At 49.0% G+C, this 62,077-nt stretch overlaps 1 protein-coding gene across 3 annotated transcripts; it reads left to right on the top strand.

Annotated features, from left to right (window-relative positions):
- The first annotated feature begins 11,304 nt into the window (after nucleotides 1–11,304).
- On the top strand, nucleotides 11,305–55,348 carry LOC11175606 (hornerin). 3 transcript variants are annotated; one of them, XM_061651674.1, is made up of 8 exons: nucleotides 11,305–11,440; nucleotides 12,730–13,180; nucleotides 44,427–44,606; nucleotides 44,703–44,861; nucleotides 46,320–46,677; nucleotides 49,543–49,746; nucleotides 53,314–54,438; nucleotides 54,826–55,348. In XM_061651674.1, the coding sequence occupies exons 2-7, from the start codon at nucleotides 13,175–13,177 to the stop codon at nucleotides 54,036–54,038; spliced, it is 1,632 nt and encodes a 543-aa protein (XP_061507658.1). In that variant the 5' UTR covers nucleotides 11,305–11,440; nucleotides 12,730–13,174; the 3' UTR covers nucleotides 54,039–54,438; nucleotides 54,826–55,348. The 3 variants fall into 3 exon arrangements, with proteins under 3 accessions (XP_061507658.1, XP_061507670.1, XP_061507663.1); XM_061651686.1 differs by having other exon boundaries at nucleotides 11,305–11,450; XM_061651679.1 differs by lacking the exon at nucleotides 11,305–11,440 and adding an exon at nucleotides 12,470–12,565.
- The last annotated feature ends 6,729 nt before the right edge of the window (nucleotides 55,349–62,077 follow it).

The raw sequence follows: 62,077 nt of genomic DNA, 5'->3' as shown, positions 1-62,077 counted from the left end.
CGATTAGCTACCAGCCTGCAGCCCGGTACAGGTTTAACAGTGTTTCAGTTTCGTCAACGTTGCACGTGGGTGTGTGTGTGTGTGTGTGTGGGGGGGGGGGGGGGGGGGTTGCGCTGAAGCCCCTCTCCCCCATTCGAACGCAATCGATCGCGCGAAACTAATCTCCGCTTCGAAAGTGCTCCAGTTACCGATGGGGAGTTGGCATGCAGTCCAGTCCGCTGCGTCTGCGTGTTTGTCGTAGTTGTGGCTGTCGTTTTGCTGATGCTAGATTTTGTCCGGCTCTTTCTTCCTTTCCGAAACAGCGACCGGCCGGCGGCCGTAGTGCCACAAGGCACACAACAGGTTGATGAATGGATGCCGCTTTTGGATGCCGTTTTCCTTCGGCCAACCACATTCCCGCGTGAAGGTGAAGGTGTCCTTTCGGGTGTGTAAAGCCTGCCCCGATTGGAAGGGGGAAGGAGGATGGCTGGATGTGGGATTGGATCCGGTCGGTGCGATCGGTGCGCTCGAATTCGTTTGTCAAATATCAATCATTGCAGCGATTAACCGGTGACCCTACCAAAAATCCATTTCCACTGCCCGCCGGTCCGATGCCCTTGAGTGTGGGCCGGACCGGTCGGCCCTGGGGTGACGACACGTGAGGCCGAACGGTCAATCCTGGCCGAGGACACGCGAGGAGCAGCAGCGGGACCGCTTGGACGGTCTGAATGGGCAAAGTTTTCAATTCAATTTTCATCCCTCGCGAAGGTCAGCGAGAAGGCGGTGAGCCTAGAAAACGGCAGGGCGAGTAAAGCATCCTGAGCCTGCCAGTGAAAAACGCCGCAAGGCCTCTCCAGCGACAGCTTGTGCAACTTTTGTGCCGTCTCACTGTAGAAACCGGTGCGGCCAAAAAAAAAAAAAATAATAACCGCGATTGCTGTAATGTCGCTAAGAAACTGAGCGCAACGATCAACTGGGCAAATATCTTCTCCGCAAGTGGACACAATCCTCACCACGCCGCGCCGTGTTTGCGCCGTTCAGGGATGAGCAGTTGAAAAAACAAAACCCCTTCAATGGAGACGAGAGGGACAAAAAATGGCAACGAGACACACGAGCGACGTAAAAATAATAATAAAAAATGACAGCCCCGGTAATAGAAGTAATGCTGGGCGGTTAAATTAAAACTGGTAGGCAACCAAAACGCAGCGCAAAAACCACCGCCACCAGAGTGCTTTAAGAGATGGGTTGGTTTTTTTTTGTTGTTGCGTTGGTTTTCGTTGTGTTTGATGATTCCACTCTCCAGCCCCGGGAACGGCAGGAGGGGCAAATTATGGGGACGAATTTCTGCACTAATTAGTTAATGGCCATCCTCAGGGGAGATGGGCCGGCGGGATGGGGCAGCGGTGGAGGTGCAGTGGGCTTCTAAAATCCTGACATCCAATGGTTTCTTAATTGTGTGTGTGTGTGTGTGTGGTTTTGTTTATTCCTTCCCTGGCCCTGGCACCGCAACATTTTGCTGTGGTCGAAAAAGAGTTGAAAGGATGATCCCGCCAGCTATCGAGTTACTTGTTTTGTTGTTGTTGTTATTATTTTGATGGGTGTTTTCGTAGTTGGATTTTTTGTATGTTTCAGCAAGTGTCAGCAACCCTTGAAGGTGATGGCTACCCGGTCATGATGGTTTTGGTAGAGGTTTAATTGAATTTATCATTTGTGCATCAATCTATATAGCGCAAAGAAATCGGCTTTTCCCAATGGAAGTAGGTCATATCTGACGATGAAGGGTTGTTACGGACGACTCCGGATGACTTGCGATTCCGAACGACTCTGGATTGCTTTGGACGACTCTGGATTACTCTGGACGGCTTCGGATGACTCCAGACAGCTCCGAATGGCTCCAGATAACTCCGAATGACTCCGGACGACTCCGGATGACTCGGGACGATTCCAGAAGACTGCGCAACAGGACGACTCCGGATGACTCCGGACAACTCTAAATTATTCCAGACGAGTCGGGATGACTCTGGACGATTCCAGACAACTTCAACACTGGACGACTCCAGATGATTCCGTAAAACTCCGGATGACTCCGGACGATTCCAGACGATTCCAACATCGGGCGACTTCGAATGACTCGGGATTACTCTCGACGACTTCGAATGACTCCAGACAGCCGCGAATGGCTTTTGGGCAGCTTCGAATGGATTTCTCCGAATGACTCCGGACGACTCCGGATGACTCCGGACGTTTGCAGAAGACTGCGCAACAGGACGACGTCGGATGACTCCGGACAACTCTGAATTACTCCAGAGGACTCGGGATGACTCCGGACGATTCCAGACGACTCTGACCCTGGACGACTCCAGATGACTCCGTAAAACTCCGGATGACTCCAGACGATTCCGACACCGGCCAACTCCGAATGACTCCGGATGACTCTGGACGACTTTGGATAACTCCAGATAGCTTCGAATGGCTCTGGACAGCTTCGAATGGTTCCAGACAACTTCGAATGATTCAGGACGACTCCGAATGACTCCAGACGATTCCAGAAGACTCCGCAACAGGACGACTCCGGATGACTCCGGACAACTCTGAATCACTCCTAGACGACTCGGGATGACGATTCCAGATGACTCCGACACTGGACGACTCCAGATGACTCCAGAGAACTCCGCATTACTCCGGAAGATTTCAGACGATTCCGACACTGGATAACTCCAATTGCCTCCGGATGACTCTGGACGGCTTCGGATGACTCCGGACAGCACCGAATGGTTCCGGGCAGCTTCCAGGCGAATCCAAACGCAGCATCTCTAGATAATGTTGGGGGATTTACCTTCCGGAGTCGGTTTCGAAACTTTCGGAGTTTCATCGGAGTCGACTCCGGGTTAGCTTCAACAGAAGACTCTTCTTTTTGTTTCAGTTCTGAAATCTGTTTACTAGCGTAAACGATTCTTCCAGAATCATTAACATAGACACATTGTTAACCAGTTCTACCTCTTGTCTGTTCATGCGAAGGGTTAACGCACCACATCAAACTGCCCAGTCACCTTGATGAAGCGTGCCGAAATTGGCTGGTGGCATCTTTCGTAGAGCGCTGCTTATGTCAACTTTTTACCGCACCCGGGGCTTTAAAACTGTCCGTCATTCTTTGGATGTCTTGGTGCGTGTCGGATGTGTTTGTGTGTGCGTGCGCTCGGGGTTGATAAGCAATAAAAAAAGGAAAAAAAGGGAACAATATAACTAAGCTCGGAAGATTCCCCGATACCTTCATTGGTGTTGTCAGCTGACGGTGAAGAAGCCGCGCGAAGAAACGATTAGATTAAATAACTCTTCAGCCTCGCGCATTTAAGCTTTTGTCGGTTTTCCTTTTTTTTCGCTCTCGTTGCAATCCCTTCACCAATGGAAAATGACACGCGACAATATTGTTCCTGCCTATCTCGGGGCAAAACTGTGCTGCCGTTGAAGAAATTGCGCCAAGGGCCCGGGACAGGCCTCGGGTATTCTGCGGCCTGCGTTCTTTTTCCCGCGCGCCTTGCATCTCTCTGTCAACTCAATTAATGATCAAGCGTTTTTTTTTTGTTATTGCCGCTCCTGCAGCCAACACAGAGGCCTGTCACGGAAACTTTTCCATGCCTCTCTCTCTCTCTGTGGGTGGCGGGTTTTTGGCGTGTCGATTTTCCCAATTTCACTATATCTTTAATTTTGGTTTCGCTCTGTTCGCGCGCACACACTTTTCTTTGGCGGAAAGTTTTCACTCCTTTTTTTGTTTTTTTTTTTTTTTTGTGGCGAGCACGAGGATGACGAAGTGATTTTGGATTTTTTTTCCTCTCGTCCAGGCGTGGTGGCACCCATAAGGTGCCAACAAGCGGTGGTACCGGATGATGGTGATTGAAAATTGCCGCCCCAAAAGCGGTACAGACAGCGAAAGGCTTGCAGGAAGCCCCATCCTTGGGACGTCTTTTTATGTTGCATGATACTGTTCCTTTTTCGCGAGCGGCCCATAGAAAGGATACAGCTGCTACATACTCGCACACACGTACACAGCACACAGTTGATTCGATTAAGCGTTGGATTCCATTTGCCGATTGCGTTCGCTCCAGTGCACGTGTCCGCTTGCGAGCGTGCGAGAGCTGAAGGAATCTAATAAAGTGCATCCCGCATTAAAAAGCCATTTTCCACCGTCACACATTTTAACTTTGCCCTCTCATTGGTAGGGACAGGCAAATGCTGCCCCGGGAAGGGGTGAAACGGGGGGACCTGTGCTTGCTTCGGATGGAATGTTCTTTTTCGCGGAAACGCATAAATTCTGTACGTGAATTGGAGAAGTAAATTACGTGACAGCTACTTGAGACAGAGAGCAAGCGAAGTTCGTCCGAGAAAGTCATCGCTTGAGACGGCGCGAAATGAATCAAACGGGAATTTTAAATGAGTTTCCAGTTTCCTCACGGATCGAATTTTCGATAATGATCAGTAATTACCGGAACGGTTTCGGCGGATCTGTTAGCTCATTAAAACAGGTGGAAGCGGGAAAATGCCTGTTCTTGCTTTGCAAATATTGTTGGCGTATTTTCCCACTAAGAGCATTATCACGCATGCATGACACAGAATGTGGTGGATTACTTGAACGAGCACTATCTGCAAGTCAAGTCTTACCGAGACGCACTTCCCAGAAGCTGGCACTGTACACGGTTTCGGTAAAACCACACACTTCCGGTCACATAAAACGTCAGGACCAGGTGCGGCAGGGCGTGTGTTTTTATGTGCCTGTGGATAATTTATTAACTTGAAGTAAATTGGAAGATTTATTCGTTTCCGAACGTGTATTTTGCAATGCACTGGACAAAAGGTTTTGGAGTTCGTCGTCGTGGATGAGCATTTTATTGCAGCATCCAGGATGACCCGTAGGACGGTACGACTTCTGGTCCTGACTCTATTGTCCGTTCCGATGTACTACTCTACGGACACTTTTCACACTGTTCACACTCCTGCTGCTGCCAGTGCATTCTCGGGGGGAAATTGGAAACTACTTCTGAGGCTTCTGTTTTTTTTCTGTATTGCTGTATCGTCTCCCGCTCCCAGCAATCTCAGCCCAAACTCCTGCCCTGACCTGACCTAGTTCGGTTGAGGGAAAACTAAATTGCCAGCATTTATCATGACCTGCCGAGCTCGTTGGTGTCTTCGAAGGGGACGCTGTGGGTCAAACTTTTTTCGACCAAAGCACTACAATTAAACGTCCCGCCCGGAGTGGAGTGGGTTTGTACAGTGTGCATACCGGAGCATGTTAGTCCGCTGCTCGTATCTGCTTGTTTACAGTAATGGAGAGAAAAAAAATACTACCGACCGAGATATCCAGCCACCCGATGAACCGAGGGGCAGTTGAAAGTGTTGAAAGTGACCACGCATGGGAAGCCTACCATATCTCGGCCTTCCACTTCACCTTCCTCCCGGGTTCCTGAGCATCTTCCGAAAAAGGGGTTTTGTTCGTTTTACTAAGGCAGCGTACATCGGACTGGTTGCGAAAGTCAAGGTAACGCGCGTGCTAAATGTCGCCGTACGTGACGTGACGTAACAGACTTGCACCGCTCCTTTTGAACGGAGCAAACGCAGGCGATGATCCGGAAGGTACGGCCGCGGTACAGTTGTTGTACACTTTCGCGGACACTGCTATGGGCATCGCATACCGGTCGGTGGTTTCCTGGGGTGGGTTGGACTTTGACGCCCCACGCTACGGTACGCTGGGAAAGCGATTCTACCGAGTGGTGGTAGGTGTTTGTGTGTGTGTGTTAGACATCATTTCTGGCAATTTGGTAATAGCAACCATTTGAGTGTGTACGTACTTTTGTTTTGTCTAAAGTAGTGGATGTTTTGGTTTTTAGTGTAACGAAATAATTCCTAGTGTCTTCGTTATCATACCGGATATCGTACTTGCACGAAATACCGCATTCCAGAGACTTCAAAGGTTCCAAATATCAGATTTGCGTCTACAACGCTCTTCTACCTACTTAAATCTCGGACGAAGTTTTCAACTTCTCGACTTATGGATTACGAGGACTGCTGTGGCCTAAAACTCTCAGGCATGGAAATGAATCCTTTTAAACTGGTTAGTTTTGTGTCTTACACAAAAGTTTTGTGTGTTCAAACCTAGAATGGACTGTCTCCCCGTAGCAAGGATTGACTATCTGTGTAGTAATGAATTAAGTCTAGAAAGCCTGCATAGGACATGCCGCGTATGACGTCACGCCAACTAGACGAAGAAGAAGTATCAAAATGTATTATGGCTGAAAATAGCCATGTTTGACTCTCTAGGATGTTCGAGTTACGTTGATGTCTTCGTATTTGTGCGTCCAAAAACCGCCAATCCAAAACGTTCATTGATCTTTATCTCAGAACTTTTGAGCACGATTGTACGAAACTTATAGGTGATCATTGGGGAGCAAAACTAAGCTTACTCTAGTTTCTGCGGTACAAACGCAATGATATCCCCTTACTAGCAGGCCTTCGTCTAACGTGCAATGCTGTGGCTGGTCTAGCGGTCGAATCAATTATTGTAGCCATACAATGGTAGAATAATCTTACATAATCCATTTTGTCAAAGAAAACATCTCCTTCATGTCCTAAATATGATACCTACATCTTCTAAAAACCAACTTCAAAGCTATGGCATTATTCGCAGAAATGGGTCAGACATTCTTCACACATTCAAAGCTAAATCTTCATAAAACTAACTTCAATTTCTTGTAGGAATTCAGCGTAGACATTTGTCAGACATTCTTCAGACATCCTGCTCCAACACTCAAAAAAAAAAAAACATTAAAAAAATCTGACATTATTGGTAGAAATTTCTCAGACATTCTTTCGGGGTCACCGCAGTAAAGCAACTGGCACATTAGATAACAGCCCACGTTTATGTCACCGACCATCAGCACGCCCAGCAGTAGGTCACAGACGCACTTTTGCGCTCTGCCCTGCGGTCATCTAGTGCTGTGCTCGTTTTTTTACCCGTGCCCCAAAATGGAGCCTACCGAGCACGGTTGTCGCAATTGCACTAACTGTGGTAAAACAGTGTTCATCACACGAAAAACCAAAAAAAAAAAGCTCAACTAAGGTGTGCCCCGCATGACATTAGCCGGACAGATGTACCTACACGCGGAGCATGATTCTGCCGCTTTAATTTGCTTGCGGGGCCGTTGCCGGATGATAACATGACGGTGACGTCCGAGCACAGCTTTCGGGGATGCTTCAAATTATAATGGATTTTCGTGTAACCTCATTAAACACGTTTAACTGCTCGCCCGCTAATGATGTTCGGTGCGTGCTGGCCAGGAAGCCACAGTTTTAAGGCTCGCCAGTCGGCCGTCCCTGCCGTCACTGTGGGATTTGTTTGCAGAGATGTAGTTGTTGTTTTGTTTTTTTTTTTTTTTAACGTTGTTGTTACTCTACCTTGCTGACTGGGTTGTTCTTGCTGCGGCACTTCACGCCAGAGCAGATGAGCGCTAGCAAAGTGCTCACCCTGCTGTCTGATCTGATGAAAGTAAGAGCACCGACCCCGTTCGGTCGATAAACATTTGATGAGTCTCACCATTAGGGACCGCGTTGACGAAATGACGGCCCTGCGTCGAGAATAATTAACCGGTCAGGCTTGATGTTTGTGTGTGTGTGTGTGTGTGTGTGTGTGCGTATGTGGCCCAAACATCCGCACCAGCTCCAGGTGAAAGGTGACCTCGGGAGCGCGACTGGCCTTGAACTCCAGAGCCCGGTTCAACTTCCCTTCGTCGGTGGCGGAAGGCGTTTTTATGTACACCTTGCTTGCTTCCAATCTTTCCAGCGGTGTCGCGGCTTACGTCACCCCATCAATCCCGTGAGATTTGGTAAGAAGCAAAGTATTTCAGCGTCCCAAAAAAAAAAAAAATAATGAAAAAAAACCCTGCGTTCGCTTCGCTTTGCGCGAGTGCGTGCTAAATTCTATCATCCACGCGGGCCATTGCGCTCCCCGTAACGCAGTTTAATTGACTTTCGCAAAACGTAGCCAATTGCTGCGCTGCGGGGGAGCCCCGTTGTGACAAATGTATATATGAAAATGAGAGCGCCGGTGAAAGGCACGAGGGCCGGGGACGGTGCAGCTCCGTTTTCGGGGAAGGGAGCCGCTCGGAGACACAATCACAGCTTCCTGCGTTTATATGCATGAAAAACGCATCGGACCGCATCGGAGATTAGCTTACGAAACGCCGGGCCGGGTGGTGGCGCTGGTCGATTGGTCCAGCTTTGGAGGGATGGGGGAGAGGGCGTTTTCTTTGGCTGTTGTTTTGCGCTCCCTCGCTTATCAAACCTTCCTCCTTTTTCAGGCTGTTTTTTCATTCGACTTTCCATTCGGAAATGCATCGGCGCTGGTGCGTAATAGTCGGTATGGTGTGGTGTGGCCGTATTGCTTACGTGTGGGTCCAACAAAGAGTTGGACAGCTTTTATGGTCAAGAAAGCCTGGACTGTTTGCTGCTGCGAAGTGTTCTTCTACTGGCAGAATTTCTTACAAGCACGAGCCACGAACGCGAAACGCGAGTAGACACCAATTATATTTGCGTATATACATGCAAAGTACATAGGATTGATAGGTTAAATCTAAGCGAACGTTTCTAATAAAAATGAATCTGTAAGTAGAATCTAAGTGGAACAGACGTTCCTATTAGAGTATCCGAATCCTATACACTTAACTCGCGCATCGTCAATGGAAGTGATCGGCACTAGCGCCGTTCTAAACCTGCCCAGCTAGCGCCCATTCATCCGCCCCAAGGGTTGCCAATTAACCCGCCTTATGCGCAGCCTTTTATCGCATTATTGGAAACCCCTTCAATCCCTCTACCCCGCGTCCCATTTCAATGGCAATATCGGCACCGACCCGGGGAGATGACACGTAATAGCTGCTGCCCTTTCGCGAACCCGTGTGCGATAATTCCACTTGATGCAGACGAGTCAGAATTCAAGGGAACCCATAAACGGTTAACGGTGGCCCGTGCCCGCACTCGACACGCTCCCGGCCATATTAATAACGGTGGTGGTGGTTTTATGGAAAAATTGAAATACAGAAGAAAAAAAAGACTCACCCACACAACACCCAGAATGAGGTTCCCATTTTCCCTTTGTGGTCTTCCTGCTCCAGCCAGGAAGTACAACGGTGGCTTTCGCTTTGCGCCTGCCACCTTGGCCGGGCAACAGCTGCGCTTTTGCTGGCAAGGTGCGTCGTTTTGCATTATTTTACGACGATTGGTTTGGCCGCACGCCTTTTGTGTATCTGTGCGTTGTGTGCATCTTTGAATGGTGCAAATTTTACGACCCGCCCCGTTGCTCGATCTTCACGGGGGCCACATTCGGTGTCAAAGCGTTACGCGCGTTAGTGACAGATTAAGTCTCCGTTTTATTGGCCGGGCGATGATCGCTGTGGGGTTTGCCATAGCGCACAGCCAGCAGATTGTGTGCACACCGAACGTGTCGAAAGCAGCACCGGGCTACCGCCTTGCCTGCCCGCAGGTGCTCCATTTTAATGTCCTCCCGCTTGAAGGATGTTTGGCCGCTTGTTTTGATGTGCGTAGCACACAGGTGGAAAGCATCGCAAGCGGCGTGGTAGAATTCAAACTCAAAGCACTCGAGGGTCAAAAAACATCTTCATCTCGTGCGCTGCTCGTAGCGTACAGCAGCAATTGGCACCTACGCAAAACAAAAACAAAAGTACACAAAAATAGAAGCTACGCAAGTACGGGAGCTCGGGGCAACCATGCCACCCTGTAAGGTCGAACTCGAAGGCTGTATGCATTCGTGTATTAATTTTAATGATTTGTCCACATTATGTAAGGTTTGTAATTCAACATTTTGTTACGAAATGAGTGAACTGAGATGTAAGACCCAGCTGCACCCTGATGTTCTTTTTTAGGTAAACACAATATTTCCAGAATGATACAGAAATTATCACACCAACAAGTTACAAATCTATTTTGAATAACGTTGGGACAGTTATTTTTGACAAATTGACAGATAGATGAATTTCTTTCGTGGTCTTTTAGGAGCGTACAGTCGTCAACATGCATGATGTAGTGATAAGTAGAGTTGGCAAATATCCGGATTCGATTCCGAAGATTTCAGAACCGACTCCGGATGCTAGGTCCTATTAGCACAAACCAGAGTCATCCGGAGTCGTCAGGAGTCGGAGTCATCCGGAGTATAAGTGGTGCGGAGTCAGAGTCTTCCGGAGTTGATGTCATCCGGAGACGGAGTCGTCCAGAGTCGGTGTCTTCCGCAGTTGAAGTCATCCGAAGACGAAGTCATCCAGAGTTGAAGTCATCCGAAGACGAAGTCATCCAGAGTTGAAGTCGTCCGGCATCGGAGTCGGATTCATCCGGAGTTGGAGTGCTCTTGGTCGGAGTCTTCTGAAGTTGGAGTCGTCCGGCGAAGGAGTCATCCAGAGTCGTCCGGAATTGGAGTCATTCGGAGTCGAAGTCATCCGGAGACGGAGTCATCCGGAGTCGGAGTCGTCCGGTGTTGGAGCTTTCTATTTCTTAAATTAAAAAGGATCTCAGACAATGAACTCTACGGGCAAATCTTTTATTTCTGTTGCGTCTCCTCAGTTTATTCGCATCAATTACTACCCATTAGTTCTGAAAAACTCACCATTGAAGAAGTATGCTCTTTTTCAATTCTTTCACCATTTTATGGTTTACCTCGGCAGTTGTTGCCATCCACAAATATTTTACACAGATTTACATGTATTTGTGAAAGGAATTTCAATTTACATACTGATATTTCAATTCAATTCAGGAATTTCAATTTACGTACTGATAGCAGAGATGTTTCAGCCACACCTGATGTTCGTAGCTTTTAGACAACACCCTTCGCATGACCCACCTTGCCCCACTTGCCCATACATTCGCAGAACATCAGCTCATTAGAAGACCCACCAAAGATAAACGATACAATATACTTAACCGTCCCACCTGTCTCTCTCTCTTTCAAGGATGCTGCTGGGGCCCCGTGCCACCATCTCCATTAGCAATGTTGCCAAATCCTGCGCGTGCAGCTATACCGCCCAGCATTCCCAGCAAAGCCCCCAAAAATCTCGTTGAGCACAGCAACAAGCAACAAGCAACAAAAAAACCATCATTTAATCCAAAATGACGTTCGCAAAACCGAAAATTCTCCTCCCCCTGTGCATCTCACCCCTGCCTGCAAGTGCACGATCGTCTGTGTGCCCGCCGGCAGCCCGATCGCCCGACAGGCCACCCGAAGCCACCGCTGCCGGCAGCGAGGGAGGGGGTCTATAAAGCGAAGTACACGCGGCCACTGGCAAGTCATTCGAGCGCTGGAAACCGTCGTCTCTGGAAGGATCGGTTTGGTGCACATTACACCGTCTTACAAACGTCCCGTCTGCAATCAAGCGAAAGGCGTATTACAGCACACACACAGGCCGGAGTTCAGGTTAGTTGAGGTGTGTGTGGTTTTTTTAATTTTTGGTGGCAGTGCATCTAGTGCGTGCAGCTTAAGTGGTGGAACTGTTCCGGTGCTGGTAAACTGGTGTTACAACCTCGAGAATCTCTACAGTTCACGTCACACACAGAGAGAGACAGCGAGAAAAAGAGAGAGAGAGTACGGCCTTGGTGAACCGAAACTGACCGCTAAACAGCAATCAAAGCCTCGCACACACGCGCTTTCTCGCGCAACTCCCCGCCTGTGCTGTGAAGCGACTGTGCGCCACTCGCACGTGCTGGCGTACAGGCGTTTGTGTATATGTGTGTCTGCGTGTGTATGTGTGTGTGTGTGTGTGTTTGTTACATCTTCCGGCTTCCCGCGTGCACGTCAAAACGCACGCTACTCTGCGCTTCGGCCGGTGCGCGTCTTTCGCGCTGGTACTTTCTCCATTGGGGGGGGTTCGTCGTCTACGCTCGTCGCGCCAATTACTTTCACCGCGTTGGCCATATTGCGGTTTTTGTTGTTGTTGCTGCTGTTGTTTTGTTTTGCTTTTGGACTTGGTCTGGGGAACTAGGTCTTGTGTGCCGTCGTGCCCTCCCCTATCGTTGAGTAATATTCGACACACTCGTGCTTCGGCACGGGGCTTCGCCCGGTGTGTCTGTGTTTGCGTGGCAGTACAGTGTGCATGCAAGACGCGAAACTTTCCTTTTCAATCGATGACGTGCTGCTGCTGCTGCTGCTGCTCGGTCCACTGACGTAACCTCTGGTTCGTGTACGCGCCCGTAACCTTTTTATCGCGATCGGTGCGCGATCGGAGGCGTTTCCGGTACGGTACCGGACCTACAAAAAAAAAGGCCCGATTTCGATGCCATCAATATGCAGGCGCTGCGATGGAGATGGAGATGAAGTGCTTTTTTTTCTTCTTCTTTTTGTTTTGTTTTTGATCCCGATTAAAAATGCATCTCATTGCCAATCTCTCCATGGCAAGATATGGCTCCGTAGATTTTTCGCTGGGCGGTGGGGATAAGCCACGATTTCTCTTCTGCGCTGGGGTTTCCCGGCTCTCGGCAGCCAACGCTGTCATTCCACGTACGGCCAGCCGTGCAGCAGCTCTGTTTCTGTGGGAATTTCCGAGTGGGTGACAAACGTATTGTTTTCTTTTTTTTTTTTTTGGGGGGGCGCCGACAGTACATCACATCCACCAGTGATCCGACTACGTACTACACTTGTGCTCGCTTGAATACCTTCTCTAATTCTGTCCTATTTTTTTACTTTCTTTCTCCCGTTCTCAATCGCAGCTCATCGTCGTTCCTCAGCGGCATCAACAGAAGTGTCTTTGCTGCGCAGAAGTGCTAATCGGGCCGGTGTGCTCCGTGTGTTTGTGTGGTGTTTGTATTGTGTGTGTGTGTGTGTGCTTTTTTTGCGCGTGCGACACATACCTTACCCGAGGAAAGTGATAACGAGACATCAGTTGCTGTTCGCGTGCGACACAACGCGTTTCGACCATTTTTCGGTACCTGCCCGCCTGGTGTGTGTGTGTGTGTGTGTCAGTGAAAGTGTTTGCGGTTTTTGCCTGCTGTTTCCGTGTGTGTTGGTGTGATTTTGAGCGTCGCTTTTTAGTGCGGACGCGCTGGACACTTCCATCTTCAAACCGCTCTCAAACCTCAACGCAACCGCGTGGTGCGATCAGCCTCAATTCCAGCGGATTCTCGAGCCGACCAGCTGCGGACTACACATCGCACAATGAAGGTAATTAGCTTGGGGGTTTCTGGACGTTGTTTCGTTGGCGCTGTTTGCGCTTCATGTTCGCACTCTCGCCTCTGGCAGGGGTTTGCATGTTTGCGGTAGGCAAATGTTGCCAAGTCTCTCAGCCACAAACAGCACCAAAATAAACTTCTCCTTTCGGCTGAAGAATGCTTCAACGCCAGTAGCATTAAAAAAAAACAATCACGATGAGGCCGATGAGCTCATGCCTCATTGTCCCGGAAGTGTGTACGTGTGTTTGTGAGTGTGTATTTTGGCATGCTTTCATATCTTGAAGACAACCAGTACCAGAGAAAAAGCGCAAGTCCTCAATCGCCAAACGATAATAAATAAAACAAGTTGAGCAGAGACAGAGAGAGAGAGATGCAGAGAGCGAGAGATCTAAATGGGCATAGAAAGATTAAAGCCCGCCTAAAAGGCGATGAAAGCGAAGGCTTAAGCCTGCGCGGCCGCCCCTGATCCGCTTCCGGTTGTACATTAGCTGCTGCCCCAGCTCGCTTCCAACCCTTGTCTTCGGCAGCGTCCTTGTCCGTTTTTGGACTCATCAGCGCCGGCATCATCTTCGGCGTGAGGTCTTTGACCACTCGCTGGCTCTGAAGTGAAACTCGATAATGTAAACAGTGGCAACGGTCCGTTACCGTACCCGCCGCACGTCCCCGAGCGCTAACGAGCGGGTTATACGTAATGGGCGTGTGCGTGTGTGACGTAAGGTTAGGACCATACTCCCTCCACTTCACACACACACACACACACACACCGATCATCATCATCATCACCAATCAACCGATGGAAATGGTGGAGCCGGTTTTTCTTGTCCCGTGCCTTCCGCTTCTGCTGCATTCAAACCAAATTACCATCCATCACGCGGATGAACACTCGCAGTGCAGCACGCACTTCGCACAAGGCGCACGCTGCAATCGGTTGCGTCTGCCACCGCCAGCGACGCTGACCAGCGAAGCCAACCCCAGCGCCCGGGAGAAAGTTAACTCGCCCCTCCGAAACGGCTTATCAACGCGCGTATCCGTAAACTGCGGATGGGTTACTGTCGTGATTCCCTTACCTGTGTGTTGCTTTGTGTGGGAGTGGGTGTGTGTGTGTGTGTCTGTAAACAACTCCATCTGTATCCGTGTATGACGCAAAGCTCATGATGGGGCTGACCATTACTACAAACCAGCTCGAGAAGTCAGCCCAACCGCTGGAAACCCGATCCGTATCGTACCGTAATTTGTTCTGAATAAACAATTAAACTTTGCCAACGGCGTGCTGCAACAGCCGTATGCAACAGCAAACTCCGCCTCCTCGCAAGCAACGCGCAACGCGCCGCCATTACGGACGCCCGGGCGCATCATCTAGCGTCGCTTTCTGGTTTTTGGAACGGGTGCTGCCGTGCCAACTTGATTACAGCGCGCGCACGGGAAAATGGATAGCATTTCATGAAACATATTTGCGAATGATTAATTGCAGCGGTACGGACGCTCGTTAGTTTGACTGTCATTCTGGGCAGGCGGAACACAAACTCAACATTTAGGTCCTTTGTTTGTGTGTGTGTGTGTGTTTTCCATGGAATTAGCATCAGGAGTGAATATAATTGCGGGGAGTTATTGGAGGAGCATACATTAGGTACAGCAAAAAACATTGGGCGAATTTTGTACTTGGGGGTTCGGAAACAAAACCTCACAAAAAGGGACGGAGGCAGAGAAGTAATTACTAGAACAGCGCTGCTGGAAACTATTCCCACGGCAGGAACTATTCCGAGGCTTCCTTGTTGGGTTCAGTTGAACTCCAAGAAACTTCCACGAATGCGCCCGTTGCGTCATCGTGACGTTTTGAAGCTCAGCTTTATCAAACCCTCACGCACGTTGGTACACACACACACACACACACACTGACCACTGAATCCAGTGAGGCGAGGTGAGTGAAAGCCGCCTTCAGCCTGAGATTCAGAGTCGGTCGCCCGTAACCGGACGGAGTTGACATTCACCATCTGGCGTGCCGATAGCGTGAACCGGTGTGACTTAACCGTTCCGAATGGTGTGTGTGTGTGTGTGTGTGTCTGTGCTTTTTTTTTGAGCTGGTTCCGGTCCTCAAACACTGTTACGTTTTGAGCTGGACATGCTGATATGCAACGCTGCACCGCAGTGTGCCCCGTAAGTGCAGTGTGTCTGCAGTTTTGGGGAAGAATTTCCTGTTTTTATTTCCACCCCTCAACAGCTCAAACGGGCGTCGATTATGCAACTGCCCCGAATGGTTGAAGCACTTTCCCAGCTGTGCGGTTATGCTGTGCTGTGTTTTTTTTCCAAGAAGGCGAAGGCGAAAGTGGAATCCTCCGGACAGATTCTGCGGGCTCCGGGACGGCATCGCAAAACCCACGTCACGACACAAAGACCACCATCTTTCTTTCCTGATTTTCGGAGCGTGTGTGGGAGCACAGCCACCAGAAAACAGGGGAAGACGGACAAGTTCGACCAGATCCGCTTCACTCAAAATTGGACTTCAGTCAAAATCTCGCACGTCACAGATACATCGGGCAGAATACACACACCCAGCCGGAGTCGTTTGATGGACGGTTTGAACCCGCAAGGACAATAATTGGAGCGATACGGGTCAGTGATATAAGTTTGCGTCCCGGGCAGGTCCCACCCACCCACTAGTGCCCTCCGGACCTTTGTGTTGTCCATTTTTCGGTCAGTTTGGACTGTTTTTTGCCCCTCCTCTTTTAAACCCTCAGAAAGCGTCCGAAGCTGCTCCCAGTGTACCCGAGTCCCTCGGCTCACGAATCTCCAAAAACCGCACACACACACACACACACACACACACACACACACACACACACTTCAGACAAAGCGATACTGGCTGCCCCGGCAAATGGCAAGAATACCAAGAGGAACCTACGTATATCCACCCCAATCGCGCGTTCGTTGGCGAAAATGGCCATTATCGCCCGCCCGGCAGAGCTGTATCGAGCCGTTATCGATTCTACAGCAAAGCTCGCCCACCCCCTTTGTTCACCCGCAACCCGGGCTGAATCGGATTGATTGACGCGTGGAAAGCTGCTCGGTGTACGTCATAAAACGTCGACGCGCGTAAAGGTTCGGGAATTGGAAGTGATTTAAAACAAAAAAAGAAGGCGGAAGTCCGGCAGACTCGCTAGTCGTCGTTGTCTTTGGCTGGAAAGGGCGGAGGCACTATTTTCGCAACCGGCAGCGTACTGGCAGCGGAATGAATAATACATGCCGGGCGGGTGAGCGATGCTTTGCGGCACATTCCGCAGCTATTGTTGAGCGGGATGTTGGGTTTGCTGGAGTTGCTTCGGTGCTCTGCCCTTCCAACGCAAGCCCGGCAGAGCTTGATTCACTTTTTCCGTTCACTCCCGCCTACACTGTGCTTTGCAGACCACTGGTACGGGGTCCGCTTCAAGCACGCCCGGCCTGTTGAGCCCGTCCTTGGGTGGTGGCCGTAACTTTGCCGATAAAGTTAGTCTCCGCACTCCGATAAAGTTGGGCGCACTGTCGAATCTTGCTGGCTAATGGCCGGGCTTTGGTAATGGCAGTGCAGGGCTGGTTATTGATTGAATTATTCTGACCACCGACCCACTCCCACCCCCGGTCGGAGGAGCAGCCTGTACTCGATTTTGGTTGCCATACCGGGTAATCCCCAGCCCGTTACGCCCCGTAATGGGTATCGACTTTAAGGATATTGCTTCTTCAGAACCATCAGTGCCTTCGAGGCATTAGGGCCACCCCTGTGCCAGCAATAGTGTGGCAGTCGTCCCGGGGCCGCAAATCGAAAGTAATTAAATCAAACCCTATACCTTCGAGCTCGGCATTCCGCCCCCCCCAGTGCCCTCGGATGTCCTCAGGAATGGCTGCAAGAGCTGCGAATGCTTTTGGAGCGAGCAAAAAGTTTTGCGAGGCAACATTTGCCCCAAAATCCGATCAACCTGAAATGACCCCCCCTCCCCCCCTTTTTCATTCGAACGAGCACACCAGCGGCAGACATTTCCCGAGCGGCAAAACGACGATAATTAAAAGCCGCTTTTCACCTGCACATATCGACCGCTATCGGCTGCATGTGGCGCCATCGTTTGCCGGCTGTGCAAGTACAAAAAATGAAGGAAAAAAAAACCCTTTCGAAGACTTCACCTGCATTGGTGTTTGGATGCGGTAAAACATAAATTCAACCCCTACCTTCGAGTCCGCACACCTCGCATATCCGTTTCTAAGCGCACGGGCCTGCCCGAGCCCGCGGCTAAAACGCGTCTTCCGACTAACTTCACGGATCTTTCCGCGGGGGCAGCACCGAAGACACACACACACACACGCGCGGTACGGCCGGAGTGTGCAATAAACGTGCAATTGTGTAATATTTTATGCGCCGAGCGCCACCACCGATGCCCTCACACGTGCGGAATGGGCCGGCTTGATAATTGTCATATCCCAAACTCGTCGTTGGTTTGCTTTTTTCTTCCCCCCACCCCCCCAAGTTTGTCACTCTACGTTCGCAGAAGTGTGCAAAACTTTGTGTACCGTGTTGGTTGGTTGGTTGGTCTGGCAGGTGGCATTGCGCCGGATGACGCCTGGTTCCGAAACACCGGTGGCTGGGCGGAAGAGCTGCTGTGCCAGCAAGCACACAGAGGAAACTTTGCGCGAGCGGTTGCTTTTGCTGGCCTGGCCACCTTCAACTTTGCAAGCCGTGCTTTTTGGAGTGCAGTTGGAGTTGCGTTTTGTGTTTGTTTTTGTACCCAGCAATGACAGCAATGTACCCTTGTGGTCAGAGGTTGTCAAGATGCTGTGGAACGGAATATTCATATTCATTCTAATTAGAATATTAATTCTAATAGAAAGCTATTTTACGGGGTACATGCTGCATGTAAAGGTTGCATGCACGAGAATTTTTTTTTTGTTTTATTTATTTTTCATCTATAACATGCAAAAATGTGAAGTTTTATGCTTCGGTTGATAAGTAAGGGATCATCCATAAATAAAGTAACGCAAAAATGATAAATATGCGACTCTTTTGTCCGATTTTTTAGGTTATTCTGAATCACGGAACCGGTGATTCTCATCGGTATTTGAACATTTTAATAACTGGAGTTTGTTGAGTTGCTTGGTTATTTTAACATTTTGAAATCATTCAATTTTAGACATCCAAGTAGAATAGATTTCGTGGTTAATATGTGCATTTTTGTATGTTTATTGATTTTATTGGAAAAATAAGTCATAGTAACGAATAGAGTTGAGCATATTTTTAGCCACGAAAGCAAGTCAAGCAAGTAAGAGTACTAAATGTCACTTAAATCGTCCTTATGTCTCGTATATAATGCGGAATGAATGCGGAAAGAAGCAAAAAAAAAAGATTCCTGTGTTGCTATCTTTAAATATGTTGAGAACACAGTATATTAAGCAATAAATTCGTGAATTGACACTCGTTTGCATTGTTTTGTACTGCAATACTTATGTTTTACCATGAACAAGTTAAAATAAAGTACTCAAAGGTTTTAGTCCCGGCAACCTTATGTCAAACTGTTCTAGACTCCACCACCTGATCTCTTTAATGCACCTTGGTCGTTTATTCAAGTTAAACTACTTCAATTTTAATTAAATATACCTCATATTGAGGTTTTCAAGCTTGCTGTTGTGTGTTATGTTTTGAACAAGGGGTTGTGTCCCTCCACTATATCGCTAATGTAACGAATGGTAAAGCAAGAATGTACTTTATGTCCATCTTGAAAACGTTTCGTAATTTAGGGATGCCCCGAACTAATCAAATATTATTCCGTTTTTTATATGATGATGATACGAATGACCAGAAGAGAAAACATTCAAATTACTTTACTGGTAGTTGTTTATTGGATAATTTACCCAGTACCCAAAGTTACCCAACGCTCAGAAGCGTATTTTTCCACACCGTGCATAAACAACTGTAGATTGTAGAATTGTAGAAGCGAATCCTCCACACTGCCAACCACTGTATGGCGTGCCGGTGTGCTGCACGCCGCACAAAAGATCTCGGCATTAGCAAAAACGCAAAAGTTTGCCACGGCCACGGCGGTTCCGGCAAACTTCCGGGGGCCTGGTACTTGCTGGTGCTGGAAAGGATTATGCAGCAGCTTAGGCAGCTCTCTCGGTGCATTCACCACTCCCGAGGGGGAGACAGCATACTTAATGAGGATGGAATGGTGCGCAGCCCAGTGCGTTATTGTAGTGTCGCCAGTGTTACAACTGTTACACAGAGTGACTACAGGTGGCCAAAACCGGGGCGTGCTGTAAATGAACTAATTGCACTTCAATGTACGTCCCAAAGACGTGTCGTGGAGTTCTTTGTCCTATCTTTTTTTGTTTGGTTGTTGTGTGTGTGACAGATGTTTTATTTTCATCTATCAAAGCTACACCCCAGCAGCGGCCAACATCGGGCAAACATTCTTGGCCTCCAAATCTGCATTTCGAAGGCCCATTACCCTCCAATCGGCCAGCAGCCGCAGTGTTCTGCCTCGAGCAGTACGCTTGCCCATTAGCTTGCGCGTGGACCGTCGCTTCACGTCTTCCGCAACCGCCAGAAACCGTTTATCGACCAATCGCGCTGTAATAATAACGAGCGACAACGCAGCCAGCGCTAACGAAATCAATAATTCAACAGCCACCGGCGTTTCGGCATGTTTTCGGCATTTCGGCGCTGTCTGTTCGGTCTGTTCTAATAAATCTTCATTAAAACACCGCACCGCTCCTCCCGAAGATCAAGCGCGGGAGAGCAGTTTGCCGTCTACAGATGGGTGGATGGTACAATGGCTTTTCGCGCGTGCTGACACATCCGTCAGCTGGCGTGCTTGGCAAGCTGGTGGGGTACTGCACTGCACGGTACCAGCTCGCGGGCCACCCCCCCCCCCGTGGCCCGTCGTCTAAATGCAGCGAAGAAATTCGGTCGCGCGATATTCATTTATCATTGCCCATGATGCTCCGGGACGCGTGCTCGCTGCGGCCGGCGGCAAGTACAACAAAGCAACGTATGCCTTCCAGCACTAGGTTCTAGGTTTTACGCAACGTATGTTTGTGGGTGTTGCGGTAGGTTTTCAAATTATTTCCTTTATCTGCAGCGAGTCGTAGCCGAGTCCTCGGCGACAGCCGACCGAAGGTGAAGGTTTATTAAAATTACTTAAAGTGACACTATCTTGGGCGAGTTTTCAACCCGTCTCGCCTGCCAACGGCTGTGGCATTGCTGCGTCGTGACAGGCAAGCGAACTAATTGGTGTTCACCTCATAGCGCGCTGTGCAAACTCTTTGTGTACTTCCACAAACACACTTTGGAGAGAATTGGCATCGGCACTTTGGGCGTCCCGGGCTTCGTTGCTTGCTCTACTAAAGACACCTTCCTGTAATAGGGGATAATGCCAGAAAGGGAGCATTCGGGAGGAGCTCGCGATTTAGTCGTTTTCTTCTGCGTAAGCGTGTCGCGGGCTGTATCGGAGTATGCTGGAGTCGTGCTGGGCCGCACAGGCAGGAATTAATTTGTTTGCCTTCAATCCGGCCGCCTCAAGAGCTGCACAGATCAGACGCCGGTAACTAGCTGCTCGGGTAGTGTCAGTCGTCTATCCCGTGAAAAGGGGGTAAAAGTCGATTGGATGCGACAGTGCGACAACCTCGCCGCAAGCACACGAGCGAGCACGTTTTCGGAAAGTGATTTGCGGTGGAGAGGAAACAGAAGAAGAACAGGGTACAAAAAAGAAAAGAAAAACACGTGAAGCTGTTGAATTGAAAGAGCAGCTCACATTCTCTACCGTACCGTTGGTTGATGGTAAATTACGTCACCTTTCTATTTGTGGGGCGCCTGGAGATGGAGTTGTGGCGTTACGGTTGTGAATAGAATGTTGCGAAAAGTGATTAAGTACAAAGTGCAAGGCGTTGCTTCTTCCAGCTCACTTGTAGGCCATGTATCGCAGATACACTAGATACACACGTAGCGATGTGCATATGTTGCTTCAACTGGTGTAAATAGTTGATTGCTTTTCGAACCTAACTTTTTGTGCAAATTGATTATCAACTATTTCCAAAAGATTGCTAAACTCTGGTGAATGTCTGTTATTGCGTGTTACTCAAAGCGATAATCATCTCAAAGAGTACGTTATCATCTGCTACGAACTAGCAAGCAACGAATAAACCTGATGATGCACTCGAACTCGAATACAGGTCAAGTATACATTGAAGTAAGTTGTAAAATCAATACTAAATCAATATCTTTTTTCTAAACCTTGGGTAACCTCTTCAGAAATAGCTTGATTGCTGGTGAAGCTCTCATTAGAGGATTTACATTAGAGTCGAACTATCAGCTTTTAGTTTTATTGCTTCTGAGTTTTTATTTTTGAGGTGTAGGTATTCTGAGCTTTAAGTTTAATCCTTGCACCCAAATACCTCCTTCATCAATGAGAACTGCTCGAACTGATCTTTTTTATTGGAAATGTATCCTAGGCAAATGTTCTCCGAAAACTTTTGGCTCGGGCTTTTAATAGACGGTTTCCAGGCAACAGTATTGAACTGCACAGAAACACATTCGATGATGCTGTGGAGCTGTCATTTCAAGGTCTGTGGACACACTTGTTTGATTAACTGTTTTAATTGTTATTCTTCAATGTAATGGAGTGTGCAAAACGAGCATCAATAAACCATATTTTGGGAATTTATTTTTTTGAAATATTTTTTTCTCACAGGAACATTAGTTCCACATCAGAATAAAAGAAGAAGAAACATCTGGTTGCCTGCCTTCACTGTGAAAAATGTTGAATTTGAATGATCTACCTATATCTAGATCTGAAAAATTTGATATTTAGGCATCTTAGCATCTTCTTGTGGATTGGCACTGTAATTCAGGTTCAGAATTGAATCTCTACTTCTCTCTACTGGAAGGAATTGCCCATCACTAGCTGGAAAGGCGTATCTGGCGACTGACAACAATATTCTAGTTGATGAAAGAGCCTTTGCGGAGAACGAAGCGAAAGAGTTACGAGGACTTTCGCAGTACAAGGTGTTGCGATGGTTTGTGTGTTAAATTAAAAGATAAAAATCGCACACACACACACAAACACACACACACACACACACACACACACACACACACACACACACACACACACACACACACACACACACAAATGCTGTCAAGCGAACCGTAATTGTCCTGAAGTGCCTGGAAGTTGTGCCGGTTGGCCCGTCTCTCCTTAAGCTTCTTATTGTGTGTGTGTGTGTGTTTGCCGCCCCACTGGAAATGAGCTGCCTGAAGCGCTTGAGATGCTTAAGCGGCATTAGACGTAAACGATAATTTGCCGTCCCGTGTGTATCGGAAAGTGTCGCTTTACTGCCAGTGTAAGCGAGCCCGCTCGTTTCACTTACTATTACGCCGGAAAGTCGCGTGAGCTGGGCGTGAGCAAACACGATCCTTAATCATCTTCGGTGAGCTCGCGTAGTCTTACAATTTGCTCCACCCTTTCAGGCCAGGCTTTACACGATCCAGCCGGCAATAGACGCTGGAAAATATTTTAATTTCGCTCGTCACTCGTACTGCGCGCGACGATACACCAACCCCCGCTTTCGGGCCCGGTTTGGCAAACACACCTTGCCCTACGGCGGGGCGGATTTTGTTTTGCGCCGGTAAAAGTGTGTTTTCTGTTTATCTTCCCGCTCGCTGTTTTTTTGTTTTGTTTTCCCTTTTCCGTATGTGCACAAACTAAGAACAGCGCCTGGAGAATGTCAATTTTGCTTGCCGACTCCACGGTGCCCCAGAATTCAAACCCTGGAACCCGTTTCGACAGAGTTTGATGTCCGCCCTTTTTCAGTGCTTTTTGTGACCCGTGTGTGTGTGTTTTTCGCTGCTGCATCGCCCTCGAGGTTCATAGAAATGGAACATATTCCTCCCTAGACAAACGAAACTTGCCGAAGTTGGGACAAGGACTTGCATTCCGCTCGCAAGAAGTCGATCGCACAGGTACACCCACACACACACCGAAGCGTGCGATAGAAATATGGCTTCGAACTTCTGCACTGCAATCGACGAAACGGTTACACCTTTTCGTAGTTTTTTTTTCGTTATCGGTTTGTGATTTTTTTTTCTTTTTTTTTTTTGAAAATTCAAACCAACTTTTACATGCACTTCCCAAACAAAGACACTACCAGCGCTTTCCTGCATCCATCAGCAGTCCCCACGGCAGGAAGCGCAAAGCGATAACCTGCAATAATCAATTCCAGCGGGAAAAGTTGCGCGTCGTCGTCGAATTGTTTCCCGGAAAGGCGAACAAAGATCAATGTGCCTGCGTCCCGTTGGTGTCACCTGTTGCCAGTGGAGGAGTGGGCGAAGCGTGGGCGAGATATCGGCGCACGGAGAAGATAACTGTCTACAATGTGCACCCCGGCGCTAGGTACCTTCGAACCGGTGCTTCGAGATCTTCGATCCGATGATAGGGTGGAAACGACAAAAATGAAAAGAAAACGAAAAAATCGGTCATGATTGTAGAGTTTAATGTTCACCTTAATGGAAAAGTTGCTCGACCGCCCCTGGCAAGTGTGCATGCAAAGCCAGCGTAGTTGCTGCCAATACTCGCTGAACGCTACGATTGTGACGTAATGACAGACAGGGGCTAGAAATTCAATAGTTGAGCGGAGGTTTGCCTGGAGGATAAATTATGGTAGTACATCCAGCAACCCGTTCCCTGGTTGATTTCTTCTCTTTCGACGCGTTTCTAGCAGAGCTCTCACCAAACTACAGACACCTATGCAACCGAGACACAGGCACAGGAAGTGACGAATGTATTTGATTTTGGAGCCTGGGCTACACTTCAGCAAACCGTCTCCTCCCCTAACTATTTCAACTCTTCTGGAGCATATTGAAGATTCGCATCGTCTTGTTTCCCAACAGACAGTAGCAGCAGCAGCAGCAGCAGCAAAAAAAAGTGCTTAACACGATAATGGCTTCCCCTGTTGCCACACGTCAGGAATGGGACACGATTTATGGGTCGCTTTTCGGGAGGGTTTTCCCCAGATCTGTCCACTCCTCGACGCAAAACCCATTTCCCTTGGGGAAGTTAAGAGAAACTGCAAAAAAAAACACCAGAAAATAGGAAAAGCAGCATTGGTCACAGTGGGAATGTTCGTCGGAGCTGCTCCGGTGGCAGGTTTGGGTGGACGGTAAAGGATTCCCGCACCGTACGATTGCTGTTGCCGCTGCCTAGCAAGTAGTAAGGGCAGAAGGGCACGAGCGTCGAAGGCGCGCCAGTCAGTCACCAGGGCCAAAATGGCTTCACGGGCCAAAATTGTCACATGGCGGGATTGCTTTGTTGGGAAGGGGGATGCCGGGGACGTGATATTTTGTTTTCCCCGAAAAAAAAAAGGCAGCAAACGCAGACTGAACTCTCATCCCCCGTAGCACAGTCCGGAAGAATCGTCACATTTGACCAATCAGTCAACGAAAACAGAACCCGTGCGGGGCCCTGCGGGGCAATAGCAGGGAACGCATGATACTTCGTCAGCCAGCGTTGGCATATCGAGTGATTGTGTGTGTGTGTGTGTGTGTGTGTGTGTGTGTGTGTGTGTGTGTGTGTGTGTGTGTGTGTCAGAGCCGTAGGCCATGCAGTCCAGGCCTGCCAGGTTTTGTGTGGCTGAAGAAGCCGGATTGAGTTTCTGGTCACACACATCACACCGGACAAAGAACGCCTCCTGTGTTCATGTTTTTATGTCTGTGTGTGTGTGTGTGTGTGTGTGTGCAGCTACCATGCCCAAAAAATGGGCACCGTCGCCTCGAGGACAAGGTCAACTCCAGCCTCGCTTCAACCCTACCCCCTGCGACCAGGTCTGTTTGCGTGGGCATGTTTGCTCGGGCGAACAAATATTTTGCGCCCAAATATTCCCCCGGACACTCGACTGGACGGGGTTGCAGCAGGGAGTGTAACGCATATCCTTTACCAGAGCGTGTGTGTGTGTGTGTGTGTGTACTCTTGGTCAAGCCTGGCTGCGTGGTAGTGCGCGTGGAGATAGATGGAGTAGCTGGCCAATATGGGCCGATGCTCGTGCCAACCGTTTCGCCTTCTTGATTGTGCCGTCGTAGCTCGCACTCGACCTAGCTCGCAAGCTCGATGACAGGAAATGGTCCGTGCCATCGATTGTGCGACCCAGCCCTTCCCCCTAGGACACCCCCAGACAGCAGGCGGGCGAGCAATAGTGGCACAGGGGGGCAATAGGGCCCTCAGGCCGCCATCCGATCCCGTTTTGCTGCACGCGTGTGCGACCATACGCCACAATCTCTGGGAAGTGTCAATTTTCTATTCCGATACACTCGATACAGTGGACTGAGTGTGTGTGTGTGTGTGTGCTGATTGCTTACAATGCCGAGCAGCAATGTACGAGACTTGTCCGGTTCAGGAGCTACTCTCCAGGCAAGATGGAAGCGACGAACGCAAGCAAGCAAGCAAATAAAAAAAACAGAACCGAATACCTTGCAAACAAACTAATCTCGCACGGCAAATCGGACTCATGCACACACACACACACACACACAGACACACATGCTCACGATGTGTGCGTGCATTATCGACAAAAGGCAAGCGGTTCGCATCCGTGTGCGATGGTTAAGCAGTACGAGGGGGCGAGTCGTACTGGAGAGCGGTTTCAATTTTATCACCCAAAAGGTACGGCAGCAGTAGTAGTAGTAAAAAAAAAACAGGAGTAACATAGCCACACACACACATGCACAGGAGGCACGAGCAGTGTGCTTTGCTTTGCGTCGAGAAATTTGATTTAATGCGACAGTACGACTCGCTACGACACCCAGAAGCGCTCTACCTGCCGGATGATAGGGCCGGCCGTGCCGGCACCGTGTTGTCGGTCAGACCAGACACGGGGTAGTGGGAGCAGCGTGCGGGCAGTGTGTACTCAATTCATTCGCAATAAAACCGATTTCGAGCCGCACGTTCGCCTTTGTTTGATCATGAGCGTGCTGCTGCTGCTACTCAAGCAGCGGAGATGGTAGCTTCTCTAGCGTACGGCCTCTAGACTCTAGTGATGGGTAATGTGGGACAAAAATTCGGAGTAGACTCCGATGCGACTCTGGAAATTTCGGAACCAACTCCTCAAGGTGGGTCCGCCCAGAACTATCCAGTGTCCGGTTTGGAATCTTCTGGAGTCGTCCGGAGTCGTTCGGAGTTGCCTGGAAATGCCTGAAGTCGTCCGGAGTCGTCTGGAGTCAGCCGGAGTCGTCTGAAGTCACCCGAAGTCTTCCGGCGTCGGAGTCGGACGTAGTCATCCGGGGTCAACCGGACTACTCTGGTGGACTACGGAGGACTCCGGACGACTCGGAGCTCAGAGCCTCGGCACTCCAAAGAGCACACCACTACCCCTAAATACCCGTTCAGAGAAACACACAAACACTGAGGGAGGGGAGTGTACTGAGTTATTGCCACAAACCGGGCGAGGCGCTACAGTGATGGGGAAAACAGTATGGAAGACAATCACCGGGTACGGTGGACAGAACAGCGCTCAGAACAGAGAACCTTCAACAGCACTGGCAGCCTTCGGTCAGCTCGGATTTGTAACGATTAGAAGCATCGTAATCAAGTGTTTAAACAAGCCTGAGCCAGTCGGCATACTCTCGCAGCCAGCAGTGTAGTCCCTTGGAACGCTGGATTCTCGAGCAGCTTCTTGACAAACACGGCTGGCTCGTCCTGGTGGTGTTCCTTTGATGGATTTTCTGGCGATAGCGGTTTTCGATTCGGTTTGATTGGTGTCCCGATGCTCTATTCCATTCCACCTCAACCCGAAGCGCGGTGCGTGGTAATGATGGTGACATGAGGACCGGGATCCCGGGGACGATTTAATGCGTTTAGGGGTAGCAGGCGATATCCGCATGCATAACAGATGAGGTGGTGTTCGCTGGGGGGCTGGCAGAGCGAGAGTGCTAATTCCATAAAATCAAAACGCGTACAGGTTCGGCAGTTCTACCTTTTTCGATAGTGCCTGCTTTGGCAGAGACATTACATCGGGAAGCCTGAGGGTATTCCTCCCGAGGGGGAGTCGCTCGAAATCATCCTCCCGGTACGTGCCTTTGTCTAGCAGCTTCCGCTTGCTGGGCTGAAACTAGTCGGGAACTACTGACGGTACCACGCTTGGACTCGCTCTTGCCAGTCATCGTGGAACATCGTCAACAGAATTGGTATTGAGTGTACTTCTCCGGTGTGTTTTGTGTTTGTTTTGTTGTTGTTGTTGTTGTTACTGGATGCCGCCTCAGCCTGCCATTGCTGTGCTGTACGCACTCGCACTTGGTTGATGGAGTCGTTCATCGCTATATGGCACGGCACACACCCCGGCAGACCGACGAACACCTGCAGCCTGTGTCAGACCGCTTCCGTACCGTACGCCATCTCCCGGTGGAAGCTCCAGCGGCGTGGAAGCTGGGAGTGATAAATGTCTGGCGCAGCATGTCATCGTCCTGATAGCGACAACGATGCCATCAGCGTAAGCGCAAAAGCGCACTCCGCAACTAGTTGGGGCCCCCTATTTTAACGGCCCCATACCTTTCCTCGCAACGAGATGGGAAAAGTTCTCCAAACGGCTTTTTTCTTTGTGTATAGCGGTGGATGGAGTCTTTACTGCACTCTGACACACACACACACACGCCCTCTCTTTCCCCGTTATTGGGCCGTTAGTGCCATAGTGCAAGGGTGTAATTCCTGCAATTTTCTCTTATTAAGGGTGCCTTGTTTTTGAAGGCTGCGAGTAATGCACTAGGCACCAGGCTCTATTATTGCCTTCTGGACGCGTTGTGGCCATGGCACTCCGCACACATCGCTAGCACACATCGCCGAACGGTGCCGTTACATCCGTCACTTGAATGCCCGCACGGTTGGCAATGTCCATGGCACCGGGCGGCGGACTGCAGTGATAGCTTTCAATATCCTTTTCACCCATTCTCAGGACTGGGATGGTTATGTCACCCCATTAGCATACCCATTTCAGGATTAAGTTTTAATCAAAAAGCGAGCGTCTTTGGTGCGCCTACAACTGGAGCGACGGTTGGCCAGGGCATCGGGTGCAGTAAGAAACAGCCCACCCTACCCATTGCTCGCTGCTGCCAGTTGTTGGAGCAGCTCCGGTACCTCGGGATCGTGATGTTCATTATGAGCGTTTTTGAGTTATTGGAAAACTTTTGCGCCTCCCCTCCCCCAGCTGGCTAGTGGTGGCGGTTTTCGGGTCCGCTAAAGTCTGCCGGTTGATTGCGAGTAGACGGTGAGGTTAAGCGATGTATCGTGCCAGGACCGAGCGGGAGGAAAGTTTAAAGATGCAGCTCATTGAAAGAGTTGGAAGAACTAAACAGGTCCGAACGCTGCCCGAATGCACACGGCGAAACGGTGTGCTACAGTGCGATGAGCCCAGAACGTTGAAGTTTGAACGATACTCACAAAAGGTCCACAGACGGAACTATCGTGCAGCAACCGGGAATCTATATTTCGTAGCATTGATCAAAAGCTCATAACTTCTGTTTCATTGCATTCTTTTTCTCACCTTCGTTTCGCTGCATCGGGGATAGATGGGAAACGTTCTATGGTATGGGATTTCACAGAGCAAAACAGAAAAATCAAGATCCTTAGGTACTCCTTTATCGATAGTTTGTAATACGAAACAAAAAAAAAAAAAGGAACACCTGGAAACTTTTCCATCAGCTGTACTTTTCGAAAGCAGTTGAACCGGACCAAACGACCCAATGCCCGGACGCGCCAATGTTGTCCCCGGAGCCGCCCAGACCCACCGACGAATCTGGATAGTCTAAAAACGGCTCTTCTGGGTCGGTGATTTGGCCGGGGTCCTGGGTGGGCGATTGCGTGCCGTCGGACCATTTATCGTGTTGCCGTGCCGTGTTTCGCACGTGTGCCCCTGGGTTGTGCGTGTACGTGACGCTTATCAATCGCTTCTCCCCCTCTCTCCGCCAACAGGACAGGACGTGGCAGAAAATGGCAATAATACACGGGTACGGGTGTAATAAACCAAAGCCACCCACACTACACAGCGGGATGCTATGCGCAACAAACTCACACCAACAGGGTTTGGGGGAGCCAGAGACGGGGGGAAAAAAAAACAACAACGACCCACCCCTCGCTAGAAATGTTGACGTATGCAAATGGTCGAATCGATCGGCTGCAGCAGGTAGCCGCGCTGCGGAAGGATTATGCCGCGTGATTGGATGTGAGGCTCTGTCGCGTCGGGATAATCTCAGGTACGAGCCGTATAGGGGAAGCCCCATTGCATGAATGGCAACGGTGACGAATTGTGGTGTCGGCGCTCGTGCAGTTGGTTTTGCTTTTTAAGTGTCACTTCGCGTGTGACAAGTGGCCCATTGTCAACCGCAGTGAACTCCGGTGCTGGCTGTGAGTTTGTCTATGTACAGATTATGCAGCCATTACCCGTTAACGCAAACAACCACTTGGACCCGATTGGTTGCACTCTCAACGAGTCATCTCAACAGTCGGAAATTCGATCACGCGACATCTTCCCAAAGCACCAACTTCAGAATCCCAATGATCCTCCGGTGTGCTACTCTCGGCACCGTTTAGTTGGGATTTCAGTTCCAGGAATAGGAACAGAAGGAACGAGCCCGGTGTACTTCAAGCTTTAAAGTGAAAACAGCTTCGCCGAATAAGAGATGCGACGCATCGCAACGCGCTCCAGCAACATAACGAGTGGGTTTTCGATTGAGCCAATAAAGATGCGCCCGTTTCATCTCTGCTCGGATAGCTTCTCCAGGGATCCAAGCAAGCACGAGTGCGAGCGTGTCTGCTTCAGTGCAGGATTCCGCCACGCCAATCGCCCGGATCTTCGACACTCTCCAGGGTGGGAAGGCACACTCACACACTCGTTACCGGACTACTCTAATCGGATTCTGATTGTGGGCCTGCACATCCACGCAACGCTTCGGCACGTCAAAACTGCTCACACCGATCGACCGTAATTGAGCCTATTCGGTATATCGGGAGCAGGCAGGCAGAAATGCTTACTGACAGCGTTTTGGTTATTGCCACCGTCAAAAGGGATATGGCAATGCGAGCGAAGACACCGAATGACACCAGCCGGAGCCGGCGGTGGAAAAGAATCACTTGAGGTCGTGCTGTAGTGTCGGTTGAAATAACGAGCTTTGCCCGGGGGAGATTCTTTTTTTTTCGTCTTGCTCTTCTGTCTGAGTAGATGTGTGTGTGTGTGTGTGTATGTGGGATATCAAAACTATTCTCAGAACTGGTAATGAGTTTGCAAGGGTACGAGCCTGCTGAATTATTCACGAGATCCTGCCAGCAAGTTTTTGGTTTTGTTTGGTGTTTTATTTTCGTCTTTTTCTCTCTTTCCCTATGGAGGAGCTGAGTACCTTCGCTTACTTGCTTCACCTTTCTGGGCAAGCAATTCGCATGTAATTGGGTCAACTAAAAACAAATTACAGACGCCCAACTTTGTCTCGCCCATCTGTCAACTGGAGCGGGTTCGGCATCACTGCTAGTGTTGTGCTTCATGGAGATTTTGTCGAAACTCCCAACGAATCTCTAAAGATTCGTGAATGTATAGAAATTCCTGAACCCAAATAGCCCAAATACCCATCTTCAAAGGTTTATATATTTATACTTGTATTTTTTTATCTCAGAGTATTTATGAAACTCAGAAGATCAGAAGAAGACATCTTTATGGCGACTACGACCTTTGCGGTCTTGCCCGCCTGTACAGGCTTTCCAGATTTATATAGTAGCACACATCCGAATAATCAATCCTTGGTACGGCCGAACGGGTTCATATGAGGCTTGAACCCACGACGAGCATATTGGTAGGAGGAGATGTATGTATATTATGCAGTTCATGAATCTCCCTGTAGCTGTTATCATGAATCTCCAGTCTCTCTATATCTCAGAAATATCAAAAGATTCGTGATTTTCGTGATCATCTTCAGAGAGTCATGAATCATCAGAGGGATTTATAGATCTTTATGGATCGTTATCTTTATGCATTGCTTTGCGATTCCGATCCATTTATTCATTTAAAAGATTCCTTCAGATTCAATAATCTGAATCAGAGTTACCTAACTCTGCCCCAGTAGCGCATTCGCGCGATTCGTTCAACCTGGCTCCACACATACCTTCCATACCAGGCTTTTCGTTTATGGCACCGGGTTCGAAGGTGGCAAGTGAAAGGTTCGGTTGCGCGGAGCGCAATTCGTGGTGTATGAACGATTATCTTCGTAATCACCACTGTACACTGATGGGACTTTCAACTCTCCGCAGCACAATAAATAGATGATCTACACCAGTTGCAGGGGACCGGCGCTTTGTTGTGTTTGTAGAAAGCTTCGGCTTGCGCCAACCATCTGCCATCATCCATCTCGGTTTCGCTACTTTCGCGTGAAAGTCATTGCAGTACGGCTCATTACGGTACGGCTCGTGGTCTGCCGATTTTGACGCGGTTGCTGTTTCGGGACGATTAGAATTGAGCCAGGCCAGTTGCGTAAGGTGTGCGGTTGCACGAAGATCAATAGCCGCGCATTAGCCCTCACCAAGAGTCCGTCAATTTTCCGATGTCCAAAATTGGTTAATACGTTCGGTAACTTCCAGCAGTAGCAGCATCAGCAACGTAATTTTGGAGCAGTACGTACGCGTACGTGTACACCGCATTACCTGACATTGCTCCAAAAAACCAAGCAATCTCCTTCTGTGTCACCTTGCACATTCCTCCAAAAAACAAAACAAAACAAAAAATGGCATCCCCGTGGCGGTTAATTTCGAGCCATGCAGCTTGCTGGTTGGCCTTTCTGGTGCACTCAGCTACACGTTATGCAATCGGCTCTCCGCGGCAGCCTTTCTTTTACCCCACTTTCGGTCGCTGAATGCCGCGTGAGCTGCCAGTGAAAGGCTGTTCCATTGTTCCTTGCCGCAATCGTGCAGCGATCGTTGACGTCGACGTTTTGTGACGAGATGATCGCCCCGCAACAAGCGTTTCGAAGGCTTAATCCACACCGGGCCGGGCGGTGTCCGATCAATATCGGGTCGCCGGAGGGGGTCTAATGGCTAATCGGAACTAATGCTCATTTGCCGTGCGGCCGTGTGTTGCGCAATGTGCTTCCGTTGCAGTGGGATTACGACGCTCCGTTACTGTTGGTGTGTAATTTTGTTTGTTTTCGCCTTTTTCGCAAACAACAAAACCCAAACAAAATTGACATTAATTAACTCAAAATAGCTGCTGCAGGCATGCAGTTGCCGTTGCTGTTTGGCTCATCTCATCGCAAACGGTTTTAAATTTCATTAGCGCGACAGTTCGCTCTTTTATTTTCGGTTGCAGCTGCAAGCGATGCACACATCCATAATGTATGATGTATGAGTTGCCGCGACGCATATCCAATGCAATCCTGTTTGATTCGTGCTCATCGCTGTCATTGATTTTCGCTTTTTTTTTGTTTTGTTTTCTGTTGCACCAATTCAAGCACATTGGTTACAGTGCGTCCTAAATCTAGTTGCACAGATGCGAATTAACATACATCGAGAGGATGTTTGTCGCAGTCCTTTTAGGTATTAAAAAGTCCAGTTGCTATAGCTATTGGATTTTTAGGTATTGAAAAGTCAGGTTGCTATTGGATTCTTGATCTATCAGTAAATATTAGTCTCAACGGGAAGAATGTAAAGCCAAGATAATAAATATCTTCCGAACGCAACACTCAAGATACGCCAATTTAGTAGTCTTGTATCTACATATTTCTCTAATCTTTTTTTTAAATAAATTGGTTCTTTAAGAGGCATCTTTTGTGAAAGTAAAATCACGCTAGCGCCTATTGTGTGTCATTAGGCCAAAGATGAACAAGACGAAAAGTGAGAACAAAAAGCAATAATAATCTACACACACATACACCCGCATTTAACCCACTTAAAGTACTCCAGCTAATGGAAATTCCCTTTAATTGCTACCATATTGGTGTCTATTATGAGCAAGCTCCCTCCCAACACACACACACACACACACACACACACGCACTGAAGCGTGTGTCGTAAATGTTGTCCGTGCCTGTCGATCCCGTGCACCACTCAGTGCGATTAATTATCAATTTTGACAGTTCCACCCGAATCCACACAAATCGGCCCAACGACCCCAACCCGAGCGTTGGCAACTTTGATGCCAACTGTAACGTGATGAGGCCTGCGGCCGTCCGACACCGCCCCCGACTCTTGCCTTCCTCGACCTTCTGTGGCGGAGTGCTATCAATCACCATTATAATCGGCATTACCATTTGAGTGCATTCGAATGTTATTACACGGTGTCTGTTTGGTGTTGGGCTCTCCTGCCTGGCCCGGCATGTCTCTGGTCTGGTGACTGGTTTTTATGGTGTCCGCTTGGTTTTAAGCCCCCTCTAGCCAGCTCTAGCACTCAATGTAAGCGAAGCGGGTTCGCTGGAATGAATGATGCATTGCCGGTCTGTTTGCGTGGGCCTGTTTTATTATCATTCTTTTCAGCGCCGCCTACCGGAAGCCTGAAAAATCGGATACGGTCACACCGGGTAATGAATTTCTCCATTTCGTTTATGAGCCCCCCCCTTTATTGTCGTTTGATATGTTTTCTCGCTGTTTTCCACGAAAAAAGGAAAAAAAAATGTTTATGGCATTTTTGCTGCTGTTGCTGTTTGCTGTTTTGCCCTCCCAGGCATCAATTAACGATGCTGGCGCGTGTTGGAAGTGGGTCGACGAAAGGCCGACAGCGTAGCGCGAAAGCGCACAGCAAGAATGCAACCGTGTCGGCAAGGGTGGCAGGGATTGGCAGAACGGCGTCAGCAAACCGATTCTTCAAGATGAAACACCGTGTAGCGTAGCTGGAGTGTGCTTTGGTCTACCTGCTGCTGCTGCAAAAAAAAAAAACAAAAAAACAAAAAAAAAAAAAAAAACTGGGCAAAGGTGATACCGACACCTGGGCTATTGGTTCGCCTTATCGGAATGAAACTCCGATCGAATGCAAACATTGTCACGAGTGGTGACACTCGCAGCACTCGCAACGCCAACGATTCCCGCAGCTGAAAGGTGCACAAATGCACAGCGCACAGATCAGATGCTGAAGAGGGGCTGAAAACACGCTGAAGAGGGGCTGAGATTGTAAAATCTGCACAAGATGGCAAAGCGGAGTGCCGTTGTCGAAACGATACCGATATGTGTTTGCTGCTCCACTCCTGTTTTTTTGCCCGTTCCTTTTCTGCACGTTCCTTTCTTGAGAGTGAAAGGAAGCTCCCCCTGGCAGTAAAGCAGACCTTTCACGTCCCCCCCCCCTCCCCCCTCCCCCCTCCCCCCTTACCCATACCGAAATGGACGATAGCAGTTTTGTCTGAAGTATTGTGTTATTGTGTACCTGCAAGCGGTTGGTATCGTTTTTTTTTTTGCATTTCTTCTCGGCCCGGCCTTCATTTGCAGCTCGTTGCAGGGTGGGTTTTGCTTGCTTGGGTTTGCGTTCTGGATGTTTTACCCCGGTCGGCATCGAATGGGGGGACGCGCTATCAAGCAAAACAATACTAAATTGCAAATATTTGAACAGCAATGTGTGGGGTGCGCTCTGCTTTCTTTCCCATCTTCAATTGATGTGTTGTTTGCTGCTTTTGCAAACACCCGGCGGAATGAAAGGTTTTTTTTTCTTCCCCGTTTTGGTGTTGGTCGAAAGTGGAAGTTCTTTCGCTGTTGTATTGCTGTGCTGTGTGAACGTTTTTAAAGTCTTATTTGAAATTTATTTTCAAATATGAATTTTTAATAATTTCGTTTTATTGATTTATAATGTAATGATATTCGCAAGGGGACGGTTTGAAAAGTCGTGCTTTGTTCGGATTTGATTTATTTATTTAATCCTTAAAATATTGATGCCTTAGACACGAACATAGGTGAGAGTTGGAGCCTACATTTAGTGGCAACGATCTTGTATCTTGTGCTGTATTTATTCGACATTTATAATTAGAATGAGTTACATTATTGTATTATTCAAAGGAGATCCACCACCTACACCTACTATTATATTCCTTACTCTTCATTATATTCCTTTTTAATCTTTTGTAGCCCACTATTACTTTTATTTAGAACACCCATACGGCTCTATAAATCTGCAGAGAATAAGAACGACGGCGAGAAAAGCGCACCTGAACACGAGGGGCTGAGAGAGAGAGATTTGATCCATTCCCAGGCTCCTCCCCGGAATTAACACACCAAGCGCTGTACCGATTGCGCTACGTGCGCCGCTCGAAACACACCCGCTTAAACTGAATCTGCTTCGGAACGATATGCTTTCCCGTACGTGCTGTGCGGCTCGCGCACGAAGCTCGTCCTTTTTTTCTTTCCTCTTTCTCTGCACGCAAGTCACCACCGTGCGACAGAAAACTCCCACCTGTGACAGATCCATTTTCTACGGGCCACCGGTCGGGGACAATTAACTAAGCCAGCGCATTTCGGCTGTGTGCCGGTTGATCGATGGGACCCGGGGACCTTCCTGCGCGCCCGAATTCGATATCTTCATTAATGCGCCCCGCTCCACCTTGGTAGAATTCGGCTTGAGGCTTGAGGGGGAAAAAAAAACAAAAAAGGGAATCCCACTTGCTTGCCACATCGCGTCGGTGTTTGCGGGTTCGGGATCCTGTAAACAAGATTAATTGGAAGCACGTCGAGTCAGCACTTTGCAGCATGGTGAATGGGTAGTAGGTCCTGAACTCGCTAAGCGATAAGTGCTGTTGTAGTAGTAGTAGTAGTTGTTGTTGTTGTTGGGCGTTTCGCTGCTCCTGGTGCTGAATGTCGACTAATGACTATAATTACCCGGTGTTTGTCTTACGAAGCCCGGGCACTGGGCCGTATGTCGATTGTAGGATAATCGAGTTGCACGGCAAAATGCTCCCAGGTTCCCGAAGCGCTCGGAACTTGCCTGCGTGCCGGGCGGATGCGGCGGCTGCCAAGTAAAGCTGCCAAAATCGGCTGCCAGCACTGCAGCAGCAGTGGTTGGCAATTAAAATAGAATACTTCCGCAGGTTTCGCACCCCCCCCCCCCACCCCTCCCTCTGTGAAAATAAAACGGCATGATGTATGCACGGAAAACGCCGAAACAATTTCCCGCCGAGAACGCTACCCGTTCCGCCGAAAGCGCCTGCGGGCCAGCGTGCTTCCTGTTCCGGGGCAAGCAAACGTTCAGCACAAAAGGTGAAATTGCTTTCCGATTAAGTGTGCCAAGAAAGCGCTCGCCGCTGGAATTGAGTTAAAAAGCAGATTTTCCGCTCACTGGTGTGCGGTGTTTGGATGGGCGCTGTCTTCGCTTCCCTGCTCGCACCCAGCGCCCGCCATAAAGAGGCTTTTTTAAGGCATCCCTGCTGGCAGGTTTCACGCCGGGCAAACGCAACCGTCACGTCACATTTCAACGCCAAAGCGGAAAGTGGAACAACAACAACGGAGAGAGTGTGTGTGTGTGAGAGAGAGAGAAAACACACACACACACACACATATGGAAAAATAAAACATTGTCGGCGCAGACGGAACGGAAAATGAAACATGAAAATAAATACACGCCACAAAGGACCTTTGGGGCGCCAGGGCAGCAACAAATGGGGGTACCGCGTGCACCACGCGCCTGTGTGAGAGAGACACCGAGCGAAAGGGTAGCGCGGGGTGGGAGAGGGGAAAACAAAAAAAACATAAATTAAGATAACGGAGGAAAATTTATGTTCCGGTGCACGTTTCCGACCGAGGCGAATCCATTTCCCGTCGCCTGATTGAGACACCGATCCTGCCGCCCCGATAAGGCGCGCACAACCCCGGCAATACGATATTTTAAGATTTTGGTGCACAGAACGGGCAACGCGTTTTCGCTATCGCGCACAGCCAGCCCGTGTGTGTGTGTGTGTGTGGCATAATATCCACCCCGCAAACGTTGCAACAAAAACGGAAAAGAGAAAGACGCCACCAAAGCACAGAACCGAGCTCAGAGACAACGGGGATGTGTTTTTGGGGATTTTCGAGGAAAGATTCGGCACACATTCGCGTGGGTGCGTGCGTGTGCAGCTACCGACAGGCCTTGTTTGTTCTTGCCGTCCCACTCCCGCACCGCACCATTTCTGAAAGTCGTAACAAGTGAAGATGCAAATAAAGATTCATTCGGCAGCGTTTGTGAGCGTTGTGGAGCATCTTGGAAGTATCCCCACCTGCAACAAGAGTTCGTTAAGCTCTTGCCCTTCCCCGCCGGGAAGGAAACTTCCTGTGGCAAAACACAGCCAGCCTGCTAATCTCGTTCGCTTTCTAAAGAACACGCACCGTTTCCGGGAGGGTTTGGCGGCAACCAACAGGACGGGCGGGCAAACAACGGCACACAAACCGCAACCGTGTGCGGACGTGCGGTTCTATGTTCCGGGTCGTGCATTAATCTTCGCGCAACTCCCTGCTGTGTACGGTGCAGTTGTGCAGTGGTGCAAAACCAAAGTTGGAACCATTTTGTCACCGTTTGCCGCGCACCCGGGGAACTCTTCCGTGCCATTTACAAGCACACACTTTAGCCGGAGAAACTGGCCCTGAAATTCCCATTTCTCCCCCCGCAGAAGTTGTGCTTCCCATCTCTGTCCCAGGGCACGTCGCTCACGGCTGTCAGGCTGGAAGTTGGAGCTGGTTGCCAGTTTTATGGCGCACCATCCGGAGGGGTTAGATGAGAAAAGTTTCGCAAAACCCCGGCAAGTGGCTGCTGTCTCGGCTAGTTGGACGAAATAAATAAAAGTTCAATTAACTCACTACGGGCAGCAACGAAAAAAAAAACAAAAAACTTTTGTTTTGGAAGCACAAACATCCCGGAGACATTTGCATCTCCAACTGCTGGGCATTGCAGGGCAACGCATCCATGTAACGATTCGGAGCGACTCAAAGCGGGGCGTGAAAAGTATCACTCTCCAAGCGAGTTCTTGTGTTTCGGTTGGCTCCAGAATACGCCAAGGAGAAGTTCAATTTTTCGGTTTCGGTTACATTCCACGCGTAAGAAACGACACTGTTGCCGGTAGTGTCCTGCGGTGCTGCTCAAGACATCGCTCGTGCTGAGTGCGGCCATAGGCAATGGCAAGAAGATGGTGCTGCCGAGCGTCAGCCAACAGCTGGTCCTCTGGAAAGGTAATACGTAGCACACATACACGAGCACATACACACACATACACCCCCCGAACCGTACTTTCCAGAAGCGTTACTCGATTATATGCTGAACAGCTCGGCTGGCAGTAGTGCTCCATTCTGACATCTTTTCAACGGGCTGCAAGGCGTACCCGGCTACTCTCAGGTATCAACTTCAAAACAGGGAAGAGCTATCCCGGCCGGTCCTCTCCTCCCTCTGCTGCAGCGCGAGGTGTCAAGTTGCCAACTAGCCCTCCAAATGCCCTCAACAGGTCCAATTTTATCGTTCGCAACGGTGGCGCATTTTATCATCATTTTCGCATCATCCGTGCGCACCCGAACGGCAGGGCTTGAATAAGTAATCACTCGATCTCTTGGAGAGCACACCATCCCACACACACACACACAAACACACGCAGTGACGTACGTGCATCGACAAAAAACGACCGCTGTATCAGCGATAAAATATGGGCCGCACCGGTGAACACGCCACCGGAAACCGGGACAAAACCAAGACGAAACTGCAGCGAGCTGGCTCCAATTCCGACGCCACCAAGATGCACCACCAAGAGCAGATGTGTGTGTGTGTGTGTGTGTGTGTGTGTGTGTGTGTGTGTGTGTGTGTGTGTGTGTGTGTGTGTGTGTGTGTGTGTGTGTGTGTGTGTGTGTGTGTGTGTGTGTGTGTGTGTGTGTGTGTGTGTGTGTGTGTGTGTGTGTGTGTGTGTGTGTGTGTGTGTGTGTGTGTGTGTGTGTGTGTGTGTGTGTGTGTGTGTGTGTGTGTGTGTGTGTGTGTGCGAGCTATGCATCAGAATTAATTGACGCTACAGTATCGGCGCGAGATAATGCAAGCTTTTGAGTTATTTGGTTAATTGCGCTGTCCGGTGACGCGGGCATTAAGGCAGGCACGACCGGTCAGGTCATCCTTTGATCCCGTTACTCGTTCTCCCGCAGGCAGCGCAGTGAAGCAATAATCTCGTGGCTTACCGGCCATTTGCAAATGCGCAGGCAAACAGCTAATAAAGTGTCGCGGGGGTCGAAAGTGCATCCAATTGGCAACGCAATTAGTGGCCGGCGGCTTTTTGGGCATGATGGTCGGTGACTTCTAGCCCGCAAAGCGGCTACCGCAGCCATCGCTCGGGGCTTCAAAGCCACAAAACCCTTCCCAGACGCTGCACGTCACACGTCACACTGTGAGCTGGGAAGCTATTTTCGTCCGCTAATCGCAGGAATTTCGATCACTTTGGCTGTGGAAAGCGGTCGGTCGATCCAGTCGGGACAGTGGCAATCCCACGCGTTTTTGTCCTCCTTCCTTTTTTTTTTGTTGTTGGAAGACATCGACTGCTTGGAGGACCAAGGAAGTGCCACAACAAATCTTCGATGAAGACCGTTTGTGCCGCAGCAATGCAAAAAAAAAAAAAAATACTAAAAAACAATCCGAACAGAACGAAATTGCGAATGATGACCGTATTCTGTGAATTTCTGAAGAATTTCACTCTGCCTCTTGCAAAACAGAGGGAAAATATGCTGTCCGAAACCCGGCTCAAAACAATTATACGGTTTGCTGGCAGTCGTGAAAGTAACGAAATCAGCAACAGCAATAGCAGCAAATAGCTGTGTCCTCTGCATCAAGAATCGATTTGATTTTATGATGGCAGACGGCCGGCCAACGCTTGAAAGCCCATTGGTTTCTGAGTTCTATGCTAGCCCGGAGGCAAATCAGGCGCCATCGGTCAGCCAACGCTTCGTGAAGATGTCGGACTAAGTTCGTATTCTTGTTGTTGGTGGGGCATGGAACAGAAAAAAGACAGTAAATTGGTAACAAACATGGTTCCAGGGAGTTGGATTTCACTTTTCGCACCGTGGCTTTGATGGCTGCTAGTATCGAAATACCTAATGTCATTATCAGTGTGGCTCTGGTTTTGGAGTCGTAAAAAAAAAGCAGAGGACTCGCCACTACCATGCACACGAAGTTAAACCAAGGGAAAGCAAGAAAGAAAGAAAAAAAAAACACATAAACACACACACACAGTGGTCGAACAATAAATGTCCTGTGTTTCGGGACGGGTAATTGCCTATCTATCGATTCCAACCGGGCGGTCACCGGGAGCAAATGGGGGAGAAAAATATTTATTGGCCAATATTAGCTGTTAGGGCCAATAAAGCTGCAATATTGGTTCTGGCGTAGCGATAGCGTTTCCTGGGATTTGAGTATGTTTTTTTTTTGTTTTGTTTTTCTTTGTTTGTTTCCTCCCGCCAGAGTGCTTTGGGGCACTCTTGTGGGCCACAATCGGCACACACACATCGATTGCAACCAGAAGCGATCGTTGGATGCAGATGCAATCGACGTTATTGCTTGCTTGGCAGCAATCGAGACCGAAGCGTATCTTCCCTTGCACCGGCTCTAATCCTCACGATCGTTCGCTGGCCGAAAATTCGATTCTTTTTCTGTGCTGAAGCAAACCCCCACCCGCCCGGCGAGCGTGCATATGCTGGGCTCTAAAGTGGCTGGAAAGTGTTTGAGGGAGGGGACACAAAAAAGTGCAATCACCTGTGGCAGCTGGGAGCGAAACACCTGAAAATGCATCATCCAATATTGCCCTTTTGTGTGTATCTGTGGGACCAAAACAACCACGCTCACTCGGAAGCTGCGGAAATCGGATGTTACACCTTCCATCACACAGCACAACGGAATCAAACAATGCTTGGCAACGAAATGTGCCGCGCATGCTGATTCTTCAACCCACACGACCAATCGAAGCAAAAAAAAAAAAAAAAACAAAAACACACCGGGCAAGAAAACGACTTTTTTTAATGGCCTTCTCGGGGATCTCACGCTTTCCTGCCCGGACACAGATGCACACCGATACAGGGTTTTCCAGGTGTTCTTATAGCTGTGGGACACTTCCTTGACTCTTTCTTCTCGGAAGTGTACTTCATATGATGGTAAATTGGACTCTACGGCACCCTTGTTGGACAGGCTCGTTGGAAATTCCTATTGGATTTGTCCGACAAGGATGCTATAGAGTCCAATTCCCATTACTTTAAGATCATTTCACGTAAGAAGGAGTCAATAAAGTGTCCCACAGCTATGAGAACACCTGGAAAACCCTGTAATTTAGGGCAAACATGCCGAGCGTACGTTCTGTATCTGTAAGCGAACGCATTTATTTAAGCATTTGTAGCCGAACCATTGAGCACGAACGATTGCGCTCGCCAGCAGCCCACCGTGTCTTTGGGCGGCCTGGTGGGCTTTCGATTGATGTAGGAAAAATCGAACGCGAGTCGCTCGGGCAGAGACAAAACGGCAAACAGCCTACCGGAAGCTCGAAGTTCCAACTTTGCCTTGTGTCTATGTATAGCGCAGCTTGATGTGTTTTGGGGGAGTCCCTCAAAAAAAAAAAAAAAATACAGAATAAGTTGTTCCACGTAGAGCCCCGGAAGTGTCCAAATTAATTTTTGCACCAAAAACCAAAAAGGGACAGCGCCGGTACCGGTACGCGGGCAGTTTGCTCCCCTGTCGCCGATAATGAGCGACAATAATTGGCTACATAATTTGGCCAGTTTTTGGAAGCGGCGTGTGTGTGTGTGTGTGTGTGTGTGTGTCTGTTGTTGTTTTAAGGTGCTTATGGGGTGTCCTCTTTGTAGTCCATGCTCTCTCTCTCTCTCTCACTCTGTGTGCTTGTGTGGTCAAATTGTGAAAAGGATCCGCACCCGGACATTCAATTAACAAGCGCACTGCAATGCAAAACCGTCGGGCAAGGAATTTAATTACAGCCACCCGGTTTGAAGCAACGGGCCTGAACTTTGGAGCACACGGTTCTCGTCGTCCGCCGCAGTCGGAGTCGGTGGAGCAGTAGTCGGAGGTGCGCTGAGAGGCTGAGGAACTATTCCGGTGCGGAAAGTTTCCCTAGTTTCGCTAGGCAATCTTGCACACCGTTGGTGCTGCTGCTGCTGGTAGCTGGGACGGCCTGCTGTTGCTTTGGTGAAGTGCTCCTCTCCTGTTTGACTCCTGCTAGATGTCCTGCGTCCTCCACAACCCGTTCACCTTTGGCACGGAAGGAATCGAAATAATTAAATTTCAATTAAACTTTGACAACTTTACACTTCGATGGCTTTTGTGGATGTTTGTGTGGACATAACGTGTGCTGACGATGTCTGAGATGCGTCGAAGCCACACAAAGTGGTACGGTCACAAACACCAGTCCCCCGGGGGACCGGGGGCAGCACAGAAGGTGTCGATTGATGGCGCACGCTTCGTTGTCACTTTAATCCCGTGCCTCGCACCGACCTGGGCACAACCTAATTAGAGGGCACAAACGAATGGCAACAAATAAGCAAAACGAGCAGCAACAATTAGTCGGCCCCTTTCGCTGGTTTTTGTTGCGCGGTGGCAGGTGTTCCCCCGCTTAGAGGTTGCCATGGTGCGGGCACGCGCTCTCGCCCGCCCGCGTGTGAAGTTTACGCTTTTGTGCAATGATGGCAAAAGCGTTACCCTTCGCTGCCCAGCGAAGGTGCGGGATGCGAGCGGATGAAGGAAAACGAGACAAACGCTAACCTTTAAGCTGGGTTTGCTGGGTCGGGCGTCACGGGCATCATTACATCCGATTGCGGCGTCACGCAGGGCTCGACAACCTCGAGCACTGTTTGCAAGTTTGATTCTTGCGGATCGAAACTAAGTCTATTTAGGGACGTCCGAGGAGGGCATTGCTTCAAATGCGAATATAATTCTAGAAATTATTTATACAGTTCAAACTATTCCAAAGCATCTTTAACCGTTTGTGTTAGCGGCTTACTTCAGAAGCAGTAATAAGGGAATAAGAAATATTAGCAGTGAAAATCAATCTTTATAGCCTTTCAAGAGCTCCAAGGGAACATAAGTACAACTACTTGCTGCCTGCTTAAGGATTAATAAGCAGATTTATTTTATTTGGTTCATATATGATAAAATGCTTGTCGGAAAAAAAACCTTAATATGGCGATTACTGTGAAAACGGAATGTTATTGTTTTTCAAAGCTACGTCGAACATCCATTTTTATCTAATAATTCAACAATTGAGATCAGAGCTTCAAGCTCAAAATAATGCTCTCGATACTGTTTATCGTTCAAAGGTAGAATAGTAGCTTACCTTGAGGTACTGCATTGTTGATTGTATTTATTTTCCTCTAGACCACTATTCTCATGAATATATCTATCATTGCACCTGCATTGTGTGTGTGTCATAAGCATTAGACTTTATGAGCTAGATGGAAACAAATACACCGTTTTCAAGCCCAAATGAACAATTCATAGGTACTTTTGAACATTGCTGAATTGTAGGTAAACATTTGACAGTCAACTGAAATGTGGATGTCTATCTGAACATTGTTCAACCGTAATTAAACCATTGAATTGATAATTTAATTTTAAATACTTTATCTAAATACGTTCAACATTAAGCATTGGCTTTCAAATAAGTACAAACTCAATTAAAATCAAGCTTCAAACAATTTTACTGCAACATAATGAGCATTAAAGAAACGAACCCGGGTAATGTAGACGTACGTTAATATCGGAGAAAGCAAATGTTCATTACCGATCGAACAAAGTTCAGGTAGGCATCAGTATTTCAGTAGGCTGTCAAATGTTTACTTACCGTTGAACAATATTCAAAAGCAACTTCAGATTGTTTGCTTGAGCTCTAACATTCCACTCCATTGCAATATTCCACTGGCAAGAAGTTTCCGGTCCCATTTCAGAAAGGAATGTTCTTCACACATGAGCAAATTAAAGCTCCCTATAGGAAGATGACATTTTCCTACTGGAAAATGCAAATGCTTCGATCCAGGCGCTTCTGCTTCTTATTTGCCGGCCCCTGGCGGTAACTCATTACCATTATTAGTACGAGTATCAATTAAAGCACGAGAGTGTAAACACATACACCGTCACAGGCAGGCACTGGTGATGAGCGTGGCAACCGAGCGCAACAGAATGAAGTGTAGCTGCGCTGTTGTGAAAGTACCTCTTGTGGAGCTCGCAAGTGGCTTTGTGTCGCTCAAGCATTGTTCAAGACTGACGATTTAACTGATGCGTGTGTGTGTGTGTGTGTTCCTCTTTCCTTCCAGATCATTCTGCTGATCGCTGTGTTGCTGCCGCTGGCAGCGTACGCCAAACCCGCCAGCCCGAGCCTGGATCCGACCGACCTGGCCGAGGTGGAGCTGCTGACGGAGGACGTGGCGCGCATCAAGCGGTCCGGCTTCGGGTCTGGCAGCGGCTCGTTCGATTTGCTGTCCGGGCTGAAGAAGGTAGGTGCCGTCGGCATTTCCAGGCGGGAGGGGGGCCTTTTTGATGATCCTTTTTGATTTTTGACTGTTTCTTTCCTTCTCTCCTTGCTGCTACAGACACTACTGTCGGGCATTGGGTCTGCCTCGGCTTCACTGGTCGCCGGCAGCAGCAGCTCATCGCTCAGCTCCGGTCTGGGGCACGGTAGCAGCGGTGGCAGCGCAGGCCACGGAAGCAGCTACGGCAGCTCGTCCGGACATTCGTATGACAAACCGCACGTAAGTAGGCACTAGCCGGTGAGGTGTTGATCGCGCCAGCTGTAGCCGCTCCAAACTTCAACCGAACGCACCAACAGTAACGTAATCCTAATCCGCCACAATTCTTCTGGAGCTCAACAATAGATGTCAAAACACATAGAGGCACGGATCGGCTGTCGGGAACCGAAACGTTACGTATCATGGTGTAGAGCTCTCCCATCGTCTCAGGCAGTTCCCTGCTCAGGTCGCAGCAGGTTACACATTTTCAATTATTACCCATGCTCCACCATTTGCCGGATTGCCGGTTAGGACCACGCCGACACGCGTGAGAATGAGGCTTCGCGGGTCGGCACCAGGGACGGGCTCAAAAGCTAATGTGGTGCCCCGTTTCGGTGACACCGGGCGATCATAAACATGCCCGTGCTGTGCATATCATGGCGCAAAAGCACCCATAGCACACAGCGAGTCGCCCTTTGTCGCCCTATGTCATGCATGCTAAATAAGTTACGATTATCATCAAACGCCCATGAAATGTGACACTCGAGCCGCACACATATGCTCCCAAACCTCCAAACGTACGCAATGGTGGGAGGGCGCGTTAAAAATTGACAAGATAATAGCGTAGTCGGAAGTACGGCCTAGCAGGTCGGCCTTGTGTTGGCCCGGGAAAGTGGCCACCGTTTGGTTTTGTCGCGTTCCAACAAACCAGGCTAACAGGGCACCCGAGCTGGATGACGTAAATTAACGACTAAAGCGCACTTACGGGTGAACACGGGTTGCTGGCGTCGTTAGTGTTTTCGTGTGCTTGTTCGCTCAATTTTTGTTTTGTTTGGAGGTTAAATATGTAGTCCCCGCCGACGACCTTCACTCGCTAACGCACGGGTGCAAAGGTCTGGTACCGGTACGGAAATAGAACTATAACCCGGACTGTTTTCACTGCTCCTAACCTCAAACCCAGGTTGAGATATAAAAGAAAGAACCCCATCGCGAATGGTTACTGGGGGTTTTTGCTGGGATGTGATTCCCAACATCTTCGATTGCTATTATCTTGTTTTGTTTTCTCGGCTTTCTAAATTTCAATGCTCCGGTTTGATTCGTTCCAAGAATGCTCTACAGCTGCGGCTGCGAAAAACAGAACACTTCACGCGCTCGAGTGGAAAAATGGTTTGTGCGGCTTCGAGATGATTCGCGGCACCCGTAATTTGCTTACAGTTTGCTGCGCTCGTCCGTGATGCGTCAGCCGGGAGAAACGATTTAACGTGCTTGCGTTTACACCCCCACAGCGGATGTGGTTGTTGTTTTGTCGCCCGGCAGCAATACATCCTTCCGGCAAAGACATCGCTCAACCGTAGCAAAAAATACAACCGCCAACGATAATGCTTGTCGCAGAAAATCATGCCACCGCGTGCCTCATTAAGCAACGAAGTCAGAATTGCTGCTGCTATTAACGCTTTTGCTTACCCTTTCTTGTTTCCACAGGAGGACACCCACTTCGATGGCTGGTCGCTGAAGAAGTCGATCCTGAACACGCTTTTCCAGGCGGTGAAGGCCATCACCGGCGGCGTGACCGCCATCAAGGGCCAGCTGATCAAGGGCTCGGGCTACCTGGTGAGCGGCGCGGGCAAGCTGATCGCGTCCGGCGGCGACGCCGTCACGGGCGTCGGCAAAAAGATTGCCCTGTCCGCGCACCTGATCCCGCCGAAGCACTCGGCCCACCCGCTGTCCAAGCTGACCGGCATCCTGTCCGCCTCGTCCTCCGGGCTGTCCGGGCTGTCCGGCTCGTCGTCCTCGTCCTCCTCCGGCCACGGTCACGGCCATGGAGATGCGTCGGGTGAAAGTAAGTATAGTTGTTGAGACATTGGATGAAATGCTAGGGTTTTTGTGTGGGTGTGTGTTGTCTCTTTTTGCTATTACAGGGTTTTCCACAGGGAGTTCTCATAGCTGTGGGACACTTTATTGGCTCCTTCTTACGTGAAATGAACTTAATGTAATAGGAATTCGACTCTATAGCACCCTTGTCGGACAAATCCAATAGGAATTTTCATGGTGCCTGTCCAACAAGGGTGCCGTAGAGTCCAATTTCCATCATTTGAATTTCATTTCCCATACGAAAGAGTCAACCCTGTAATTCCGATGAAGCGTTTCCCACCAAGGCGCCTCGCCTTTCAATTGGATGTGAAAATGAATTGTATGTTCGTTGAAAAAAAAAAACAAAGCCACATCACATTGCCACTCCAACACCGCTCGTCCTTGTGTCGATGAGTAATGGAGGGGAAGTTTTACGCCGCAAGTGTCCCGTGAACGCCAAAGTGCGCCATTGCGACTGCCGGTTATTCAGTGTATTCGGTTCCGCATGACGGGCGATGGAAATTGTTGTAAATTTCGTCTTCCGACGGGCGCAGTTGATGCTTTATGGATTGTGCAACCATTGGAAGCGGCGCTGTGCTCGGTAAAATCTCCGAGGACGCATCTTAACTCCTGGCGGGCCTGTGGTTTCCACAAGCGATTCCAGCAGCTACCTTCCTTTAGCAGATCTATTCCGCTTCCGGTGCGATTCGCTCGCCGGATGTGTTACGCGCTGTTTTGCGGCGAGGCAAACGATAATTAATTAGCTAATTAATTGGAATCTTCAGCTGGCTGGGAGCGCCCAGCGGGAGCTCCTCGTGCCGGTGTGCCGGTGAGCGCTCTTGACTTCCGAAACGCAACAGTCCGAATCACACACACACACACAGGCAATTCCATCGCAAGAATCATCATCTTGAAACGATCGATTGTTTACAGTTTTAACGATGCTTCAAACAGATCAGACAATCAGTTCCCGCAAGCCAACTTCAAAACCGGCAGATGAATGTGAGGATGTGGGCAAAGTTGAATGGAGCATACCGAACCAAAAAAAAAAAAAAAAAAAAAGGACAACTAACAAAAATCTCGTTTTCTTCCTCACAAATCTCAAACAAAAAACAGTGCAAGAAGTACTCGCCGAAAGCAGCGAATATAAATCGCTGTCAAAAGCGGCCCAAGAACGTGCAAGATGAAGCAATGCAATGTGGTGAAGGTGGGCGACAGTCACGCTCCAATCGCAACCTGGGCTGGGGACGTGCAGGAAAGGGAAGAATCACGTCAACAACGGTCAACTATTTCCGTTTTTGTGTTTCTCTTGCCTTTTGATTTTTTTTGGTTTCCATTCACGACTTTTCAGCCACGATGCTGGTTTTGTTTAACTTACGTCGCCCGCCACTCCCCTGTGCAAACCCCCGGTGGTTTGGGGGAAAGCGTGATGATGACGATATTTGCCGAGCTTTCCGTCCCCGTGCCCCACTGCATCTGCATGCATCTCCGGCGGCAAGGAATGGCACTCGACAACGAAAAGGCAGCTCCGCAACAAACGAAAGGAACAATCAAAGGAGCAAACCCCCAACGACGAAGCTGCCCAGGATGTATCAAACGGGGAATAGAGCTTACACACACAGACACAAAAAAACAGACCATCCAGGGTGGCTGATTTCCCGTTTCCGATATTCCGTTTCGCATTTGTATTTCCTCTCATTTCCTGGCCTCCGGCGCGCCCCGAGCAAGATTCTTGTGTTGTTATAGCTTCTTTTTTTTTTTGCTGTGGCGTTGCTCCTTTCTTTCACTCTGAAACTCGCAGTATCTGAAGTATGCTAGGGAGTGGGAGGGGGGAGGGGGGGGGGCTCACCACTCAAATTCCCCAGGGGAAAAGAAATAGTCCCCGATATATCTGGCACTGCGGACCGCACAAGAAAGGGATAAAGATAAATGGGTGCGGCGTGGGTCACTAATCTGTTGCGTTCGCCAAAGCACCCCCCCCCCCCTCTTATCCACCGAACTGGGGCAGTTTGTGTGTGTGTGTGTCATCTCCTTTCTGTTTTCCTTTTCATTTATTTTTTTTTTGGTGAAAATTTTTCGATTAAACCAAACCAGGCGGCGCGGGGGGTGCCCTCCGCATTGTGCGGGCCGTAAATTTGTTACCCTCTCCGAGGGTTGCTCACCGCGGGGAGTGGAGGCGAGGTTTTGAAATTGCTTTTGACGTTCTCTCTCGGCCGTGTGCATATCGCCCGGATCGCCAGTTGTGGCCGAAGATAAACCCGAAATCGATAGATTTGGAGTGGAGCAAAACCACCGGGACCCGGGAAGTGCTGGAGGCTTTCTCATTCGAACGATGGCTTGAAAAGGGGTGCAGAAGAGGGGGGGGGGGGGGGAGGAAGGGGTTAGCTTGTTAGGGTAAGGTTGGATTTTGCACAATTTGGCTCTCGTGCAACGGCACTGCTCTCAGCAAGGCCGCTCTCGTAAAGAGGACGATTTTGTCAACCGGATTGCATAGCTGCAGGCGTTTTCATTTCGCACGATTGATTTAAAGTTAATACACTTGGTGGGACTGGGTTTTCTTCGTTTGCTTTACCATGGTTTTGTTTGGTCTTTACATGTCTTTACTTTGAGTCTGCTTTTAAGGCGTGTTAGTACCCATGTAGATGTCGCTCCAAACGGCTCTGCGGACACAGCAAAGGATACAAGAAACCAAAACTGTTCCCTTTTTCATGTTTTCACAGGCACAAAATTGCACAAAAAAAAAAACAAAAAAACCAGCCCCCTTTTTACTTCGATCATCCGCTTACTAATGTTTTTTTCTTCCGTGTGTTGTTTGGACACCTGACTTTCCTTTGTTTATCCCACTCCACCGAAGGCTTCACCAGCTACGAAGGCCCAACGAGCTACGGCCATGACTCCTCGCACAGTGCACTGAGCGGCCCGTCCGGCCCGTCCTACATCCCGCCGTCCAAGGGCTCGCACAAGGCACCGTCGCACAACTCGTACGGTGCGGATCTGGACGACCACCATCCTCACAGCAGCTACGTGCCGGCCGGCAAGTACGGCCACTCGTCTGATGGTAAGTAGTGCGCGGGGGGGGGGGAGAAGCATCCCTTTTCTGCCCAACACTCCGCCAGCCCGAAACGTGCCACATTTGTCGCTCGCACCGACAGACGACAGACGAAACCCGAACCGCACACTGGGCAATGATGTGTGGCGAAAAGTTGCCACAGCGATAAACGCTCGGCATTACGAAGATGATTGGTTTTTGCGGAGGTAATCGATACGGCTCAAAACCAGCGAAGGTGGGAGGGCTGAAAACACAGGCGGCGTAGGGGGTTTTATTATTTTTTTTTTTGCATACGGAAGGCAAGCAATTATTTGCGCATCATTTAGCCCGCACGTGTGTGCGGCTGGCAAAATAGATACACGGCTGGCGGTGGGCGATGGGAAGGATCGGTTGGATGGAAAACACAGATCATTAATGAAATAAATTTCATGTTCTTGTGTGAGTGTGTGTGTGTGGGTGCAGGTGGGCATGAATGAAACTTGGTTAACCGCACTTGCAACGCAACAATGCGGAAAAATGGCAACTGTTGCAAGCAGCGCATAATTTACCCCGTGGCCCTCCCAACCAGGAGCATGGATATTATTTCGCGGTAGAAAAATAAAACACTGCGCTAGAAATTTGTAGTTATAATGCAGTTCACTACACCGGGCAGGTTGAAACAGAGCTTTGTTCATTATTATTAATTTTTTTTTTTGGGGCAAACTCAACTCGTTGAAATTGTGCTGCAAACGGCCGTATGAATGGACAGGCAGCATTTTGATCGTTTTTGTGTTGCTCATTTTGGTCGACAGGGAGCTGCCACAACTGCCATCGTCCACTTTGTGTGATTAGTTTGGAAACCCTTTTTGTTAAATTAAATAGCTAAAGAACATCGAAAAACGGCTTTGATCGGTCTCCACGCAACCACTAACCAATGTGCAGTGGCGTTTGGTTTTAAATATGTAGCGCAACCGTTGGTTTTATTATCATTATTTCACCACGACCGATGGGTGAAAGAGCTCGGTAAACATTTCAATTCAATAAAAGCCAAACCAATAGTGGTGCTTTCACGGGAAAGGCAGAATGCAAATGCATTCCGGTTGTTTGCTTCTTTTTTTTCGCGACAGTGCAGCTTCATCTCTATTAGGCGAATTATCAGATGGGCTGCGTCGGTGGGTCGGTTTACGCCCGTTGGGCATACGATGTAAATTGTACACCCCATCGAGAAGGATGGGGGACAGGGGGGGGGGAGGACTGACATGATGCTTCGGTGCGGTTATGAAATGATTCGAATGAGCTGGCTCGGCTGGAGCGTGATAAATCAATTCATTATGTATATTTCGAACGGTGTCGGCTTACACAGCGCACAGAGTACATTGCACCGGTTCGGGGTGTAGATGCAAATATTTGCGCAAGGTAAATTATTGGACCTAGTGGGACAACCTGCAAGTCAAAGCTAGCCAAATAAAATACATCATTTTCTCTCTCGCTCTTTCTTGTTGCGACCGGAAAGATTTTGTTGTATCTTTTTTAAAGATTTGCGCCACTAAATTGCTTTGGATTATGTTTCATTCGGTTAGCTCTAGAACAAACTTTGAGCACGGCTGTTCAAACTTGAACTTCAAACACTGTCAACAAGCACTTATGCTTGCAAAATGCTTGTGCCCCACCCGCCTACCCTTCGCCGGGGAGAGCAGTCCGCGCAGCGGATGAAAGCGGAACGCACTGAACCGATTGGATCGAGTCAACAGTTATGAAACTGTGGCACTCGTTAAACACTATTAAACAGTTTGTGGTTGGCGGTTGCTTTGGAACCGCCCTACCTTCCTCACTACGTTCATCTGACCACCGCGTGATGAAGGGGGAACGGTAATGGAATCGGCGACAATACCTGCACCCCGCGGTGGGGCCAAAATTGTGATGCGATTTATCATATCGATGTCGTAACTAATGAGCGTCCGAGCGTGCGTAACTCGATAATGCAAATACCACCGTACCGTACTCTACGTGCTTTTCTGTTTCCCTCTCCTGTATGTTTTATTATTTTATGTCGCTACCATAGCCCCGAGGCACGAACCACTATCAAGCCACTGACAGGTGTGGAGTGACCCGGGCGTCAGCGCTTGTGCGAGGCGGTACGAGGCAGTTCAATTATACATCGTTCGTGGTGCACCGCCGAGGTTGTGGCGGTTTTGGCACCAGCACCACCATCGCCGCTGCAATTCAGTGCATTCGCACAAACTGCAGTTCTGGGGCAGGCAGGTCCCCGGGGGAGCACGCTGGATGCCGGGGGCACACCGCAACATGTTTAAAGAGCGACCTGCAAACCTTCCAGAATGGATAATGTTTCGTTTACTCCTGTCGGGGAGCTTCGGGACAGTTGAACTTGCCGGGCAGGCTCTACGATTGCGTGCCGTTCGGCTATCATTAGCCAGCTTCGGTGTTGACTTTCCAAAACAGCCTCCAAAGCCGGCGGATGATGACACACGACAAGCAAACAGCCTGCACGGCGAGAGTGAGATTGGAAGGCATGATGAAAGGCTGTAATTTGAATGATTACATCCCTTTTAAACGGGGATGTGAAGGACGGCAGCATAAGCGTGCAGCAAACCGTCGGAAAAGTTGGACCGCTGTGCGTTTGTTTTGGTCGCTGGCGGGAAAGGTTAGGCCGGCACCGCTACGTTCTGTTCGCGGCCACACGCTAACGACCCGATAAGACCGGAAATCGAGCATTAATTACTCGCCTTGTACGGTTCATCGATCAATAAATCTACGGCGCTGTGGTGGGCGATATTGCCGCACCGGGAGAGGGGGGCAACTTGGCAACGGCTATTGGCAAACTTTTTGGGGCGTGGAGTTTGAGTGGACAAGACTTTGAAGAGCCTCGACAGAATTACCCTGCTCGTTTAGGGGTGATTTCAGGTGGGATGCAGAAGCAAACGGCTCGTACTTGTTCCAGCACAAGTTTGCTGCTAGCGCTAGCTACACGTGCAAAGGGAGGTCTCGTTGCTGCGTGTAGCGTGGTTCATTGTTCACATCGAACATCCTCTTTGGAGCATGTTGGATCTTCGGAAAAGAATTAGTTTTTTTTCTGTGGGCGTCTGTCGAGCTTGGGATATTACATTTTGGGAAGCTTCTAATGACATGTTTCCTTTGCAATAAGTTGTTTCACGCTCAACTGAAAGATATCATTGAAAGATCTTAGTAAGATTTTGCAACTTTTCGAGATGTTTACATGGTGAGTTGAGTGTCTGGAATGCGTTGAGTTGACGGTGACGGATTTCAGGGTGTTTCCCAGTATCAGAAATACTGCAAATCCCTTTGAAATATGCCCCTAAACTCAAACCTTAGACTTTGGACCAATCACAAACTTCCCGTACGAACGAAGACTAAATTTCTGAAGAAAAAAAAACCTACAAACTTTGGAACAAAAATTCGAAGACATCGTAGCAGTTCTTCCGCGTGCGTCACGTCACCGATCGAGACATCGCCGGAGATGAAGGGGCCGCACGAGCCGTTCACTGATGCTCATCCACAACCACTCTCCCGCTGTTATTTCCACATCTTCCCCGTTGGTTCACCCTCCCTTCCCCACAGTGTCGGCGCATCATCACGAGCCGGACCATCACGACCACTACCCGACCGGGTACGGCAAGGGGCACGCAAACGTGGTCGAAGCGTCGGACGTGCTGCGGCAGATACTGAACCAGAAGATACCGCACCACGCGGACGGCTTCCCGAAGAAGGTCATCGCTCAGTACGAGATCCCGTCCGACTCGAACCCGCCACCGTTCAAGCCGATCAAGGGTGCCGGCTACCTGCCGCCGTCCGTGTACGGTGTGCCGGCCGCCGGTCCGATCGATTCCGTGACGCACTCGCACTCGATCACTACCTCGTTCGGGGCGCCGTCCGGCTACTCGAAGCTGCACGTCGAGTCGAGCGAGCCGGGCCTGCCCAGCTCGTACGACATCTACCGCTCGATGGCGCTGAAGCACGGCGGGGAGGCGAAGCACCACCACCAGGACGAGGGGCTGCCGAGTCCCCGGTCGAAGGCGCCGTGGGCGGAGCTCGGCCACAGTGCGAGCGGTGTGTCGTACGAGCTGCTGCCGCCCAAGCACGTCTCCTCCGCCGAGCTGCGCGACCTCACCAAGCAGCTCGGCAACGGGATCGAGCTGCAGAAGTCGCTGGCGTACGAGATCGCGGACCCGGCCACCCGGCAGCACCACAAGCGACGCGCGGACGAGACGACCGACACGACCACGCTGACCGATGGTGGCAGCAACCGCCCGGCAGCCACCACCACCACCACCACCAATACGTAGACAGCAGGCGACGCACAGACGCAACGCAATGGCGCGAGTGCCAATTCCAATTTCGCAACACACGCAGAGACGACTGATAAACGCAACACGGTAGATGCAAAGACGCGCTCGTACACACACACACACACCCATGCATGTGAAGACAAGGGCGCGCGTATGTATGCGTGCGCCTCGGTGCTCAGCACACGTTCACGGTGCCACGCCAGCACGCCATCTCGTAACCCTTTAGTCACGCGTTCTCTAGCATCTAGAAAAGACACATTAGACCCAGTAGTAAGAATATCGTAGCGTTTACGTTTGTGTATGTGTATGTGTGTGTGTGTGCGTGTGGGTGTTTTTGTTTTGCTTCGAGCGCTTGTGCCTTAACCGTGCGCAAGCGACCGATTTCGTCGATACTCAGGTAATTCGCATGACTGTAGCAACCGTACTAAAAACAAACTACTGTCTCTGACACACTACTACTACTACTACTACTCGCTCACTACTACCGGCGACGCCTGGACAGCCCGTACACCACCACTCGTACACCTTGCCCCGTACTGTAGTCACCTCGTAACTCGCACGTTTTCTCAACTTCACGCATGTCTGTCTAGCTACTACTGCGCTGTCACTAACTCAGGCGTTCCTACTCCGTTTCGTCGCTAATCACTCGTAGCGCTACGCTCCATAGCGAGCCTTAGCGGTGGCCTCATGGCCCGAGTCCTCACACAACTGTTCTAATCAGTGTGCCTCTATCTCTCTCGCATTCTCTTGCGCGCGCTCTATCTCTCTCTCTCTACCTTTTCAGATTCCGACTACAGCAAGATCGTCGTCGGCTAAGCACACTGCGCAGCGCTCCCACATGGTGGATATCGATCAGCCCAGTGTCCCGCAATACGTTCCATCCAGTGTAAATCCTCCAAAACAAAATGTTGAACCATTGCTCAAATTGTACTTAATACTCAACAAAACAGAGAGCTCCAATCGATCCCCGGATGAAGGAGGATGAATCAACGATTACGGCCTATCTGGAGGGGCCACACACAGACACACACACACACCCATACAAAGCAACAACACCACCATGCTAGCCTGTAGAACTACTTCGTACTCGTATGTAAGATTTTATTCGTTAATTTCATTGGTAAGAGGGTCCAGCAGGGCTGCCCCCGGGGCGTCCCTTCCCTCCCACGGTTACGGTGGGCACGGGGACGTGTGGGTGGCCCGGTGTTCTGCTGTATTTATTCGCCATCGCATTTTATGTTTGCGGACGGTGCTGGCGACACAAATAAAGTATTCAACTAATTTGTAATCTTCTGAAAGCGAAACAAGGTCGTGTTTGTGTCCTTTTTTGTTTGTTCGAAAGAAGTTGAAATGACGCTGTTTTTCTGCGTAGAGCGAGACGGACGGTAAGTATAAAAAGGCCGTTGTTTTTTATAGGAGACTACTCACTGACATTTTATAACATGCTTCACTCTAGAAACGAACCTACTAAATCCGAATGTCGACTTTGATTTCAGTGGCTCAAATTTGCTCAGAATCAATCTAGTAACAGTAAGATGCTATAATTATTTATCATGTTGCATTCAACTGAGAAAAAGTTTAACTTGCAGCCAATATTGTTTCAATTAAAGTGTGCAACATTTTACCTTAAGCTTGCCAAACAGGCTCAATTCAAAACGTCATATCACTAAGCTGCCTGCAAAGCTCTTGTAATGCTGAATAATGCTTAAGTATAAGTGATAAGTGAATTTTCAATTTGTTTTCAAAATTAAGCTCATTTCTGAATGGAAAGTATGGCCTTAAAAGCTTCACTTAAAGCACAATCTTCAGTGAGAGTAAATCAATTCTTAAGCTTCAGCAAGGATTCCTTAATGATTTGATAGCAATGAAAGCAAGAATTTCAGCTAGAAGATACAACATGACAGACAAGAAGAAGCGGAACTTAAAGCACAGTAAAGCGTCTCTTAAACTTCAGACAGCATGTGATAAAGCTTTGCGAACGATAGGTAAAAGAAGTTCGTATAAAGCGTGGATTGATCAACTTTGGTTAAAAAGTGTAGCTTCTGCAAAAATAGGACGTATTTTGCATGCATCTTGGATGCGATTCCTGTGACGTAATGTAATTTCCAGGTGAACCTTAACTCCGAGGAGTACATGAGAAAGCGAAGCTTTGAAATTTAATCCAGTTTACCAACTAATGACTAATCGCCGATTTACTTACACCTAATAATGAATCCATATCAATTTTGTTTCTTATTTTCCTACTGATCTGATCCTGACCCCATTCCAGGCTTTGCACTAATCCCCAGCCTATATATGTCAAGAATCCGATCATATACCCAAAATGTTCTTGGGATTGCTCCGCAACCCATGCTGAATCTCGATCAGAACCTGACTTCTTACCGCTTCATTGGTACTGATCCTGCACCCATATTGATCCGGGAACTGATTCGGATATGCTGCAGGAACTAGTATTGAATCCATATCAGTAGTGGGTCAGTTCGGGTTCAGAACTGATGTAGAACTTTACATGTAAAGACTTTGTGGAAAATAAGAACATGCCAAACAAACTGGCGCGAGCCTCCCTGCTTTTGATGGTTTCAACATTGTTAGTGGGTTGTTACTTATCTATTTAGAACCTACTAGCTTGAGCCTATTGGATTCATGCGCTTGAAATAGTTGAATTAGGGCTTATTTTGTGAGCGTAGCTCAAAACGACCGTTGGTAAATTGCTCTTCAAGCATCGGAACGCTTGTATGTTGACTCTTGATCCCTTTGTAGTACTGGTGGTCCCGTGGTGCAGTCGTCAATTTGAACGACTCAATAACATGCCCGTCATGGGTTCAAGCCTAGAATGGACCGTCGCCCCGTAGCAAGGATTTGACTATTCAGTTACGTGGTTATAAATTAAGTCTCGAAAGCCTGTATAGGCCTGCATGTCCGCGTAGGACGTTATGTCAAATAGAAGTAGTTATAGTACTGGCAGTGATCTCATATCAGTGCTGGAAATGGTATCTGAAAGTGATCTGCATCACATAACAGTAAAAGAACTGATATTGGACCTGTATGGGGTTTGGAATCGAACCGAAAAACTGATTCTGAATCTCTATTGATCCTGGAACTGATCCAGTTGTTGAACTCATATCACTTCTGAAACGTCTCCTTAAGCAATATAGGTCCTGGATAGATCCTGTAATGCATATAGGAACTGGAACCGATACTGGACTCATATCGATCCTGGCACAGATCATAATCTCATATCTCATAATACCATAATATCAATCCTGATCCCATTATGTCCTCAAAATGATTTCTTATCTCTTATTCAATATAAATTCTTGTCTCTTATTTTTTTATTCTGAACCGGCAGCCCATACCGGTACAGGATCTGATTCGGATCTAATAACTGCCCTAGGATTGGCTTTGTACCCATCAGATCTGAGAATGGTTCTTAATAAGCATTGGTTTGAGAACTAATCTCGAGCCCGTACCGGTACAGGAACTGCTACTGACCTCATACCGATCCTGGAACAGATCCGGTTCTTCTTACTGGTACTTAAACGGATATTGATTCCACTAAAGACGAGGAAATTATTTTGAACTTGCGACAAGTACCTTTTCATAAACCTTTATATTTATTTGCATGTTTATTGATATTGGAATAGACGTAAACCTGGACAGCAATTCACCTCTTGTACTAAAAAGGAGCAACACGAAAATGTCCTCCTTCCTGTAAATCCTTTTTGAATCGTTTCACAGTGCCCCGACTAAATTCCCCACCAGTATAACAGTAACGCTATCCTTTGCGGCAGAGCATCCTTGAGCGAAACAGCGCGCCCTCTACCGGTGGGTACCGCAACATCACCGTACCGAACATCCCTAATATCCTTGCGCTCACCTGCTGCTGGTTTGTGTCCCAGCTAAACGGCCCCATGCCAATGGCACCAAACTCGACGAAAACGCAACACCGTACACGGGCTCGCTCATCTCGCTGGGGTGAACTCGGGCGGAAAATCCCAGCGTCCCAGCTTGCTCTCCCAGAGTGTGACCGATCTCGTTCGCTCGCGGCAGCTTCGGAGCTTTTTTGTGTGCGTTCGGCCGACCCATTCGCTCCTTGGCCCGACCAGCCCGAACCGGAACCTGGAACCGTTTCGACCGTTCACGCAGTATCGCACCATTTTCGAACGGTGCTGCAGGGTTGGCTCGCGTGACGGTGCGTTCCGTTTGCTGCTCCGCCGTCCCCGGGGGGGAGCAGACGCGCTTTACGTCAATTTACGCGCTTTTCCGCAAGGCGATTCTTTTTGGTTGATGCTGCTGCTCGTTCTTGCGGGCTGTCCCTGTTTGCCCACTGCGTTTGTTTGTTTGTTTGTCAGCTTCCCGTTTCTTGGGCAGCATAAAGCACGCATTTTTATACCGCGAACAGTAGAATGTACACACACACACGCACACACACCAGCTGTGTGCCAGCTGTGCTAGAGATGGGGAGAACAACAACAAAAAAATCACGGAACGGAAATCCCATTTTATTGACCGAGCCGACCCAACCAGCGGAAGAGAAGGAAGAAAAGTGGAACAAAAGCTGCTGCTGCTGCCACCACTTTTTATTACTTTCCTATTTCAATGGGCACGGGCGAAAGCAATCACCCAGTTTTGGGTGGGAAGCGTGGAAATTCAAAACGAATATGAAACAAATCCCCGAAAACCATTGTCGATTTTTTCGCACAGTTTGTAAAGTTATGCTGCGGGCGGCGACGAATGAAAAACGTACTTTCAATGTATTTTCTATACAGTACATCTATACACACACACACACACACACACACACACACAGTCACATTGTGGATCGTAAATCTGTTCAAGCAAATACGGCGAAATCAAAACATGCACCGAAAAGCACGAAACTACGCTAAAGGGAAGGGAGAGCAGTTCGCGGGGACAAAACAAATCCGTCCCTCAGGTGGCACCGGGCACGGGGTGGAAGGGGAGCGGAGAAAAGTTTTCCGCTCCCGGGGGCGTCCAGCGGGAGGGAGTAAGCTGTCAGGAAACTACTGTTTCGCCCTCCTGCCGCCGGACAAGATGCTGCGCTCGACCCGGGAGGCCTATTCTCCCCCGTTCGGGAGGATAAGCCCGCCTTTGCAGTGGGACCATCTTTGGCTTCGCTTTTCGGAGCTTTGCCTTTGTCCTTACTGCCAGATGGATTGTGCTCTGCTCCTTGCCCCGGGGGCTCATTAGAGCGTTCTCGCCAGCATCCTTGCCAGCCGGGACTCGCGGGCTGGCTCTGTCGCGGGAGAGTGTCTCCCGCCCGGAAGTGGTTAAATTCGAGCTACGATCAAGCGCTACTTCTAATGCTTGCGCGAAGCCACTTCGCGAAAGTTATCTGGAGACGAGTAAGGGGGAAAAGACGAGGGCAGAAGGGAAAACAGCAACAGAAGCAGAAGCTTGCGTCAAATGGCATTCTTCATTTCATTCAGCTGTAGTTGTTGTTGTGTTCGTACCTCGCGGGAGCGCATGATTTTCCCTTCTCCTCCCCCCCCCCTCCCCACCGCAAGTGTCTAGAATAAGCATCGCACAACCCAACATGGCCGCACGACACAGGATAAAGCTGGCTGTGTGTGTGTACCGAACACTCGCGACTTAATTTCCCCGCGGGCAGCTGCTCGGTGCGGGCGCGTACGCAGCTGTAAACCCCGTAATCTGTAGTCATTGCCATAACCGTGTCCTTGCGGTCGCCCCATCCTTTTTTTCCGACCAGATGATATCGTTCGCGTGATGGGGAAGGAAAGAAAGCAGGCACAGCAGCACAACGGGTTAGCAGAAACGGCGCAAGGGGCGCATTATCCGCCGGGCGCTTAAAGATGCTTTCCTGTAACGCGCGTACGCCTGCCCGTTCGAGTGTGTGCTTTAAAGAGAATGAGCTAATGAATGTACTTTCGCACCAGTGTGCGGGCAAGCGGGAAAAAGGATTCACCGGTGAAGTATCCCTTCTGCGGCGTGCTGGGTGCGAGCACGATCCGGTTCGAAGGACCAAAATGTCCCATTTGGTGAGTGGTGTGGAATTCCAAGTTTTGCTGTTTGCGGAAGTGTTTAGTATTGTTTCTTCCACTCACAGTCACAAAACAATGAAGGCTTTTTAGTGTTAACGTCTTATTTTCACTGTTTAAAGGCACGCCGTGCTGTTGTTATTACATTCTATCAAGGAAGTGTTTATGGTGAATGATTCAACATAATTGGTGAGTCGTTGCTAGAAGTAAGCAAACTGTGACTCCAATTTGCAGTCAATTCTCATTTCTCATTCAATTCTGCGAAATGTCTCTACTAAGTATCTTCCAACTCAGCAAAATCAATCAAATCTGCAATTTTTCAATTCGAAATTGAAGTTCTGCTCACTTGGCGTAATTGTCCGAGCGGCAATCGGTAATGGAAGAAGCAGCTTATCAAACTTCCAACTGTTTCTTCCATAGGGCAGAGAGTTTCAAAGAGAGCTGACTGTGGGTAGCCCATCTGGTGACATGTCTGTAAGACGAACTTCAGCTCAACTAGAGATGAACAAAAATCCCAATTAAAAAGTGGAACTGGGTTCGAACGGCTTCTACACATTTCGGATCCAGTTTCGAAGGTTCAATCCAATTGGAATCGTAGTCGGCCGATATGAGTGAATGTGAGAAGACACGCTTGATATGTATTTCAACACTTACGCCGTTGCGTGATGCGCACCTCTGCCAAAATGTTTGAAGCGTTGATGGAACCGCTTCGTACTAAACTGCTATTATTATGAGCTCTCAAGTCGTCTCAAGACTTTAACAACATTTCCATTAGAGGTTCGATTTTTGCATGAAAAGAGCTAACATAGCCACACGATGTCGAACAGTACTTCCAGCGCGCTACAAGGCAATAATCTCGCATCATTTATACCTGTTTTATAAGTTAATTATGTGTCCTAAAAAAACGAGCATCTCAAGTCGTCATACTCCGAGGGGCCAGATGGTATCCCAGCAACAATTCTCAAGCGTTGTGCCGTATCGGTAGCTCCTGTTTTAACTAAGATTCTGAACGAATCTCTGCGCACAGGAACCTTTCCATCTCTGTGGAAGGTCTCATGGCTAACACCCAGCCACAAAAAGGGCAGCAAAAACGAAGCAGTGAACTATCGAGGTATTACCTCTTTAGCTGCCTGCGCCAAAGTGTTCGAGCTCCTCATCTATGCACCATTAATAGCATCTGCCGGCAAATACATCAGCATCAACCAACACGGATTCATGTCTAAGAGCCATGCCACTGTATCGATAAATGTGCCATTCAGCCGTTCAAGAGCTCCAGCACTGTTTAATTATACGCTTGATGGTCAGAACCTCCAAAGAGTGAACTGTGTAAAGGATCTAGGAGTCTTCCTAGACGCTAACCTCTCCTTCGAAGAACAGATGGACCAAGTAGTCGCTAGTGGCAATCGGCTACTTGGCTTGGTCATAACCATGACGCGCGAGCTTCGTGATCCTATGCGTTTCAAGGCACTGTACTGCGCACTTATCAGACCACTGCTGGAATACGCTAGCATTGTTTGGTGGCCAGCATCTACTCTAGGCAACGCGCTTCGCCCTTCGTGATTGGCCGCGTCGGCTCGACTGCAGGACTAGGTGTTTGCTGCTGGAGATCCCGCCCCTCGCCGAACGTGTTGAGCACGCGAGACTTTCGTTTATCACCGGAATCTTAAACGGAACCATCGACTGCCCCAAGCTGCTTTCAAGGGTTCACCTCTATGTTCCTGCCAGAATACTCCGTCGCCGGCCAATGCTGGCAGTCACTGAGTCTTTGTATGTGCCGTCTATGAAATTCAGCTGCCGATATCTATGAGCCTGGAATGACGATAACGGAACTGACTTCTCTTTTAAGTGTTCGGAATGCGTCCCACAATAACAATATATAAATGTTCTGTTCGTTATCTAATGTCTATTGTAAACAAATTTTGACTTGAGAGGGCTTCATAGTCCATCGATTAATAAACTAAACTAAACTAAACTAAACTATGTTCTTGCTGGCCGTAGCTACTTCTACTTCTGGAC

The sequence above is a fragment of the Anopheles gambiae genome, chromosome X (genome assembly GCF_943734735.2).
Source record: "Anopheles gambiae chromosome X, idAnoGambNW_F1_1, whole genome shotgun sequence".
NCBI classification, from domain to species: Eukaryota; Metazoa; Arthropoda; class Insecta; order Diptera; family Culicidae; genus Anopheles; species Anopheles gambiae.
Note: the sequence above shows the minus strand (reverse complement) of the source record. Positions and strands in the feature narration are given on the sequence as shown.

Coding starts and splice junctions, on each gene's coding strand:
- LOC11175606 (XM_061651674.1), top strand. Junction 44,607..44,702: donor TGCTGTCCGGGCTGAAGAAG/GTAGGTGCCGTC, acceptor TTGCTGCTACAG/ACACTACTGTCGGGCATTGG. Junction 44,862..46,319: donor ATTCGTATGACAAACCGCAC/GTAAGTAGGCAC, acceptor TTGTTTCCACAG/GAGGACACCCACTTCGATGG.